The following is a 72,089-nucleotide window of genomic DNA, read 5'->3' as shown; positions in this document are numbered from 1 at the left end:
GAGTTTGGGTTATGAAGGATCAGGTTGTTGGGTATTGGTAGAGATGGTCATGCAAGACGAAGAGAGAAGAAGAAGATGAACAGTAGCTCGGGTTGACTCCTTATCCTAGTTTGGTTTGGCTTGGGCTGGATCGTCTTTCTTGAAAGAAGGCTGAAGTTCGTATGCTCGGTTAACCCAGGCCGAGCGTGTTGCTGCTCGGTGGGATTCACCTGCTGCATTTCTTGTTTCGTTCTGGGTTGAATGTCCCAGCACGCAGACCCTATAGCCTTGGTGGGCACTTGTTCGACTTTGCGATTTTAATCTGAGCTTGAGATTAAGCTATGGCCCTTGGGTTGCTTTTAATCTTAATAGTATAACTACCATGTTGTCTAATTGTAGAAGGTGTGAACACATTCTCATTTGCTAAAACTTGGTATCTCATCTTTTCAAGGGTTTTAAGATAGTGAGATTCCAAGCGTGTATGAGAGAATAGTATGTTCATCATTGTTCTCCATTGGATCCATAGTGCATGTTAGTGGTTTTTTTCTCTACAAAGCTTGGTTTTCTTGCGTTAATAGTGCCATAGTGGTGTGTTCTTTCCTTACTTTTCGTCTTTTCGAATTGCTTGTTTGTTGGTTCAATTTCTTTCTTCTTCTTGATTGATGTTAATTGCTGTAATTAATTAATACTTGTTTTAAATCACAACACGTGTAGTTTTGAGTTGAAAGTGGTTTACCGTGATTGCTCTCGAGTTTAGGTTGACATGAAGGGTCAAAAAAGAGTTTAGTTTTTATTTAGAAACAGTATTGGATAGTTAATTAGTTATATTAACTTATGCTACTTTAATTATAATAGATAAAACATTATTACTCATTTATTCCGTGTTTCCCATCATAGGGCTTATACTTTCCCTTTTCATCCATTCCAGATTAGTATTTATACTTTTGCTTTGGAAAAGGCCCCGCTAATATTCTAACACCTTTTTAGTTTTTCTTATCTACTTTGGACGGACATTAAAATATTATAATACCTCTCTTTCTCTTTTTGTCTCTAAATAATAGGAATATGAAAGATTTTATTAACTATAACAAATTTACAATTTGTTATTATTATACTATCATAATACTGGGGTATACTCGAAAAACTAAGAAACTGTCTAATAACAAATTTGTAGGCGAAACCATGACTTGATCCGCATCGAATGTATCCGTTCTGTTCCTAAGAAACTACAATCGTTTCCGCGACCATGAGTCTGTGACCGTTTTTTTAAACCATGTTGAAGATGGATTAAGACTCATGAAAGAGATAATCAAACTACAAATTATAACTATATAATCATAATGTAATAATGATTAGTTAAAATTATATTTTTGGGTGTAATTCTAGTTAAAAGTATTTACTTCCTCATGCATATATGTTTATTTGGGACATTAATTGACTACTTAAAAACTGCATGGTTGCTGTATTATTTGATAGCAGCCGTGTTCCAATAAAAATATCAGCTGGATGTTGTTGATGTCTAGTCAGTAGTCAGTAGTCAGTAGTCAGTAATCAGTTTCTGGGTACTGGTCCATCTCTTTATGGTCTTTGGCTTGCCCATCATTTGGATACCATGTAGATATTATATCGTACCCTCTCTTTGCCCATTCTTATCTCTAAGATTGACCTCTAAGGAATTGAATGTAGCTCTCTCTAAGATAAATGTAAGTTTAGGTTATATTCCTACGTAGATACTTCTGATTTTCTATTTTTCAAATCCTTTTGAAGTGTTATGCTGATGAGAACGAGGTTAATCACTTTTTTGTACTTAGATGCTACATTAGTTAGGTAAATCCTCAGATCAAGAAGCGCATGGGTTGGTGTTCTAGTGTAAAAACGCTTCAATTATTGCTACCTCTGAAAGCTTAATTAAAATAAAGCAACAATGATTCCTGCTTTGGTTGCTGAAACATTTTAAGCAATTCTGATTTGTTAATACATGAAGATAGAAGATAGCATTAGCCATTAGGTGATTAGAATTGGAACTTTTAGTGAGTGTGTTAGGGATAAGATGCTGAATGTTTGGTGTAGCTGACTGGCTGCTGTCCTGCTGTCCTGCTGTTGCTTATTATAAATAAAACATTTGAGTGTGATGGGACGAGTAGAGGGTACCTCGCGATATTACTAATTATAGTCATGGCAAAGTTAAATGAGTGTCAAGTTTTGTATGGTTAATTAATTTTTGGCAGCTTAGGAGTATTCCCTACCGTACTATCCACGCCCGTCAAAAGTTTTGGAAGCTGTCTCTTTCCATTGAATTATTGGAACTGGCCAAGCAATGCTTCATCATTGACAAACCTTTGAGTACAGCTGGGTTTTCCTTTTATTGTAATCTTGATTTTTGATATATAGCAGGAAAACAGGGTCTGCCGTCTGAGTTGGTGAGCCTTATTTTCTAATTGTTAGGTGTCTAATCGAACACTCATGCTAATGCATATAAATAAATACTAGGTAGAATTTATGCTTACTTTACTTTTTTCAACTTATCCATTGGACGGCGCTTTAAGCCATTTTGAATTCTAGATATTTCAATTGCAATCAGTAGGAAAAGCTCTTTTCTCTTTAGGTGTGTATTCACCTGCCGTAGCTTTCCAACAACCAAACTCTAAATACGCTAACCTTGCCTACTGAGTATGTAGTGCCTACTGCGGGTAGTGGTACTGCCTAACGCCGAGCAAGTAAAGTGCATGGCCTGATAGATGATATCCTGCCATGTCCATGTCCATGTCCGTGTCCATGACTATTGCTTTATGACTTACTACTATTTTTTCCCATTTACAAATGGGATCATCTGTGAACATTAGAAATGGGACTATGGGAATAGGAGGCTAGAGCCGAATACTAAGTGTTTTGTGGAGTGGAGTGGAGTTTCGTTATCATTATTCATTCATTTGTATTTTGTAGGGCCTCTTAGTTTAGGAACTCTCAATTTGGACGGCCTTAACCTTTTCTACTCCTAATCAAATTTTGTTGGTCGTCCTCCCACATCCACGTGTTAACCTAACCTCATCATTTTCATGCTGTCTATTTTTGCTAGCTTCATCTCACCTTCCTATTTCGTGTTCATACATAATTTTCATGAGAATATGGTACTATTCAAATATTCAATCAATCATCAAACTCGTGTGCTCTTGAAAAAACTGCTTTTAATTTTAGTAATTGATATCGTTGGACTTTTAAAAAGGTTTTTGCGTATGACATTCAAAGGTTTCAACTTTATCTAATCCCTATTCCCTGCTCTCTTTACTTTATCCTCATCTGTTTCCAAAAAAAAAAAAAAAGATTCTAATAAGAATTGATAAAGATCAACTCATGCAAGAGTAGTTAAGAGCTAAGAAGTTTAGATAAGTTTGAATAAGATATGAAATAAGTTAATACGAGTTTAAATAAGGTTAGATAAGTTGAAGATAAATTTAGATGAATCATATTGTGGTAGTGATGATGATCGAGATGTGGGCTAGTGCTCCTTTTACGTCTGCTACTGGAGGTTTGCAACATTTTCTTGCAATAATTAAGTGAAATATTTGGTATAGTGTTTGCCACCAACCATATACAAGCAAAAGCAATGAATAAATTTGTAACATTTTCTGAATTTGAATTCTATAATTTGGGGAATCCAGAATCTTTGTTGGGTTGCTTTTGGTTAGGTGGTCGTAGAAATGCCAACAGTGAAAGGAGAGAATAAAGGCAGGTGAATTCAAAAATATTGGAGTAGCAATAGCTGGATAATTAGATTTTAGTGAGAACATATAAAGATTTTATATGGCCCAATTAAATGAGTGGACCTGGTCCATTTTGGTAGGCACTATGGGCTCAATGTAATCTGTCTTTACTCTACTTTTAATAATATTTTATTACCAATTGAAAAATGCATGCCAAATGTGAAGCCAAACAAAATAGATTTAAGTGGGGGGAAGAGTTGGGGCCCACTTCTAGTCCTATGTGTAATTTGTAGATTTTGGACGTAGTGTTACGTGTCAAACCTTGACATGCTCGTGCGCCAATTCTCCGTATGCCTTAACTATTTGCTTTCAGCCATGCAAATTTGAAATTTGCAAGCTGTCTTTTGTTTTTTCTTTCATCCCTTCAATTTTTCAATTTAACATACTATTTCTTGAAACTTTATAATATTACAGAGTATTATGGATAGGTACATATATTTCTTGAAACTTTATCATACTTCTGTTTTTTTTATTCGTAACACTTTTTTTTCATTAACTCCAATGTAATTTTTAGATATGAGAGAGATAGAGGAAAAAAAAAAGGACACATGTGATTAGAGAGAGATAGAGAGAAAGGAAAAGTAAAAATGTGTTGCAATTAATTAATAATTTTCTTTTTAGAAAGTGTTGTGGGTAAAAAGACAAAGGAAGTATTACAAAATATTATTGATATGTACCTGAAGTATATCTAACTTAATTGTGGTTGCCAATTGTCTTACCAATTGTTATTATTTTAATAGAATAGTATATAGTATGAGATAGTAATATATATTGGTTTTCTCTATAATAGAAAAGTGAAAGAGGTAATATATCTATAAGGAAAGCTAGTAAAAAAATGATTGGACTATGTCAATAAGGAAAGTCAATTTTGGAATGGAAAAAAAAGAGTTGAAACTAAATTTGGTTTGAGTACATTTTCCTAATTTTGGGATGGAGAGAGCATACTTCTCCCAATGTATTTCTGATGGAAACTATTGAGGCCAATGACATTGAACCAAAACTTGTATCATGACTTCATGAGTCAATGATGGAGACAAAGGAAAGGGCTAATACTTATGTAGAGAAGAACGTACGCACCAATAATCATATATATTGACCCAAAAAAAAGGACCCTATCTAGTCCCCATCTCCGACGTGATATGAATAATTGTCGTGTTAGAATCTAGATAGACATTACTACACCTACTCAACGGACAGACAACCCATTACTAATAGAACATTAACAGAAAAAAATATGTTGAGTTGGATTCCATTACAACAGTCCTCAACAAGTCTTTATTAATAGGGTGTAGTTTACTCGGTGGGTAGACAAGATTTTTTCTCAATATAGACTTAACATTAATTGTCAAATTAGTTTTTTTTAAAAGGACAAATTAGTTATATTTATTGGATGTGAATTGTGATTTAGCAATACTGTGTATTGTGTAGCTAGGTAGCGGTCTTTCTATGAAGATAACGTCAACTCTGATGAAATTTCAAAATGTCGACTACCTATGAATTATTGGTCGGAGACTGGAGATTGGGTCCGCAACTTGTTTTAGAAATCCGGTACGGATAGTCACTCCTAACCACTACTGCTTTTGACTTGATATTGATGACTCCTCTAATTTGATGCGTCTATCTTAATTCTTATGCTTGGGGTGTCAAACACGGCGACACACTGCACTCAACCAGATGGGTCACAAATTCGCACCTTTTGGCTTACCCTAGGATTTTTGTGCTCAATGTCTTTGGCTCTTAGCACTCTATTATTTGCACACAAATAATTCTATTTTCAAGATTCTTATATGTCGACAATAGATGTATAGAGAATGCATTCAAAAGGAGAAGAGGGGTACCAATTACCAAATAAATATATTTTCAAGATTCTTATATGTCGACAATACATGTATAGTACCCAAAATTTACCACTATACAATGAAATTCTCCTTGATTATTCAAAATATCTTTAAATATACTTTTTTATTTTTGAGGAATATCCAAAATCCTTCATTTTTTTTTTGGAATTTTGAGATGATTGAATTAGCACGTAGTGAGACAATTGTTGTTTGAGAATTTTCAGGGGGGAAGGCGTAAGTGGGTGAAGTGTTATTCATGGGTGAGATTTCTATTTTATGGATGGTGGCAAAGCTAACAAGTAACAACAATGAAGTTGGATGATGGTGGTGTTGTGGTGAGGCTAAGACGCTAATTGGTGGACTTGGGCAAAGGTGGTGTGGTGGCATTTGTAGGTATGGTTTTACTATTCGTGGTTAATAGCGGTGGTAGTGTCGGGCGGTGGTTTGATGATAGTGGTGTCTTGTTAATGATTATAGTAGTATTCAGTTGAGGAGGGTTGTGGAGGATTATCAGGGAAACAACTCGATAAGGGTACTCATTCTCTTTGTATTTAGTGTAGCTTGTTAATCAAACAAAGCTTAACTTATCCGGCTTGAATATTTTTTCATTTTCTAATTTGAATCTTTCATATTTGATTTTTGGTGCGATTTGATAGAAATGATGGGTAATTAAATAGGAGGAAAGGAAGTAAATAGTACGAGTGTAAGACTAAGTCATGAGATAAGAATAAGATAGAGACGACCTACTAAAACAATATGGAAATTGGAGGACTAAGATTACCACAAATCTTAAAAATAGATCATCAACCTAATACTAAAAGTAAAAAAAAAAATTATATAAGTATGTGGAAAGAAAACCATCCTTATCCCGAACACAATTTAGCAGATACTAGCAGTTTGAGTTTACCACCTCCTGCAAAACCAACCACATTGCAAGTTTTTGCAATTAACAACAGCACACACTAGTCACTAGTCAGTACACTTATACAGTATGCCCCACTCGGCACTCCCTCTGCACGAAATATCGACGCATCTTTACGGAATGTCTTGTTTCTTCCATTTTAGTATTTAGATTTTGCATGGCCCTCTCTCTCAAATTTTACTCCCTACAACCACTGTTAAAATATAGTAATAGTAATAGTAATAGTAATATCTGCTGCTATGCTAATTGCTAAGAGTATAATTCTCTAAGAAAAGTAAAGTTATCGTTGTGTGTAGCTGTATCCCCCTTCATTTTACCAGAAACTTCCTTCTTATCTCATCCTCTGCTTTCTTCCTCTCTTTATATCCCACTTCCACAACTCCAAACTCAATATCATTTACAAACTACCAAGTATTTAAAACACCAGCTAACAGCTTTAGAGAGAGAAGATTAAGAAGAGAACAGTTTTATTTTCCATGGCTTCCTGTATTTTATTCTTGTCCCTCTTCTTCTGTCTTTCATTGTTTTCCCTAACATCCCAACAATTACTTCTTCCTCTTACTCACTCTCTCTCTAAAACCCATACCCAATTCACTTCTTCCCACCACCTCTTAAAATCCACCACCGCAATCTCCGCCGCGCGCCACCGTCGCCACTCCAACAAACAAGTCTCTCTCCCACTCTCACCTGGCAGTGACTACACCCTCACCTTCACCCTCAACTCTCAAACTCTCTCTGTTTACATGGACACTGGAAGCGACGTCGTTTGGTTCCCCTGTTCTCCCTTTGAATGCATCCTCTGTGATGGTAAATACCCTCCTGGTACTCTCTCCTCTCTCAACGTCTCCAAATCTTCTCTCCTCTCGTGCAAGTCACGTGCTTGCTCTGCCGCCCACTCCTCTGTATCCTCCTCCGACCTCTGCGCTATTGCCAAGTGTCCACTTGATGAGATTGAAATTTCGGATTGCTCTAATTATGCTTGCCCTTCTTTTTACTACGCTTATGGTGATGGAAGCTTGATTGCGCAACTTCACAAAGAGAATCTTCTGATGCCTTCATCATCAAATGATAAGCCTTTAATTCTTAAGAATTTTACTTTTGGATGTGCTCACTCTACTTTAGGGGAACCTATTGGAGTTGCTGGGTTTGGAAGAGGCTCTCTCTCTCTTCCAGCTCAGCTAGCTAACTTCTCCCCTGAATTGGGTAACCAATTCTCTTATTGTCTAGTTTCTCACTCCTTTGACTCTACGAAACTCCGACACCCAAGTCCACTCATCCTAGGAAAAAACAAGGAGAGGGAATTTGATAAAGTTTCCTTATTTGCCTACACTCCTATGTTGGATAATCCTAAACATCCCTATTTTTACTCCGTTGGGTTGGAGGGCATTTCCGTCGGAAGTCGCTGGATTCCGGCACCGGAGAATTTAAGGAGAGTTGACTCTGAGGGAAACGGCGGGCTTGTTGTAGATAGTGGGACAACATACACCATGTTGCCAAGCGGGTTTTACGAGTCGGTTGCGGGTGAGTTAGAAAGGCAGATAGGGAAGGTGTTTAAGCGGGCGAAAGAGACGGAGTTGAATACCGGGTTGAGACCGTGCTTTTATTTGCATGGTGGGAAGGGTAGTGTTGGTAAGGTGGTGCCAAGTTTGGCGTTACATTTAGGAATGAATTCGAGTGTGGTACTTCCTAAGAGGAATTATTTTTACAAGTTTATGGACGGTGGTATTGGTAATGGTGATGAGGTGAAGAAAGGGAGGAGAGTAGGGTGTTTTATGATGATGGATAGTGGTGATGAGGGGGAGAGTGGGCCAGGGGCTACACTTGGGAATTACCAGCAACAAGGTTTTGAGGTTGTTTATGACTTGGCTCAACGACGCGTGGGGTTTGCTCCAAGGAAGTGCGCAACTTTGTGGAATAATCTTAACCAGCATTAACTGGTAAGTATTTTTTGGGGGTTGACTTTTTTCATCTAAGTCAACAGGGAGAGAGCACGCCCGCACGTGGGGGAGGGGACTCGTTAAGGTTAATTTTGATGCAGCAATCAGCATGCAGGGTGGGTGGATTAATGACGTTGCATTCATTGCCCCTTTGGTTGGGTTTTACTGTCACTCTTGGCCTTGGGCTATAGCCTATAGCCTATAGCCTATAGGAGGGTTAGTATACTTTTCATTTGTGCAGATAGGACTTGAGATGAAAAGTTAAAGAATGGTTCAATAAGAGGAAAGACGTGTAAAAAACTAAACTAAAAATTACTGTATCTCTCATCTTCATTGTAAATACAGTATTTTCCGTCAAAAAAAATAAAAAATAGAGTATTGTTGTAATTGTAAGTAAACTTTTTACTTTTTAGTGATGTTTATTCAGAGTTGTTATTGAAATAGAGTGCCATCTGAATTTAATTAGTTTCTGTATTGCCAAAAAGGAAACTAAATTAAGTATGTTGTAGTTGTAGTCTTGTAGAGTCACATAATTTTTGTAAAGCAACATACAGTATATTCTCTTTTCAACTCATTAAACTCTGTGGGAATTTGTTAGTAAATTTCTCGAATATGCCTTTTAGCTAGGCTCCAAAACTTTAGTAATCCTACTATGTATAACTTACAAGTAACTTTTTTCCAAAGTGGTAAATACTAAATACTAGTAATTAGATTCAGCAACCTCAAATGCAATTAGGCAAATGAATCATCCAAACCCCCGAATGGTAGTCCATTTCTAGCTATGTGGCTCAAGTAACCTACTCCCTCCGTCTTTTTTTATTTGCTACAAGCACTTTTTCACAAAGACCAAGGAGGGAGTGGGGACCATTGACATAAATGGAATTAACAAAAAGCAAATAGGTAAATTGTGGGACCTATGTATTATATATGGAAACATTTACAAAATCAAGAAGGGAGTGATGACAAATTTGTAAATAAAGTGTGGGACCTATGTACTATATATGAAAATATTTGCAAATGTAGCAAATAAATTGAAACACCCCTAAATGGCAAAATGTAGCAAATAAAAAAAGACGGAGGGAGTATATAAAAATTTCAAATAACCCCCTTTTGCCATTTTTTTTTTTAATGCCTCCCTTTTTTCAAGGGGGACATCGTACTTTGGCTTCAGCCTTCAAGTTGCAGGGCAATGGACATGGACCCCAAGAGTTGGTACTACTTGTAACTTGTTCCTTAAAGCCAACTAGCAAAGTGTTGGGGGCGGAGTATTAAGGAAATGTCCTTCCTTACCTATGCTCTGTAGATATTTACCTCAACTTACACCATCAGACATGAAACAAACATTAAAGAAAATAATAACGTCTTTCTATATAAATCTCAAATTTGATCTATTTATGAATAACTTCAAGCTTAAGAATACTCTTCTAATATTAGTCCTAATTAATAGTTAATCATTTCAATAAATAGTTAAAAGAAACCTCATAGCATTCTAATTGGTCATGATACAAAATCAATGGAAAGAAAATATCTTCTTGTCACCTTACTTTTGGTAACTTATTTATTACTTTTTTGTATCATACTTTCTACACACTCATCTATATTTATTCCTCTCAAAATATTATTTTTCTAAACTTATATGCTCGTCTTAACATTCACCAACGACCACCATTCACCAACAACTACTAACGACCATGTCAATGGGAAAACTATTCACCTACATGTCGACAACTTGTCATATTTATCAAGGCCGAGCTCCAAAAGTCACTTAAAAACAAATAGATATTCATATTCATACTACCAAATTTCTCACGAATATATACCAACAATTTCTCGTACTTGATTGATGTACAATTTGAGTTAAAATTCAATAATTTGAAAGGAAAAAAAACTTTGTATACCCAATGGATGATCCACCCAATATAGTAGATATTAATAATTAGTTAAGTACAACTCAATAAAATTAATTATTTTTTAATTATCTATTTTTAACGGTTAATTATACAATGGTAAATGTATTATTCTCCTCTGCAAAGCTAGGTTTATTAGCACCAAATGATTATTCCTAGTCTTTTGTCTTACTTTGACGTGTCCAAAAGTTCCAAATCCCAAAGAGGTCAGAGGTGGTACCATTGTAGTGGATTTTGACGAGGCAAATCTTTTGGGCCTCCCCTCCATTAATTCATTGCAATTTGCAATAATGAAAAGTCCAGAAACTCTAGCTGTATATGTTGGCATGCCCGCAACATTTAGTCACATAATCACAAGCCCACGACCACGAGAAATGCCATCCACTTTCATTATTTCAATTGGAAACTTGAAACTTGGAGGGAGTTCTGTAGAAGATTATACACCACCTAAAAAATTAATACCTAGTTACCTATAATAGTATTTCAAATCGGCTCACTAGTAGAATAAATGCTTAATGTTGCAATCATTAAGTGCCCTATTGTGGCGGTTTTTGCCGCGCAACAATTAAGGGGGCAGCAATATATAATTAATATATTGCTGCGGTTAAAACCGCAGCAATGTGCCGTATTTAATAATAAAAAATAGGAATATTGCTGCGGTTTCTTGAGAAACCACAACAATATGTCTTTTTTTAATATTAAAAATACAGGTATATTATTGCGGTTTCTTCCCAAAACCGCAGCAATATATGCAGGGCAGGTAAAAAAAATATTTTTTTTTCCATTACTCAAGGCGTAAATTTGTGACAGTTATAATACACTTATAAGATAAACATTTTTAAATTCAAGGAGACTGTTGCAATACAATAACAACACAAAAGTAATTAACCCAAACTGCTATATATTCAACAAAAAATAATATTTTACAAACCCTAATTACAAAATAAAAAAAAATGAAAAAAGACTAACAAGAATTTTTCTTTTTAAAAACGAAAAAGAAAAAATAGACTCACATGACTCGCATTAACAAAAAAAAAAATGACTCGCATTACAGAGAATTAACAAAAAATTAAAAATTAAAGAAAAAAGGGAAAATATCTAGATCTTGAAACTCGAACGACGAATGTCGATGGTGGAGACGAACGGAATCGAACCACCACCGGTACACGGAATGTGAACGATCTGTTGACGACGAAGTAGAGGAGCGACTTGTGGTCAAGGCCGGTGGGCTTGGCGGCTTCGTCGGCATCGCTTCGTTCACTTTGAAGATTGACGGGAGGCGATCGAGGTCGGTGGGCCGACGAAGAAGAACGCACAACGGTTGAGATCAGGGGAAGCGCTTGGCTTTGCTCGTTCGCTTCGAAGATTGACGGGAGGCGGTGGGCGGACGAAGAAGAACGGCGTCTAAGAGAGAGAAAGTGAGGAACGACGGTGGGTCGAGGCCGGTTGAGAGGAACGTGAGGAACGCTCGACGCCCGACGGTTAATTGAGAGGAAGAGATGAAGAGAGGTTGAGAGAGACGAGAGGTTGAGAGGAAAAGAGGCGGGTGAGATAGGGAAAGTAAGCGAGGAAAAAAAAACCTAACTCATGTCTTTTATACTTTTTTTTAATGATATTGTTGCGGTTCCTTCAAATAACCGCAACAATATATTAAAATATTATTTTTTAATATTATTTTAATATATTGCTGCGGTTTATGTCAAAAATCGCATCAATATGTCTGGTCAAATAGTCAATTTTTTTTCAATATTTTTTTTGATACCATATTGCTGCGGTTTTAGGCCGAAACCGCATCAATATCTTTATTTTATATTTTTTTTACGTGATATAGTGCTGCATATGGGTAAAACCGCAGCAATACCACCGCAGCAATAAGCAATTATTCTACTAGTGGCTACTTCAAATTATGGAGGAGAGTTTATAAGAAATTATTGTGATTATTGTTGTAGTCATTGTTATTTTTACATGGGAAATTCCATTTGATATCAGCGTATCTTTAGCTTTTCCGTTTGGTATTCAAATTTTTTATATCCTATATAGGATCATTGTAGTTTAGACTTATTCGTTACTATAATATTATATGGTACCACTGTAATTTGTACTTATTCTCTCTTACTTTTATTCTCTATCATTCTAACTTTTTTCAGTTTTTACCTTTTACCCTTGTAGTGGTACATTTGACCCTTTTTCCATATATGTAGGTTGGTGTACCATCTTTCTTCCTTTTACTCTATTTCTTTCCAGCCTTTTCACGTTCCACTAGTTTTACTCTCCTACTTTCTACCTTTTGCACTTTTTCTTTAGTTCATACAAAAGCATATGTCGCAAATTTTTATACAAAAAAAACAAAGGGAGTATTATATTTGTAAGGAAAACTGAACAGGGTGAGAAACAAAGCCTTCTAAGAGTTGTGTAAGGAAGCCATAACCTAATAGTGTTGACATCACATTCGATCTCAAAATTCCTGAAATCGAGTTTTATTCATGTAAGAGGATAGAGATTCCCAAATCCCCCCCCCCCCCTCTACTTGTAAGAGATTTCAAAGTACCTTCAAAAGAAAGGTGATAGTAAAGCTTTTCAAAGGCTTGTTTAGTATGAACCAATTTTCAACTTTTTGATTGTACAAGCCATATTATATATTATCTTTGTTTAAATTAATATAACAGTTTGACTTTTACACTCATTTACATATTTTACATTAATCATCATTTCTAACTAATGTAACATTCATGCATTATACGAATTTTGCCTATATGATCAACATATTTTTGTTACAAAAATAGAATACATATAAAGGTCAGAGAATTAAAAGAGAGAGTGAGTAAGAGGCGAAGAGGAGAGAGAGAGAGAGAGAGCGAAAGGAAGAAATGTCTTGCACGTTGCACATTTCGTGAAATTAAAAACCAGAAAGTAAAGTCACTTCCAAGTTCCAACCCAACAACCAAACCCTCATCAAAAATCAAAAATCAAAAATCAAATTTGTATTCCCACCTAAAAAAGCCTCTAACACTCTCTTCCCCTCTTTCGATTCTCGAATCCTCCGTCCTCTGTGACCAATTTTTGTGTTTGCAGATTGCGATTTGCGTATTTCGATTGAATTCTAAATTCGTCGGATCTTGTTCACAAATCTGCTTTTTGTTCGAAGAAATTACAGTTTCGAGATGAGCACGGGCGAACTTCTCAACATCGAACCTCTAGAGCTCAAATTTCCCTGTAAATTCTGCTATTCTTTATCTAAGATCTGTTCCTTTCTTTTCTTTTCTTGTTTTCTGATCTCATTTTTGTTTCGATTTATTATTAGTTGAGCTTAAGAAGCAGATCTCGTGTTCACTTCAATTGTCCAACAAAACCGATCACCATGTCGCCTTCAAGGTAACTCATTTCCGAATTTCTTGCAAGATTGCTTTAGTATTTCCCAATTTTAAACTTAGGTATTCATTTTTATGTAATTAGGTCAAAACCACGAATCCGAAGAAGTACTGCGTTCGCCCAAATACCGGCATGGTTTCGCCTCGATCCACATGCGACATTATAGGTGTTTTGATACATCATGATTACTTTTCTTTTTTATTGTTTCGGGGGATGTTTTATTCATTGATTTCTTCCAATGCACATTCAGTTACAATGCAAGCACAAAAGGAGTTCCCTCCTGATATGCAATGCAAGGACAAATTTCTTCTTCAGAGCGTTATTGCTACCCATGGGGCATCTGTAAAAGATATCACTCCAGAAATGGTAATGTCATCCGAATCTTATGCTAGCGTTGCACCACTATGGTTATTGCTGTGTTGTAAACTGACTTTACTTGTGTGCTTTGCTTCATTCAGTTTAGCAAGGAGGCAGGACATGTAGTTGAGGAGTGCAAATTGAGAGTGGTCTATGTTTCCCCTCCTCAGCCACCTTCACCAGTTCCTGAAGGCTCTGAAGAGGGCGGTTCCCCTAGGGGATCTGTTTCGGACAATGGTCATTTTAGCGGTTCCGAGTCTGCTACTGTAAGCGTAATAGTATTTTTTCTTCAATTCATTTTTTTTTTTTGACTTATTGGTTCCAATAATGGGGATATTACTTGAAATTGCAGGCATCAAGAGCATTTGGTGAATCACAAGAGAAACCTACAGAGGTGATATATTTTGGTCATTTTGCCATTGTTGCTTGATTCAGTGACATTTTGCATCAACAAGTCATTGGTTTGCAATGCGAATTACTGTCCCCTAGTTGTGGATCATAGTTATGTTACTGTAAATAGATAGAGTCTTCCAAAAGTTCAGTGAGGTGAACTGAGAATACGCACTAAATCAATAGATAGAGTCTCCCAAAAAGAATGCTGATGTTGCATGACTGGGGAACCTTATTGACTATGGTCTGTCTTGTTTGTCTGTGTCAATGGTCAAGAATAAAGCATATAATCTATTACTGTAGCTTCCTTGAGTATGAAGATTTTAGTTTGGTAACCAACTCTAGGCAGTTTGTGGCTTTTAGTAGCTATGAAGCAGGACGTGTTGCAGTACTATCGTTATTATACTTTATACAGGAGGGTATTTATATTATGTTTATTGGCTTTCTAAGTCTGAAGTCTAAATTAAAAAGAATACGATCAACTTGATAGTTTCGTTATGCAATTGGTTTAGTATAGAAACTAAGGTTCTGTTCTTTTGGATTTAAGTGATGGAAGTTCAATTCAGTTCAAGAAAATTCACTTCAGTTAATTAGTTTCCTTTTACAGTTTTAATTAAGTTCAGACAAATTAAGTTTAGTTTGGACAATTAAGTTCAGTTGAGTCCAAAAGAACAAAGCCTAAATTATGCTTTCTCATGGCACCATTGCAGTTACCAATTTCAATTTTTCTTGGTTGGGTGGTTTCTTAAGGTCTAAAGCTCAGCATGAAATAAGTTTGAAAGCATCTGGAGCATTTGTTTTTTGTTTTTGTCTTGAGAAGCCTAAGTATGGAAATAATTCTATGAATCGATTTAGCTCCATAACTTGATTCTCGCTTCTCCCATAATTATCTCCGCTTTCCAAATCAATTTCCAATGCAATATTGATCTGACTATATCTACCAAGGAGCAACTCCTCCTCAAAGTGGCCGGTCAACAGCATCACTCTTCAGTTTTGATTCTTCATATCTTTCATAAGATTTGGGGTTTTCCATTTTCTTAAAAAATTAAAAAATATAACAATTTGAGGCCTTAATTTCATACATTGAGGCATCCTCTTATTTTCTTTTCCTGTTTTTCTTCCACCAAAACTCAAAACGTTTCACATTTGGGGTTTCCTTAATTTAGAATATAAATCCGACTTAGTTTAAGTTGAGGCCATGTTTTCTTAAATGTTTATATGTTGGAGTAAATCTCAATACTGTAGGAGTAAACTGACTTGCTGTAAATTGAGGATTCTGGATTTGTGTATGCATGGGTCAGTGGACTCGGCTGCTATATTTCGTAGTAATCTCAGTATTGTGCATTTTATTTATATTCTTACAGTGTTTTTTTCTTTTTCTTTATGCATTATGGTTTTAGGATGTTTGATGAAAGGAGTTCTTAGATGAGTTTCTTATATCCTCATGCATAATATTTATGATATTAGGATGGCGTCAAATATCAAAGTTATATTAGTAGGTTAGGGGAATTGTCTGTGCTTCATATTGTTATATAAATAAGCGTAAAATAATATAATGTGATTAATTTTTCTAGTTCAGAATTGCATATTTTAAACTAGAACAAGGTTTCTCAAATGTTTGAGACAGCCTTGGCCTTGCCTGAATGAAGATTTGTCTTTGGCTCCATTGGGGCCTAGGCCCTGCTTGACTAGTTTGAGTATTTAATTCACTTTCTGTAATAGCGACATCTGCACTCTTAATTAAAGATCTTTGGGCACTCTGCTCTGTGTTGGATATAAGGTGTGAACATCTCTTTCCTAGAGGTCTGGTTTAAAGTCATCTCATTTGCAGTGTTCCCCCCCTTGATAGAAATCTTTATGATATCCATGTGAAGCTGTGGGTATACAAAATTACAAACACATGTATCACTTTTAAATTGCTTGTTTCTTTACTTTGTGTTAGTCTATGTAAATGTTGTGCACATTTTCATTCAGGCAAAAGCTCTCATTGCAAAGCTGACTGAGGAGAAAAATGCTGCAATCCATCAAAACAACAAACTCAGACAAGAACTGGTGAGTGCTTTACTATTATTGTCCTTGTTTGTTTACTGTTTCTTTTTTTTTTTTTTAATTGCAGGCAGCTGTTGAAATTGGATACATCAAGACATGTCAATTAACCCATAAGAGTTGTATACTTTGAGATTTTGCTGAAAAATGGACAATCACTTTACACTTAATCTGGTTCTTCCTATGAATACTTTTGCTGTCAACTTCAAAGACGATAGCTAAAATTGTCTACCTTAGCTTGTTTTTTTGCTGGATCAATTATATTCAAGTTGTAACCAGATAGGCAGATAGGCTTTTGTTGGTTCTGAATTTATATTTTGCATGTTTCTATTATGTAGTATATACTGTTAAATTTCAGTCATATATCTTCTTCAAGTTATTTCCATAAAGGTTCCAGGGAACTCTATAAGGAGTGTGGACAAGGTGCACCTCAAAAAAAAAAGTGTAGAATAGTGAGGTTATTTCTGTGTACTTCTGCAGTTTCTGCTAATCTTGCCTGCAGTAACTGGTTAAGTTGGTCTGTCTTTGAATTTTTATATTCAAGGAGGGGTAGCCCACTACCACACAACTGAGGTAAGGATGGTGGTGAGTAGACTAGTTAGTGAACATGGTCTCTCAATGAGCGTAACAGTTAGGTCAAGTAGCACTGTCCTTGGGTAGAGGAACTTGGATAGAAAGGGAGAGAAGGGAAAGGGAAGGATCCATATTCCATTGTTTTGCTATAACATGGAATAAGGGAAGGACAGGGAATTCGAATGATCCATAATCCTTCAAATGTTGGATAGATCTGGAAGAAAAATACAAGCTCACCCTTCTGTTCCCTTCGTCTCCTTCCATATCCTTCCTTCCTTGGACCCTTTATTGACATGGCGGTCAGGGCAATACAAGTCCAAAATTGTAGTCCAATAATTTGAATTAGAGAACAAAGATGGTAAAATCAAATTTTAGTATATGGTTAAGTTCTACCTGTGCTCATATCTGTCTCTCCTATCCCCTATGGCCCTATGTCACTACTACCCTTTTGGCCCCCTGTTATCAACCCCAGCCAACCCACCAATAACTAGGTCTAGCGGTGAGTGGATAATACATATGAAGAAATCAGATTGTCCGCTCATTGCAATTGATAACTACTGACATGGTTAAATGACTTTATGGTTCTGTGCTAGGTTGAAGTGTGTATATTATTCTTGGGACTCTGTGTGTCCTGAGACTTGAGAGTTTTCTTACACTTGATAGCTAGCTAAAGTTCGACTAAAATTTCTTTTGATGGGTGTAGATGTAGGTTAAGGAAATCCTGTCTTCCTGTTTAGTTTGTTGGTATATACTTAGTATTTTAAACTTGTGTGCTACTTATGGAAATTATATTGCCATCACATGAATATGCAGGACCTTTTGAGGCGAGAAGCTAGTAAAAGCCAAGGTGGTGTTTCGTTCATGCTTGTGATATTAATTGGTTTGGTTGGAATAATTTTGGGCTATATCATGAAGAAGGCCTGAGGAAGCTGGACGGGCCAGTTAATCTTTTGTCCTGTTACTGTTACTGTTACTGTATTATTTACAACGGTAATTAGAGAAGAAACGGATAAGCGTGATGGTGTTGGCTATTGGCTATGCAAAAAGGGGGAGAAAAAAAAGTTTGTTTAGGCAATGTCCATGTGTTTGTAGTTAACTGATTCACTAGTATTGATGGACTTGTTGAGATTCTTTTTTTTTTTTTTGGGTTGAGACAATGTTTTTGCTTCATCATCATTCTTTGCTAATTTAACAACTTTGTATTTCTTTTTAGCCTTTTGATGGACAGTAACAGCTTAGTCATATCCTCTGTAACTAGAGAAAAGAGTACGCGTTGTATCTAGGTCTTGTTCCTCATTATTCTCTGTCTAGTTTGATGTCTGATGAATCTGTTTTCTGTGTGGGATGCAAGATTCAATGGATTATGGGGGGTACTTGTCTTTCAGTCTGTTATGTGACACAAATTCAATACATGAAGTTTTCCTTCGTTGTCTTTGTAAATATGAGCACTTACCCCATCGAGTAAGTTGTCTCACAATCAATTTTGTCTATATTTATCTGAACTCTCAAGTAATAGTTGTCTGCCTAGTTCTTCTACAACTTGGTTCCTGTGGTTTTCGCTTGTTGTAATGTTTGTTCTCACGAATCTTTAACGTGTAACTTTTAACAACTAAAAATTTATGAAGTACTCGAGTAGCAAATATTACCATAATACATATCTTCTCATATATTGTTAAAAAATAGACATGGTCAAAATTTTAGAGTTGAATCCTTAAATCAAATGCTGCAACTAGTTAAATGTTGGAAGAACTGTTGTCTACCATAACGGCTCATTTGGTAATTAGTGTAAGTTTGTAATGAGATTTTTACGTCAAAAACATGGTAATGCTAGTTTTCCAAAAACATCTACCTTTCTCGTAAAATTACTCCTTTTATTTTATATATAAATGCAATAGATTGATTTTTGCACTATATATATGTATATATATATATCCACCTTAATCATAATTTTTTAATTCGTATGAAAACAGAATTGTTAGTCTGTTTTCAACACATCAATGTTTATTGATGACAAATTTCCAGCGACAAGTTTATCAACATTCTTTACAAACCCCAATTTATGGGTAAGAAGTTTATCAGCATTCTTTGCCTACTCACATGATTAATAATATTTTAATGCTTCTATTAGTAATGGGTAAATTACCTACTGGATAGATGTAGCAATAGAGACCATAAATATCATACCTAATAAAAGAATAGATTAGATAGTGACAAGAGTTTTATACTATCTTATATACTTATAGTATAAGCTTGGGGAAAAAGAAAGGTTTATGTCTGAACCCAGTCCCACATATCTAGAAGTTTCTGCGACATTTTTAATTGTTTGTTTGACGAGAAGCTTCTTGTGGTTCTGGCGTCAGATCTTTATTCTTCAACTATGTATAAGACTATCCAGAACCTTCGCAAACGTTCCATACGCTTCTCCTCAACACCGCCTTCTCTTAAATCTCTTGCAACTATATATACTTGTAGTCGTTAATCACCCATCATCCCTAATTTAGCTGTTGCAAAATCAATCAAACAATTTTCTGCACAATATTCCCTCAGAAAAAAAGCAATTATGGCATATTCTACTTCTATGGCTCTCCGACGTCTCGCCGGCAAAAACCTTATTTCGGGCAGCATTTTCCGGCCATTTCGATCTCTTTCCGGCACTCGTAACTTTAACACTAATGCTCAGATGACCAGAGTTGACGACTCTGATGAACACGACGATCGCTCTGACCGTGGTGTCATTTCTCGCCGCCGTGACTTCCCCGCTGGCTTCTTCTCAGGTAGTTCGTTCTTCGCTCCTTCTAAAATCTGTACTGAAACGTGTCACTGTTGATCTGTTATTGATTTGATGTTGTATTGTTGTGGTTAGATGTGTTTGATCCATTTACTCCAACAAGGAGTGTAGGCCAGCTGATGAACCTGATGGACCAATTGATGGAGAATCCATTCGTGTCGGCGTCGCGAGGTATGGGAGGTGGAGGAGCAATGAGGAGAGGATGGGATGTTCGAGAGGATGAAGATGCCTTGCAATTGAAGGTGGACATGCCAGGTTTGGCAAAAGAAGATGTGAAGGTGTCAGTGGAAGAGAACACTCTGATCATAAAAGGTGAAGCAGAGAAAGAAACAGAGGAAGAAGAGCAGAGGCGCAGGTACTCAAGCAGGATTGATTTGACTCCAAAAATGTATAAGATTGATGGAATTAAAGCTGAGATGAAGAATGGTGTACTTAAAGTTACTGTTCCTAAACTTAAAGATGAAGAGAAGAAAGATGTGTTCCAAGTTATGGTTGATTAGAACACTAGATTATTAGTATTAGTACTAGACTAGTAGTATTACTTTGTTAAGTGAGGTTAGAGCTTTCCGGTTTTCAAATAAATTGGATGTGTTCTATGTAAATTGCGGCGGACTGTTTTCATGGTTCGTTTAATGTTATTTGGTCTTATCTTGAGTAATGTGGTTAATTCTTTCTTTCTCCCTGTCTTCTTTTTGTACTGGTTCAATTCTGTATGAGTCTACTAATAGGAAGTAGGACTTTGGACCTACTTTGGAGTATGTTTCAAATGACATTTACACTTACTCCTAATTATTTTGGATGGAGTTTCTTAGGAAGATATGTTTTATATATCATTTATTTGGAAACGAACAACATCAGAAAAGAATTTGTGCTACAGCGAAATGAGTTATATTTGTTACCCTTTTGGACATCACAAGGGTCACCGAATATGAGAGGATATTTTGAATGGGTATAGGACAATCTCTACAACCATTTTTGGGTTTCTATGGGTGCATATGGGTGTATCACAAAACGAAAATTTGATCGTTTGGTGGCAATCTAAAACTATGCAGATGATATAAAACACTAGGGTGCATTAAAGCGTGTCGCAGTAGGATGCCTAGAGGGAACATGGGATGGTATATTATGGACTTCTACGACTTTGAATTGAAAAAGAACGATTTTTACGGTCGTTTCGGGGCCATTCCGTCATTACACGTTAAAATAATAAATTGGTTGTTTGGTAGCATTATGGGGTAATTCAGATGGTGCGAAGCACCCAGAATGCATTATAAGTCTTGCCGCACCCATAAGAAGGTTTTCAGCAAAAATATGACCAGACTCAGAGGAGCCTTAAAGCAGTTAAAATTGAAGGGTATAAGTCACGGTTTTAGACGTTCCGGGGACACGTGCACTGAATGTCGTGGGATACATAGAGGGGACATGAGATGGTATATTAAGGACTTCCACGACTTTGAACGGAAATAAGAACAACTTTTACGTCCGTTTTGGGGCCATTCCATGGCTGCACGACAAAATAATAAATTGGTCGTTTGGTGGCATTCTGGGCATTTCAGATGGTGTGAAGCACCTGGGATGCATTATAAGTCGTACCGCACCCTATAGGAAGGTTTTCGACGAAAAATATGATTGGGCCTGGAGAAGCTCTAAAACGATTAAAATTGAAGTCTATAAGCCACAGTTGTAGACGTCTGCGGGATCCGTGCACCGAATGTCGTGTGATGCCTAGAGGGGACATGAGATGGTATATTAAGGACTTCCACGACTTTGAACGGGTTTAAGAACACCTTTTATGACCGTTTCGGGTCATTCTGTTGCTGCGCGATAAAATAATAAACTGGTCGTTTGGTGGCATTATGGAGAAATTCAGATGGTGCGAAAAATTCACAATGCATTATAAGTCGTGCCGCACCCTATCAGATGTTTTTTGGCGAAAAATATGATCGTGCCCGTAGGAGCCCTGAAACAGTAAAAATTGAAGGATATAAGCCACGGTTTTAGACGTCCCCGGGACCCGTTCACTGAATGTCGTGGTATGCGGGACATGAGATGGTATATTAAGAACTTCAACGACTTCGAACGGGTATAATACTTTTACGACCGTTTCGGAGCCATTTTGTGGCTGCACGACAAAATAAATAAATTGGTCGTTTTGTGGCATTATGGGGCAATTCAGATGGTGCGAAACACCCATGATGCATTATAAGTCGTGTTGCACCCCATAGGAAGGTTTTCAGCGAAAAAAATGTTCGGGCTCGGAGGAGCCTTAAAGTGGTCAAAATTATAAGTCACGCTTTTAGACGTCCCCGGGACCTGTGCACCGAATGTTGTGGGATGCTTAGAAGGGACATGGGATGGTATATTAAGGACTTCCACGACTTTGAACGAGAATAAGAATAACGTTTACGACCGTTTCGGGGCCATTCTGTGGCTGCACGACATAATAATAAATTGGTCGTTTGGTTTCATTCTCGCATTTTTAGGTGGTGCGAAGCACCCACGATGCATTATAAGTCGTATCACATCCACAGGAAGGTTTTCGGCAAAAGATATGACCGGGTCTGGGGAAGTGCTAAAAGGATTAGAATTAAAGCCTATAAACCACGGTTATAGACGTCCGCGGGACCCGTGCACGGAATGTCGTGTGATGCCTAGAGGGGACATGAGATGGTATATTAAGGACTTCCATGACTTTGAACGGGCTTAAGAACAACTTTTACGACCGTTTCGGAGTCATTCCGTGGCTTCACGACAAAATAATAAATTGGTCGTTCGGTGGCATTATGGAGAAATTCAGATGGTGCGAAGAATTCAGAATGCATTATAAGTCGTGTCGCACCCCATCGGATGTTTTTTAGCGAAAGATATGACCGTGCTCGTAGGAGCCCTAAAACGGTAAAAATTGAAGGCTATAAGTCATGGCTTTAGACGTCCCCGGGACCCGTGCACTGAACGTCGTGGTATGCCTAGAGGGGACACGAGATGGTATATTAAGGACTTCAACGACTTTGAACGGGCATAAGACTTTTACGACCATTTTGGAGCCATCACCCGTGGTTGCATGAGAAGATAACAAATTGGTCGTTTGGGGCATTCGGGGGTGATTCAAATGGTGATAATCACCCGGGATGCATCATAAGTCGTGCCGCACCCCATAGGAAGGTTTTTAGTGAAAAATAGGACCAGGCTCGGAGCAGCCTTAAAGCGATCAAAATTGAAGGCTATAAGTCACGCTTTTAGATGTCGTCGGCACCCGTGCACCAAATATCGTGGGATGCTTAGAGGGGACATGGGATGGTATATTAAGGACTTTCACGACTTTGAACGGGCATAAGAACAACTTTTACGAACGTTTCTGGCCATTTTGTGGCTGCACGACAAAATAATAAATTAGTAGTTAGGTGGCATTCTGAGGCATTTCAGATGGTGCGAAGCATTCGGGACGCATTATAAGTTTTGCCGCTGCCCATAGGAAGGTTTTTGTCGAAAAATATGTACGGACCCGAGGAAGCTCTAAAGGGTTAAAATTGAAGTCTAAATCGCAGATTTAGATGACCCGAGACCCGTGCACCGAATGTCGTGTGATATCTGGAGGGGACATGGGATGATATATTAAGGATTTTTAATAACTTTGAACAGGCATAAGAACACCTTTTACGATTGTTTCGGGGCCATTCTTTGAGTGAGCAACGAATAATAAATAGGTCGTGTGGTAGCATTCTAGGGCAATTCAGATGGTGCGAAGCACCCGGGATGCATTATAAGTCGTACCGCACCCCATAGGAAGGTTTTCGGCGAAAATTTGACCGGGCCTGGAGAACCTCTTAAACGGTTTAAAATTGAATTATATATAAGTAACAGTTTTAGACGTTTACAAGACCCGTGCACCGAATTTTGTGCGATGCCTATGCGGAACATGGGATGGTATATTAAGGACTTCAACGAATTTGAACGGGTATAAGAACAACTTTTACGACCATTTCGGGCCATTCCGTAAGTGCATGACAAAATAATAAATTGGTTGTTAGGTGGCATTCAGAGGCATTTCAGATGGTGCGAAGCACCCGGGATGCATTATATGCCGTGCCGCACCACATAGGAAGGTTTTTGTCGAAAGCGCGGCGGATGCGACGTGAGTGCCGCCTTGAAGTACAATTCCTACCGAGCGGCGGGTTGAATCCTTTGCAGACGACTTAAATACGCGAAGGGGTATTGTAAGTGGCAAAGTGGCCTTGCTGCCACGATCCACTGAGATTCAGCCCTATGTCGCTCCGATTCGTCGCTCCAATTCGTCCCTCTACCCCTCCAACAACCCCTAAAAATCCTAAGTAAACATGACGTGAGGTTCGACTCTAACACTTTGTGGCATCAAACTTGACTTTTTGTTATATGGCGACAATATCTTTTGTACAACCATATATTTAGAACTTACCCCTTGGAAATGATTGCAATATACACGCATATGACATGATTACAATATACGTATAAATAACCACACACCCGTGCCTTAGAAGGGGGGGCATGGGGAGCCATCCGGAAGCCCTCCTAGGGCCGAGCGTGGGACGAGCCATGGGAAAGCAAAAGTGGGAAGGAAATGAATGTCTGAGGCCGCATGGGGGATCCTCGGGCATCCAGAGGACCCTAGGGAGGTCCGGGACGAAAAAACTCGCCGGGCCCCGGGAAGACGGAAAATGGCCCGAAAACTGGAAAAAACGTGGATTATAGTACACGAATCCGGGAGCCCGCGGGGTCCAGGGACCGGTTCCCATGGGGTGCCTCCCAGGGCCGTGAGAGGCCCTTTGAAGACACACTCGTGCTGTGGAAGGGTCATGTGGTGCCGTTCGGAGGCCCTCCTAGGCCTAGCTAGGGTCGCGCAAAGCGAGCCATGGGAAAGCAAAAGTGGGAAGGAAATGAATGTCTGAGGCCGCATGGGGGATCCTCGGGCACCCCGGGGAACCTAGGGACGTCCGGGACGAAAAAACTCGTCGGGCCCCCGGAAGTCAGAAAATTTCCCGAAAACTGGAAAAAACGTGGATTATCGTACACGAATCCGGGAGCCCGCGTGGCCCGGGCACTGGTGCCCATGGCGTGTCTCCCAGGGCCGTGGGAGGCCCTTTGAAGGCACACTCGTGCTGTGGAAGGGTCATGTGGTGCCGTTCGGAGACCCTCCTAGGCCATAGGAAAGCAAAAGTGGGAAGGAAATGAATGTCTGAGGCCGCATGGAGGAGCCTCGGGCACCCTGGGGACCCTAGGGAGGTCCGGGACGAAAAAACTCGTTGGGCCCCGGGAAGTCGGAAAATGTCCCGAAAATTGGAAAAAAACATGGATTTTAGTACACGAATCCGGGAGCCCGCGGGGCCCGGGCACCAGTGCCCATGGGGTGCCTCCCAGGGCCGTGGGAGACCCTTTGAAGGCACACTCGTGCTGTGAAAGGGTCATGTGGTGCAGTTTGGAGGCCTTCCTAGGCCTAGCTAGGGTCGTGCCAAGCGAGCCACGGGAAGGCGAAAGTGGGAAGGAAATGAAGGTATGAGTCCCCATGGGGGATCCTCGGGTACCCCGGGGACCCTAGGGAGGTCCAGGACGAAAAAACTCGCCGGGCTTCGGGTTGTCGGAAAATGGCTCGAAAACTGGAAAAAACGTGGATTATAGTACACGACTCCGGGAGCCCGCGGGGCCCGGGCACCGGTCCCAATGGGGTGCCTCCCAGGGCCGTGGGAGGCCCTTTGAAGGCACACTCGTGCTGTGGAAGGGTCATGTGGTGCCGTTTGGAGGCCCTCCTAGGCCTAGCTAAGGGTTGTGCCGAGCGAGCTAAGGGAAGGCAAAAGTGGGAAGAGAATGAAAGTCCGAGGAATACGGGGGATGATTCGGCACCGGGGGGGTTGATTCGCACAATTGGTAATCGCGCTTAGTTGAAAAGCCAGTGGCTCGAAGCTACCGTGCGCTGGATTAGGACTGAACGCCTCTAAGTCAGAATCCGGGCCAGAAAAAAAAATACCTATATTTCACCATTTTTTGGCCTATTTTTGCCCATTACCCGTCAAAATGTGTTATTTTTTGAAAAAAAATACGTAAATTAAGTACACGTCGAGACATATTTTTCAAGATTTTTCCCAAATCACCCTCTATCTTTCCCTATTTTTCTCCTTATTTTGCCCATTTTCCGCATAAAATTTTGTTCTTTCCAGAAAAAAAATAATATTTAAATTATATATACCTCCCAAAGTATTTTTGCATAATTTTCCAGATTTTTCCCTATTTTCCCTCTATTTTTCGTTATTTTCTCCAATTTTCGCAACATTTAGCCCATTTTCCACAAAAAAAATGATTTTTTTCCAAAAAAAAAAAACCTAAAAAAACTTCATCTCATATACAGTGGATTCATGAAGAAAAAACTGGGCACTATTATATAATTTTCGTGAGTAAAAGGTCGTGTGATTCTACCGTCAAAAGTGTGTTCATTGGGGAAATAACCATATTCCCCACTAAATCTCTTTAGGGCGTAGTGATTGATGATGCTCTAGGCCTGCCCATGGGCCATGGCTGCTTGGTGCTTGCACCTTGCACGGTGCCCTTGTGGTGCATGAAACGGTTGGGCCCCATTTGGTTCTTGGTGGCGCATGTTAGCTTGTTTCTTCGAATTCCGTGGTGCTTGATGGTGCGCCGCGCCCGCGAGGTGCATGGGGGTGGTTGGGCCCCACTTAGTGCTTAGTGCTTGGTGGTGTGCGTGATGCTTTACGATGCACCACACCCTTGTGGTGCATGAAACGTGGCGCATGGTAGCTTGATTCTTCGTATTGCATTGTGCTCGGTGGTGCATGGGTTGTTGGGCCTCTTATAGTGCTTGGTGGTGTGCTTGAAGGTGCACACACACACGCGCACGCTATGGATGGCAATGGGGCGGGTCTGGGTCGGGTCCACCTAGACCCAGACCCAGACCCGTTTATTTTTCATAGACCCAGACCCGTTGGGTCTAGATTTTTCAGACCCATACCCAGACCCGCTGGGTCTAGCGGGTCCATGGGTCCTTACTGGGTCCTAAATGGGTCCTTCTTAGTTTTAAGTTTTCATCACATTTTTAAATATATGTAATTAAAAATTTTCCTCCTAATATATATAGGTTCTTGTATCCATGGGAGCTTTGGCGCAAGTGAAATACCACTACTTTTTAGACCTAAGGTCCGCTTTGCGAGCCGATCCGGGCGGAGGACATTGTCAGGGGGGTGTTTGGCTGGGGAGGCACATCTGTTAAAATATAACGCAGGTGTCCTAAGATGAGCTCAACGAGAACAGGAAATCTCGTGTGGAACAGGATGGTAAAAGCTCGTTTGATTCTGATTTTCAGTACGAATACGAACCGTGAAAGCGTGGCCTAACGATCCTTTAGACTTCGGAATTTGAAGCTAGAGGTGTCAGAAAAGTTACCACAGGGATAACTGGCTTGTGGCAGCCAAGCGTTCATAGCGACGTTGCTTTTTATCCTTCGATGTCGGCTCTTCCTATCATTGTGAAGCAGAATTCACCAAGTGTTGGATTGTTCACCCACCAATAGGGAACGTGAGCTGGGTTTAGACTCGTGAGACAGGTTAGTTTTACCCTACTGATGACAGTTCGCGATGGTAATTCAACCTAGTACGAGAGGAACCGTTGATTCGCACAATTGGTAATCGCGCTTGGTTGAAAAGCCAGTGGCGCGAAGCTACCGTGCGCTGGATTATGACTGAACGCCTCTAAGTCAGAATCCGGGCAGAAGCGATGCATCGCCCGCTTGATTGCCGTCCTACAGTAGGGGCTTCGGCCCCCAAGGGCACGTGTCGTAGGCTAAGCCAGCGCGGCGGATGCGCCGTGAGGGCCGCCTTGAAGTACAATTCCTACCGAGCGGCGGTTAATCCTTTGCAGACGACTTAAATACGCGACGGGGTATTGTAAGTGGCAGAGTGGCCTTGCTGCCACGATCCACTGAGATTCAGCCTTATGTCGCTCCGATTCGTCCCTCCCCCCCTCCAACAACCCCCAAAAATCCTAAGTAAAGATGACGTGAGGTTCGACTCTAACACTTTGTGGCATCAAACTTAACTTTTTGTTATATGGCGACAATATATTTTGTCCAACCATGTATTTAGAACTTACCCCTTGGAAATGATTGCAATATACACGCATATGACATGATTACAATATACGTATAAATAACCACACACCCATGCCTCAGAAGGGGGGCATGGGGAGCCATCCGAAAGCCCTCCTAGGGCCGAGCGTGGGTCGAGCCATGGGAAAGGAAAAGTGGGAAGGAAATGAATGTCTGAGGCCGCATGGGGGATCCTAGGGCACCCCGGGGACCCTAGGGAGGTCTGGGACGAAAAAACTCGCCGGGCCCTGGGAAGTCGGAAAATGGCCCGAAAACTCGAAAAACGTGGATTATAGTACACAAATCCGGGAGACCGCGGGGCCCGGGCACCGGTGCCCATGGGGTGCCTCCCAGGGCCGTGGGAGGCCCTTTAAAGGCACAGTCGTGCTGTGGAAGGGTCATGTGGTGCCGTTCGGAGGCCCTCCTAGGCCTAGCTAGGGTCGTGCAAAGCGAGCCATGGGAAAGCAAAAGTGGGAAGGAAATGAATGTCTGAGGCCGCATGGGGAATCCTCGGGCACCCCGAAGACCCTAAAGAGGTCCGGGACGAAAAAACTCGACGGGCCCCGGGAAGTCGGAAAATGGCCCGAAAATTAGAAAAAATGTGGATTATAATACACGAATCCGAGAGCCCGCGGGGCCCGGGCACCGGTGCCCATGGGGTGCCTCCCAGGGCCAAGGGAGGCCCTTTGAAGGCACACTCGTGCTGTGGAAGGGTCATGTGGTGCCGTTCGGAGGCCCTTTTAGGCCTAGCAAGGGTCGTGCCAAGCGAGCCAAGGGAAGGCAAAAAATGGGAAGGAAATGAAGGTATGAGGCCCCATGGGGGATCCTCGGGCACCCCGGGGACCCTAGGGAGGTCCGGGACAAAAAAACCAGCCGGGCCCCGGGATGTCGGAAAATGGCCCGACAATTGGAAAAAACGTGGATTATAGTACACGAATCCGGGAGCCCGCGGGGCCGGGGTACCGGTCCCCATGGGGTGCCTCCCAGGACCGTGGGAGGCCCTTTGAAGGCACACTCGTGCTGTGGAAGGGTCATGTGGTGCCGTTTGGAGGCCCTCCTAGGCCTAGCTAAGGGTCGTGCCGAGCGAGCTAAGGGAAGGCAAAAGTGGGAAGAGAATGAAAGTCCGAGGAATACGGGGGATGATCCGGCACCGGGGGGGTTGATTCGCACAATTGGTAATCGCACTTGGTTGAAAAGCCAGTGGTGCGAAGGTGTTGTGCGCTGGATTAGTACTGAACGCCTCTAAGTCAGAATCCTGGCCAGAAAAAAATACCTATATTTCACCATTTTTTGGCCTATTTTTGCCCATTACCTGTCAAAATGTATTATTTTTTGAAAAAAAACGTAAATTAAGTACACGTCGAGACATATTTTTCCAGATTTTTCCAGATTTTTCCCAAATTACCCTTTATTTTTCCCTATTTTTCTCCTTATTTAGCCCATTTTCCGCATAAAATATGGTTCTTTCCAGGAAAAAAAAAAGTAAATTAAGTATACCACCCAAAGTATTTTTGCAGAATTTTCCAGATTTTTCCGTTTCCCTCTATTTTTCGTTATTTTCTCCAATTTTCGCAACATTTAGCCCATTTTCCACAAAAAAATGATTTTTTCCAGAAAAAAAAAATACCTAAAAAAACTTCATGTCATATACAGTGGATTCATGAAAAAAAACTGGGCACTATTATATAATTTTCGTTAGTAAAAGGGTGTGTGATTCTACTGTCAAAAGTGTGTTCATTGGGGAAATAGCCCTAATCCCTACTAAATCTCTTTAGGGGGTAGTGATTGATGATGATCTAGGCCTGCCAATGGGCCATGGCTGCTTGGTGCTTGCACCTTGCACGGTGCCCTTGTGGTGCATGAAACGGTTGGGCCCCATTTGGTTCTTGGTGGCGCATGGTAGCTTGATTCTTCGAATTTCGTGGTGCTCGATGGTGCGCCGCTCCCGCGAGGTGCATGGGGTGGTTGGGCCCCACTTAGTGCTTAGTGCTTGGTGGTGTGCGTGATGCTTTACGATGCACCACACCCTTGTGGTGCATGAAACGTGGCGCAGGGTAGCTTGATTCTTCGTATTGCATTGTGCTCGGTGGTGCTTGGGTTGTTGGGCCTCATATAGTGTTTGGTGGTGTGCTTGATGGTGCACACACGCGCGCGCGCGCACGCACTAAGCACTAAAGCACAATGCACTTAAGCACTTGGGCACGAGGGTAAGAGGCTACATATAGTGCTTGGTGGTGTGCTTGATGGTGCACACACACACACACACACACACACACACACACACACACACGCACGCACGCACTAAGCACTAAAGCACAGTGCACTATGCACTTAAGCACTTGGGCACTAGGCAAGAGGGAAAGAGGCTACATATAGTGCTTGGATGCATAGTTGTACATGGGAATTCTTATCGCTTGGTTCAATATAGGTAGGATCTCAACCACATCAAAGATGAGAAAGAAAGAGCAGGCAATTTCTCAAAGTATGACATTCGAAATGGACCCAAAACGCCTCATATAGTGGATTATAGTACACGAATCCGGGAGCCCGCGGGGCCCGGGCACCGGTGCCCATGGGGTGCCTCCCAGGGCCGTGGGAGGCCCTTTGAAGGCACACTCATGCTGTGGAAGGGTCATGTGGTGCCGTTCGGAGGCCCTTCTAGGCCTAGCTAGGGTCGTGCAAAGCGAGCCATGTGAAAGCAAAAGTGGGAAGGAAATGAATGTCTGAGGCCGCATGTGGGATCATCGGGGACCCCGGGGAACCTAGGGAGGTCCGGGACGAAAAAACTCGCCGGCTCCGGGAAGTCGGAAAATGGCTCGAACACTGAAAAAGACGTGGATTATAGTACACGAATCCGGGAGCCCGTGTGGCCCGGGCACCGGTGCCCATGGGGTGCCTCCCAAGGCCGTGGGAGGCCTTTTTAAAGCACACTCGTGCTGTGGAAGGGTCATGTGGTGCCGTTTGGAGGCCCTCCTAGGCCTAGCTAAGGTCGTGCCGAGCGAGCTAAGGGAAGGCAAAAGTGGGAAGAGAATGAAAGTCCGAGGAATGCGGGGGATGATCCGGCACCGGGGGGGCTTTGAAGTTTTTCCGAGGCGTGAAATGTTTTCCAAGTATTCCCCCCCTATATTTCACCATTTTTGGCCTCTTTTTACCCATTACCCGTCAAAATGTATTATTTTTTGAAAAAAAAATGCGTAAATGTATTATTCGAGACATATTTTTCAAGATTTTTCCCAAATTACCCTCTATTTTTCTCCTTATTATGTTAAAATTGAAGTCTATAAGTCACAGTTTTAGACGTATCAGAGACCGGTGCGCCGAATATCGTGTGATACCTAGAGGGGACATGAGATGGTATATTAAGGACTTCCACAACTTTGAACAGGCATAAGAACAACTTTCACGACTGTTTCGGGGCTATTCCGTGGCTGCGCGAGAAAATAATAAATTGGTCGTGTGGTTGTATTCTAGGGCAATTCAGATGGTGCGAAGCACTCGGGATGCATTATAAATCGTGCCGCACCCCATAGGAAGGTTTTCAACGAAAAATATGACCGGGCCCAGTGGAGCCGCTAAACGGTCAAAATTGAAGGCTATAAGTCACTGGTTTAGACGTCCTTGGAACCCGTGCACCGAATGATTTGGGATGTCTTGAGGGGATATGAGATGGTATATTAAGGACTTTCGCGAATTTGAACGGGCATAAGAATAACTTTTACGACCGTTTCAGGCCATTCTGCGGCTGCTTTACAAGATCATAAATGGGTGGTTTGATTGCAATCTGGGGCGATTCCGATGATGCGAAGCATTCAAAATGCATTATAAGTCCTGTCGTACCCCATAGGAAGGTTTTCGGTGAAAAATATGACCGGGCCAAGAGGACCCTTAAAACGGTCAAAATTGGAGTGTATAAGTCACTCGTTTAGACGTTCTTGGGACCCGTGCACCGAATGCTTTGGGATGTCTCGAGGGGATATGGGACGGTATATTAAAGACTTTCACGAATTTGGGCATAAAAACAACTTTTACGATAGTTTCGGGGCCATTCCGCGGTTGTACCACAAAATCATAAATGGGTGGTTCGATTGCATTCTGGGGCAATTCAGATGGTGCGAAGCATCCAGAATGCATTATAAGTCATGTCGCACCCCGTAGGAAGGTTTTTGGCAATAATTATTATGACCGGTCCCAGGGGAGCCCTAAAACGGTCAAAATTGAAAGCGATAAGTCACGGTTTTAAACGTCCCCGAGACTTGTGCACCAAATACCGTGGGATGCGTATATGGGACATGGGATGGTGTATTAAGGACTTCCACGACTTTGAACGGGTATAAGAACAATTTCACGATCGTTTCGTGGCCATTCCGTGACTGCACGATAAAATAATAAATTGGTCTTTTGGTGGCATTCTGGGGCAATTCATATAGTGCGAATCACGCGGGATACATTATAAATCGTGCCACACCCCATACAAATGTATTTGGTGAAAAATATGACAGGGCTTGGAGGAGCCGCTAAACGGTCAAAATTGAAGGCTATAAGTCACTGGTTTAGACGTTCTTGGGACACGTGCACCGAATGCTTTGTGATGTCTCGAGGGGATATGGTATGGTATAATAAGGACTTCCACGACTTTGAACGGGTATAAGAACAATGTTTACGATCTTTTCGGGGACATTCCGTGGTTGCATGATAAAATAATAAATTGGTCGTTTAGTGGCATTCTGGGGCAATTTATATGGTGTGATGCACCCGGGATGCATTATAAGTCGTGTCGCACGCCACAGGAAGGTTTTCGGCGAAAATCATGAAAGGGCCCAGAGGAGCCTTAAAACGGTCAAAATTAAAGGCTATAAATCACAGTTTTAGATGTCCCCGAGACCCGTGCACCGAATGTCGTTGGATGCCTATAGGGGACATAGGATGGTATAATAAGCACTTCCAATACTTTGAACGGGCCTAAGAACATCTTTTACAACCGCTTCATGACCATTTTGTGGCCGCACGACAAAATTATAAATTGGTCGTTTAGTGGCACTATGGGGCAAGTCAGATGGTGCGAAGAATACGTGATGCATTATAAGTCGAGTCGTACCCCATAGGAAGGTTTTCGGCAAAAAATATGACCGGACCCATAGGAACCCTAAAATAGTCAAATTTAAAGGTGATAAGTCACTGTTTTAGACGTCCTCAAGACTCGTGCATCGAATGTCGTGGGATGCCTATAGGGGACATGAGATGGTATAATAAGGACTTCCACGGTTTTAAACAGGTATAAGTACAACTTTTACGACCGTTTCGGGGCCATTCCGTTGCTGCATGACAAAATAATAAATTGATTGTTTGGTGGTATTCTAGGGAAATTCAGATAGTGCGAAGCATCCGGGATGCATTATATGTCGTGCTGCAGCCCATAGGAAGGTTTTTGACGAAAAATATGACCGGGATAGGAGGAGCCTTAGAACGTTCAAAATTGAAGACTTTAAGTCACGGTTTTAGACGTTCAGGACCCATGCACCGAATGACATGGGATATCTCGAGGGGACATGGGATGGTATATTAAGGATTCCATGATTTTGAACGGGCATAACAGTAACTTTTACGGCCATTTCATTCCGTGGCTGCACCACAAAATCATAATAGGTGGTTTGATGGCATTCTCGGGAAATTTAGATGGTGTGAATCACCCGTGATGCATTATAAGTCGTGTCGAACTCCATAGGAAGGTTTTCGGCGAAAAATACGACATGGTCGGAGTAACACTAAACCGGTCAAAATTGAAGTCTATAAGTCACGGTTTTAGACGTCCCCGTGCACCGAATGTCGTGTGATACGGAGAGGGGATATGAGATGGTATATTACGGACTTCCACGACTTTGAACGGCCACCAGAACAACTTTTACGACCGTTTTGGGGCCATTCCGTGGCTCCACGACAAAATAATAAATTGGTCGTTTGGTGGCATTCTGGGGTAATTCAGTTGGTGTGAAGCAACCAGGATGTATTATAAGTCGTGTCATACCTCAAAGGAAGGTTTTCGGAAAAAAAAAATGACTGTGCCCGGAACAGCCTTTAAACGGACATAATTGAAGGGATATAATTCACGGTTTTAGACGTCCCTAGGACCTGTGCACCAAATGACATGGAATGTATCAAGGGGACATGGCATGGTGTATTACGAACTTCCACGACTTTGAACGGGTGTAAGAATAACTTTTATGACCGTTTCAGAGCCATTCCGTGGCTACACGACAAAATAATAAATTGGTCGTTTCGTGGCATTGTGAGGCAATTCAGATGGTGTGAAGCAACCGAGATGCATTATAAGTCGTGTCGCACCCCATCGGAAGATATTTGGCGAAAATTATGACCGGACCCTGATGAGCCCTAAAACGGTCAAAATTGAAGGCTATAAGTCACGGTTTTAGACGTCCCTGGATACCTTATAAATTGTGGTTGTGAAACACCCGAGATACCTTATAAATTGTGCCGCATCCCATAGGAAGGTTTTCTGCGTAAATTTGACCGTGCCCGGAGGATCTCTGAAACAGTCAAAATTGAAGGCTATAAGTAACAGTGTTAGACGTCCCCGGAACCTGTGTACTGTATACCGTGGGATGTCTCGAGGGGACATGGTATGGTATATTAAGGGATTTCACAAATTTGAATGGGCATAAGAACAACTTTTACGACCGTTACGGTGCCATTCCGTCGTTGCACGACAAAATAATAAATTGGTGGTTTTGTGGCATTCTGGGGAAACTCAGATGGTGCAAAACAGCCGAGACGCATTATAAGGAATGCTCCACCCCATATGAAGGGTTTCGGTGTAAAATATGACCAGGCTCGGAGGAGCTCTGAAACGGTCAAAATTGAAGGCTATAAGTCACTGTTTTAAACGTCCTCGGGACCTGAGTACCGAATGTCGTAGGATGCCTAGAGAGGACATGAGATGGTATATTAAGGACTTCCACAACTTTGAAAGGGAATAAGAACAAGTTTTACGATAGTTTCGGGGGATTCCGTGGCTGCACGACAAAATAAAAAAATCGGTCGTTTGGTGGCATTCAAGGGAAATTAAGATACCGCAAAGCACCGAGAATGCATATCAGTCGTGTTGCACCCCATAGAAAGGTTTTCGGCGAAAAATATGATCGGTCCCGGAGGAGCCGTTAAACACTCAAATTGAATACCGTGGGATGTCTCGAGGGGACATGTTATAGTATACTAAGGACTTCCTCGACTTTGAACGGGAATAAGAACAACTTTTTATGACCGTTTTGGGGCCATTCCGTGGTTGCACGACAAAATAATAAATTGGTTGTTTGGTGCATTTTGGGGCAATTCAGATGGTGCGAAGCACACATAATGCATTTTAGGTCGTGTCGCACCCCATAGGACGGTTTTCGGCAAAAAGTATGACCGGGCCCGGAAGGGCCTTAAAACGGTCAAAATTGAAAGCAATAAGTCATGGTTTTAGACGTCCCCGAGACTCGTGCACCAAATGTCGAGGGATGCCTATAGGGGACATGGGATGGTATAATAAGGACTTCCACGATTTTAGCGGGTATAAGAACAACTTTTACGATCGTTTTGGGGACCTTCTGGGGCTGTACGACAAAATAATAAATTGGTCGTGTGGTGGAATTCTAGGGAAATTCATATTGTTCAAAACACCCATGATGCATTATAAGTCGTGTCGCACCCCATAGGAAAGGTTTCGGCGAAAAATATGACAAGACCCAAAGGAGCTCTAAAACGTTCAAAATTGAAAGCTATAAGTCACGGTTTTAAACGTCCCCAAGGCCTGTGCAACGAATGTCGTAGGATGCCTATAGGGTACATGGGATGGTATAATAAGCACTTCCACGACTTTGAACGGGTAGAAGAAAAAAATTTATGACCGTTTCGGTGACATTCCGTGGCTGCACGACAAAATAATAAATTGGTCGTTTGGTGGCATTCTGGGGTAATTGAGAAGGTGGGAAACACCCGGTATGCATTATAAGTCGTACCGTACCCCATAGGAAGGTTTTCGGCCAAAAATATTGCACCCCCAAAATCCATACACGTCTACGACTAAGTCGCATCAACTTTGGGAGTGTTACCGCGGCGATGAAACGCAAGGCTTATTAAAAAGGAATATTAACTCAAAACTTTGTCTCGTAAACTGTAATGCAGCGGAAATAAAAATGTAACTACAACACGGAAATCATCAACGACCCCTTTTATTTAAAACCCAACTAATTAAGTAAATCCTAATATTCTTGTAATACTTAATTCAAAAGCTATAAAGTCCAAGACTAAGGACTACCCCCAAATGCTCAGTATCATGCAGCACCACCAGTTCACCTAGTGTTCTCCCCATTGTAGCATCAATGGTTCATCACAGGTTAACAAACACATAATAACACACAATCAACTATGCTGAGTACATAATAAACCATTGCATGCATATACACATAAACAAAGCAATAATGAACAATCCTAAACATGATACTGCAATAACGTTACATCCTTCACTCTTTATTTAGTTGGCAGCGAACAGGAACCGTCATCTTACTATAATAATACGGGCTACTTAATCCTTAATAGACAACTTGGTCTCTTAGATGAAATGCAAATACGGTTTCGTTCCGTCTCACACTTATCACCTTAGTATGCATACCCCCAAGATCGTACAGAACCTTCTGCCTGCTTGTGTTATCAAAATTTATAAGGACACTACTGTCGTCACAGTAGGCCTGCGTAGGAGTGTAGAACAAGTCCCACACTCCCCCCCATTGTTCATCACTTGTAGGGAGTCCAACTACAAGTTTATTTCCATAGTTCATTCTTAATACTATCCATTCATATCACAATAACATAGAATCATTTAACATGTTCTCTTAGTTACAATACTCAAATCTTTTCTCTTGTAACACTCTTGTTACACCATGGATCAAATATTACGAACACAATGCTCATGTTCATAATACGATAGAATTACGCATTTCAATGCCACATATCGATTTCCAATCATAAACATGTTACCAAACAATCTCAATAATCAAAACGTTCCCTATCATGATTCTAGGTTCCGATGGAATAAATCACAACCTAATCATGATACTAGTACTTGCAACCAAACTGGTACATGTACATACCTTGTAACGGAGAATTTTCGCTGTCTTAACCAAACGTTCCGCTTATGAAATTGAACCTAGACGATTAAGTAAGTACTTCAGTGCTACGTCCTTGATAATATTATCAACTAAAACGTAACTAACTATAACGACTTAGTAATTCGAAGTATAAACGATAGCTAATCTCATTGTTTATTAACTTCCTTTTTCTTTTCTATTTTATTGAGAATAGCATCTTTTAAAAGTCAATGTTAGTGAGCCAAACTGATTTTAGTTAGATTTAATCACCTAATACCTTTACCAAGTGTGCAAGTCCAATCAAGTCTTATGTCCAATACTCCAAAATCAGGTTCGAATAGCAAGGTTATACTTCCAACTAATGAACAATAATATACTTTCTTTACTTCCCACCTTACTTAATTACAACACCTTAAATAAGATTTACATCTTAAATCAGATTAATAACTTAAACTAATTATACAACTTAATTAATTACTAATTTACTCAAATTACAAATTAATTACTTACAACTTAAATTAATTATAAAAACAGAATAATACATATTAAAACTAATATAATATATACTACACATATTAGGTTTTTATACCACCGAATCTCGCCGGCAACCGACTCCGGCGACCGACGCACATCCTCGAGTATCGAACCACAGACCGCGCACAGCCCTCTCGCACAGCTCGCAACCCCGCACCACACTTGGTGCTCGCGCTCGCACCACGCACGAACCCTTGCACAACCTCGTCACGCAAACCTTCGCACCACACTTCGCAGAACCAGCCTCGCACAAGCCCAAATTCGTCGCATAAACCCCCGTGACTTCGCACAACCACCTTCGCACAAGCCCAGATTCGTCGCACAACACTGACTCCCTCACCCGAACCCTCGAACTCCTCGCACACACCCTCACAACTGCTCATCACAAAATCGCCTCGCTCGCTCCCTCGCTCGCACCAACTTCGACTACTCGACACTCGCACCACTAAGTTTGCTCGCACAACACTCGAACTCCGCACGCACAGCACTCAAACTCCGCACGCACACACCCTTCTCACCACTTCGCTCGCACGCCATACTCGTCGAAGGTTCAGAGGAGGCGACAAGAGAGAAGAAGACAGAGAGACAGGAGAGAGAAACTGAGAGAGAGAGAGTTTGAGAGTGGAGAGAGGAGAGAGAGAGTTAGGGTTTATGAATTTTTCTGATTTTTTTATTCTTGTTCTCTCTATTTATAGTATGGCATATCTAGGTCTAGTAGGACTGGGTTTAATCTTTTAAATTCCGAAATTAAACTAAACCGAATTATAATGGAATTACGTTAAAGTTGTAAACATACTCAATTGTATTATTATTATTCTATTTTTTTTGTAAATAATGCTAAAATACCTTTAAATTATATTCTTTATATTTTCTTAATTATAAAGAATTAACTCCACAAAAATACGGAGTATTACAAATATAACCGGGCCTGGAGGGGCCTTAAAACGGTTAAAATTGAAGGCTATAAGTCATGGTTTTAGACGTCCCCGTGACCCGTGCACCGAATGTGGTGGGCTGCCTAGACGGAACATGGGATGGTATATTAAGGACTTCCACGACTTTGAACGGGGATAAGAACAACTTTTACGACCGTTTCGGAGCTATTCCGTGGCGGCATTACAAAATCACAACTTGATTGTTTGGTGGCATTCTGGGGCAATCCAGATGGTGTGAAGTGATGCATTGTAAGTCGTGCCGCATCCCTTAGGAAGGTTTTTGTCAAAATATGATTGAGCCCGGAGGAGCGATAAAACGGTCAAAATTGAAGGCTATAATTCACGGTTTTAGACGTCCTCGGAACCCGTGCACCGAATGCCGTTGAATGTCTAGAGGGGACATAGGATAGTATATTAAGGAATTCCACATTTTTGAACGGGCATAAAATTAACTTTGACGACCGTTTCGGGGTCATTCTGTGGGTACACCACAAAATCATAAATGGGTGATTTGATGGCATTCTGGGGAAATTCACAGGGTGCGAAACACCGAGAAGCATTATGAGTTGTGTCGTACCCCATAGGAAGGTTTTCAACGAGAAATATGACCAGTCCTGGAGGAGCAATTAAACGGTCAAAATTGAAGGCTATAAGTCACGATTTTAGACGTCTCTGTGACCCTTGCACAGACATGGGATGGTATATTAAGGACTTCAATGACTTTGAACGGGTATAACAACAACTTTTCCGACAGTTTCGGGGCCATTCCATTGCTGCATGAAAAAAATAATAAATTGGTCGTTTGGTGGGATGCAGGGGCAATTCATATGGTGCGAGGCACCCGGGATGCATTATTACTCGTGTCGCACCCCATAGGAAGGTTTTAGGCGAAAAATATGACAGAAACCAAAGGAGCCTTTAAACAGTCAAAATTGAAGGTTATAATTCACGGTTTTAAACGTTCCCGAGACCTGTGCACCGAATGTCGGGGATGCCTATAGGGGACATGGGATGGTATAATTAACACTTCCACGACTTTGAACGGGTATAAGCACAACTTTTAAGACCGTTTCGGTGTCATTCCGTGGCTGCACGGAAAAATAATAAATTGGTCGTTTGGTGGCATTCTGGGGCAATTTAGATGGTGCGAAGCACCTGGGATGAATTATAAGTCGTCCCACACCCAATAGTAAGGTTTTCGGCGAAAAATATGACTGGGCCTAAAATAGCACTAAAACGGTCAAAATTGAAGGCTATAAGTCACGGTTTTAGACGTCCCTAGGACCCATGGACCGAACGTCGTGGGTTGCCTAGAGGGGACATGGGATGGTATATTAAGGACATCCACGACTTTGAACGGGCATGATTACAAAATTTATGACCGTTTCAGGGACATTCTGTTGCTGCCTCGCAAAAACATAAATGGGTGGTTTGATGGCATTCTGGGGAAATTCAGATGGTGCGAAACACTCGAGATGCATTATAAGTCGTGCGTCACCCCATAGGAAGGTTTTCGGTGAAAAATATGTCAAGGCCCGGAGGAGCCCTAAAACGGTCAAAATTGAAGGATATAAGTCACGGTTTTAGACGTCCACGAGATTCGTGCACCTAATGACGTGGGATACCTAGAGGCAACATGGGATGGTATATGTTAAGGACTTTCACGACTGTAAAAGGGCATAAGAACAACTTTTACGACCGTTTCGGGGCCATTCCGTGGGTTCACGAAATAATAAATGGGCCATTCCGTGACTGTAAATGGTATATTAAGGACTCCCACAACTTTGAATAGACATAAGAACAACTTTTACAACCGTTTCGGGGCTTTTTCGTGGCCGCACCACACAATAATAAATGGGTCGTGTAGCACTCTAAAAATCCAATCTTAACATAGTAAATAAATCTAAAATTTTATTTATTCAATACATAAATTATATAATCTTATATTCATATAAAATCATCAAACTAAAGCTTTTAAACATAATCAAACTAAAAACAAATCTTAAAAACACAATCTTTAAATAAAAACTTGACGAGGAAGAAAGGTAATCAAATCAAAACAAGGAAGAAAGAACAAGGGGGTGCCCGTCAGAGGTGGCGTGGCAACAGGCTGGCGGTAGCACGGTGGGTGGCGCAATGGTTTGTTAGGAGGGGAGGTTACTTGTTTAAGAAGAAATTGTTGCTTGGGGAAGAAGAAAGGAAAACCGAGAGAGAGAGAGAGAGAGAGAGCGGCACCGAATTTCTTTGAGTGAGGAGAGAAAAATATTGTGTGGGAAAAAAATATGGGTTTAATGAATTTGTATATGTATTTTCCTTGTGGGCTGAGTTTAATGATGAGTTAAATTGATGTTTGGATCTCCCTACACTTCTAGAAGTCCTTTTAGTAATCTAAATAGTGCGTGGGTTCCTCAAGCCCATTTAGACTTCTTTTTCAAATTCAAAAAGTATTTCAAATGTGTTTCAAAACCTGCCTAAACAAAATATTTTAACTTTTGTAAATCCTCAAAATAATTTATTTGACTTTCAAATAGTCAACCTTTTAAAGAAATAAATTATTTTAATACTACATTATATTTAAATATAAATATATATACACTAAAATATATTTATAAAATTCATAAATTTACAGGGGATTACATGGATCAAGTTCATTATTAATAGCCTATTTCCAAAATACTACATCAATGGACCTCATTGTCTCATCATAAGTTTTAGGATCATCTTCTAAAATGAAAACAGAGACAAAGTCACGGTCAATTAAATGAGGTTATGTCAAGAAAGCACTAATAAATCAAATCAAAGCTATTTTCTTTTCGAGACCTTTGCTTCTCCTTGGCTCCGAACCGGGAACATGATTATCTAAGGAGTAATACATAAGTTAGGTGCAGAACTAGAAGATGGTAAATCATTACTAATGCAAGAGGATTTCATAAAAAAGATATGTTCAAAGAACTCTACATCTCTTGATTCAATAATATTACCACCTGCATAAGAATTGTTAACACCTTTAACAAGAAAACGAAAAGCAACACTTTGATAAGCATATTCAATAAAAATTGAATCAACTATTTTTGGACCTATTTTATCTCTCTTGGAGCGAGGAACCCCAAAACACCCACACACTAGTATTTCAGGTTGGGAACTCTACCCTTCCACATTACATTCTTAGCGTCTGATGACTTGTTTCGCGTGCGTTGTGGCGGTTGTTGGGAAGGAATGTGCGGCGGCCGACGGCGAGGGTGAAGGTTAGGGTGAGCGAATGAGCAAAGGAGTTGAAGCAAGGGGAGAAGGAATGAGGGGTTTAGAAATTAGACGAGAGAAAAAATGTTTGAAAATTTTACAATTAATGTCATGTCATACCTTTTCTTTTGTTTTAGGGTTGATAACAGTAAGTTATCAAAGTTCAGTAAGTAATTAACTAACGTCTGTCAATTTTGAATACTCAAACTATAACTTTTTAAAATTGAATATCCTAACTGGAAAAAAAGTTAAAATTTAGAACCCAATTATATACTTAACTCGTTAGCAATCCTGTTAAACAAGTGGAAGAGCAAAAGGGAACATTAATAGGAAAAGTAAATTCTTTTCCCCCATTTTATTACCTACTTGACCAGCATGAATTACTGCACTGGCGAAGAAAAAAAATGAACGAATTGAACACATTTGATAATTTGAAACTACTCTATTGATGTAAAAGAAAGAATGGAGAGAGGCTTCCTAACTCGGTCCTTTTCTTGACCGTTCTTCTAGATGGTTTCCTATTTCTCCACAATAACCTATCAAATCCACTAGAACACAATAGACTCCTACTACTATCGGCAGCTATGATCCGCTTAGTCGAAGGTTTCCGCTTCTTTGGCCTCCATCTTGACTCTACATGTCGCGGAGAAGGCGTTTGTGGCTCACTGTCTTTGGCACTCTGAGATCTGTTAAGATAAGAGGAAAAAACGACAACAAAATGACTCATAATTATTAACAATTTAAAATCTGAAGATAAATCAAAAGCTAGAATCACAAGAAAACTTCATAGGCATTTATAAGCAAACAGTAATATGCACTCTAAGTGTAGATAGAAGATGGTGCAACCCCCTACTAGAAGACGTAGTTTCTTTTTTTTAGGGACACGTAGTTTTAATATTTCAAGAATCCATATGAAAAATGTTATTTATTTCCTTAAATCTTGCAACTTGTTTTACCTTTTCATAAAAAATGGTGGTTGGCGAGATTTCTTTTTCAAATTTGAATTTAAAAGCTACTCTTTTAGTTTAAACTAGATGTTCATTTACAATATGTTCTTATTACGACCTATGTTCTTTTATAATTGGAGATTTACATGCTCTTAAATTTTAAATTGTGTGTTTTTTTTATCTTGAAAAGTTGTTGAAAAAAGTTCATGTTATATTATATGAATGATATATTATTTTGGGTGCACAATGAGCACAAGTGCATAATCCATGCTCTGGCATTTATAGAATAGGTGGAGACAGTTTTCCTGTGTCTATATAAAATTGAAACTGCTAGAGGTTATTAACATGAGTTACCCACCATGGAGGCACAAAACTACTTATTATGGGAATTGGGGGGAGAGGGGGAGGGGGGGGGGGTAAGACTACCTTTACAAAATCACATATATATACTTATTATGGGGGTGCTTGGTTCAAATAATTGATAACGGGAATAGAATGGTATCAGAAAGAAACCCATGAGTTTGGATTATATCATTTAATTTTTTAAGTTGTTTGGTTTGCTCAAAGTATAATTTTATAACCCGTTACTGAAGGGAGGTGTGGGAATCTCAAACTCAAGAGATTCTGGGGGATGAGAAACTTGTGGGCATGACGTTTCATACCCAAGTCACCTCAACCACACAAGTTCTTCATCATTAATACCATAACATCCATCTCATTCCAAAACATTCAACCAAACACCCCTTAATTGCTAGCTACCAAGCGGGCAGTTAGGTCAATTGATGAGAAAAGTTTACCTCTCTCGTTTAATAGACGGGGACTCAGGCACCTTCCCTTCCATCTGAGGTTTACAGGCTGGACATATGTAGACATCTGGTGGGGACACTAAATTGACACAATCGAAATGATACCACTCATCACATTCATCACACGCGATCATTGGCCTCTGATCATAAGGTCTTCGACAGATGCAGTAAAGCACACTTCTAGCTTGCAATAGCTGGAAAAAAAATCATCAGAATCTGGAGCATCAAACAGAATAAGAAGAATTTTATTAACCTAGAAAGTACCTTAAGCTCCTTCTCAAAGTGGATGCGCAAATTCTTGCCTTCAGCAATGAGCTCAAATACTTTTACCAGCTCTAAATCCCCATTATCGCTACCAGCCTACACAATATTGAAGTGTCAACCAATAAGCTGCAGTTTAAGTAAAAAACAATACATACCAAAATTTCTGTAAGTGGACCTTCTTGGCCCTTTCTGCCCACTGGATTCCAGCTTGCTTTGCCTCTACAAGCTTCTGTCTGAAGTAATCTTCTGGAGGTACATTAATAGCTGAGCCCTGAGATAATTAATGAAGAAACTTAGAGCTTATACAGAAACTAAAATTTGGAAATTCAGCAGAGCACAATAGTTTCCACTCTTTTTATCCGTGAAAATGGAGATATGAAAGCGATTCATTTGTACCACTAGGACAGCAAATAATGCCCATCTATGCTCGATGTAATGAAGGTAGTAACCAATACTCCCACCCCCCAAATCAATAAAGGAAAACAAGCAATGGACAGCTGTTACTTGCACTAATTTCGCACCTCTTTTAAATGGCGCTGGACTTGTTGCATTCCAGGTTTCTGTGAGTTCTCAACCAATTTAAAAGCTCTAATTCTCCAAGAATTTCGGGCAAGTGCCTGATCAAACTTGTGGACAGCAAGCGAATCGCAAACCCCAGCAACATCTAGGGCCTGCATACAGCAGATGAAAAGTGTGAACCAACAGAAACAAGATGACGTAAATTCACTTACAGGAAGCTGGGTGAAATACCTTCAAAGCAATAGTCAATTTCCCAGAGATGGATGAGACATCTTTCTCAAAGAAAGCTAATGAAGAATCGACTATCTCGGACAAGCAGCCTCTGCATGCAAGAGCTTGATCAAGAATCTCTTGCAAGACATCATTTTCTTCAAGCCTGCGGAAAGGCAGCCACAACGGTCCAATTAGCCATTTAACCAAGCAGCCAAATCACAAATGCAATGGAGCAAATACTTGGTTGCAATTAATCACTTAAGCATTCATAAGTGTACAAATTATGTTTGTATTTGATCAAGAGACAAAGAACAGGATATGAAAAAAGGTGAGAGAGCAGGGAAGGCTCAACTCTCAACCACCAATGAATATTTCCATTTCAGACTAAATTTGAAAACATTTCTCGTGACTTGAGTGCTTTCATTACCCTCACCCACTATCCACATCATCAATCATGTTCTGAAGTTCAATTTCTTTTCACTAGCCTTACTTTCCTCCAGCTTTAGGGAAGTAAACAAAAAACCATCGTGAAGCATCGATTTAGAAAACATACTAACATTCTCCACAGACCATGAGATTCATCCTCAACCAAGTAGCACCTGCGATTCCCACTACTCTAGAAAGCCACCATGCGGAACCATTCCCTTGTCACTTAACATCAGATATTCCCTCTGTCCCAACTCGAGCTGGGACATCCTAATCTTGGTAAATGTCACCAATGAGTTGCAATGGAAGGAGTACATATCTATCTCCCTCCCTCCTTAGAAATGAAAGGCTTGCACTAAGAGAGCAACAACAACCCCTTGGCCTGCCTATAGCCTATAGGCTATGCTAAGGCAAGTTAAGAGACTCCTTAAATGCACATCTCTGGAAACATTATGAGAACCTAGCTTGATTGTGCAAAAACGATGCTGCAGACTCACTACCTCGTAGTAAATTTCTTAGCATCAGAAGACAGTTCAACAAGCCTCTCCAGTTGTGGCTGCTTTCCTTTATATCTCTGCATTAGTATCAAATTAGAAGTGTATCAAAACTCAAAACTAACTACTATCATGAAAATTTTAAAGCAAGTGCTTACCAGAGGGCTGTCTCTACTCCGACATATTGAACCACTGTCCACTAATACACAATACGGGCAGGTATATTCTTCAACGTTGTTACTTATAACTGACTTTGGTATCAAGCATCTAAGATGGTAGCTGCTCATCAAAGAAACAATTCTTACTTAGTTACACAGACATATACATAAGCGAAGACACATATGATTCACATTTCACTCATATGACTGGTGACACACTGACCTTTCAGGTTCAACACAAGCAAACGCTAGATGGCAATCAAGTGTATTTTAAGCACTTAAAGTCTCCTACGGCCTAGGCAAGCTGGAATGACATTGTCAAAAGGGATCTAGACACCGAACACCATCATTCTCAAGAGAATGATTACTTTATCAACAAGATAACAAGAACGTATCCCGGCCAAAATTCCCAAATTTTCAGAAGTACCCCGTAAAATTCAAGGAAAAACTACAAAACACAACCAAGATATGCAAATTTAACAAGAATAATTCTAGTACACCCTCTTCCACAATCCCTGGAAAGATAGTTCAGTGATAGATCGAGGGATAAGTAATTCGACTCATTCACCAGATCATGAATGTTTGGAATCCATATTATGCAAGGAGACGTTGCTTTGCCTGATTCAAATTGAAGGGTGATAGAAAATTGGTCTAATTTTGCGATCTCAGCAAAACATTGTCGAAATCTCTCCTTAGCAAACTTGAAACTTCAATTAGCTTTCATCCCATACATACACTAGAAGTAGTATCTTACCAATCCTTACATGTTGAACAAGTAATGAACTCTTGATCATCACAGTTACTAGCGCATCCAATGCAAAAATATCTCACTTTCCAGCCTCTTGACTTCTCATAGATATATAAAGATCTATGTAACGACTGCTTGATCTGAATATTAAAAGAAAAGGCAATTAGTTTTAAACAATAGTAGTCCCCAAGACCAATGTTCTATCAAAGTGGGAAAGGCATGGGTAAATTTTTGAAATGCTGTTACAACCTTCAAAAGAGAACTTAACAATGTCATCACATCCCCAACTGAATACCCAACCACCTCCTCTCCTCGTTGCTTCCATTTTTGTACAGTTTCAAACTCGGAGAGGATCATGTCTAGCTCTGCACAGTTAAAAGCATCCTTTCCAAGCTCCTGACACAAGTATTGAGATAGTAGATTATCTTATAAAGAACGCCAGCATATAGTACAATAGCCAAAAAGCCAGCAAGCAATGTAATAAATTAGAAACAGGTTTCAAATACCACTTAAAGTAAGCACGATTGTACAAGTAAAATGAAAGCTGTACCATACAGTGAAAAAAATTGTCTTTTTCCTTCTCTTTCTCGTACTAATAAAATACTACTTGGGTTGAAGATATAAGGCAAGGAGCTATATCTACCTAGCTAAGGCCCATAAAAAAGAGCAGGTTATATCATTTTTTTGATGGTTGTATATATTTGGTATAATTTTCCTTTCAGAAGAGGAAAATTATGTGTGAGATGACACTAAGAGAAATTATCAGTCTTCAACCTCAACAAAGCAGAAGTGACAATTATTTAGAAGAAGGGAGGAGGGTTCGTTGAATAAATACGAGATAATATAAGCTCATAAAATGATGACCAGGACTCGATGGAGATTGAAGATGTATGCACGTGTACACTATATTCACCTTAAGTTGTAATAACGATGACCAGGACCGCTCACTAGTATCATCACTGAAGAACGCCCACACTTTTTCTTGCCAGAACCTACAGTCAGAAAGTGGCGTCATCGTCTATTTCAAGAAACAGAAAAGTGGAAAGCAAGAATATCACGTAAATAAAGGGGGGGAAATCTCAAATGGATGAAATAATAAAAATTCAGTTCAATTCAGTTCATTTCAGTTCAATTAATTCCTCTCGCAGTTTTCATTTATTTTCAGCTCAGACAAATTCAGTTCAGTCCAAAAGAACAGAGCCTAAAAATCAAAAGCACATCAGTGATAAAATACAGAATATATGGAGAAAAGAAGGCAGAAAGGGCACATAAACAAAAAAAAATAGAGGAAGTATGGGTCTTACAAAAATCATAATACCAATTGTTATGTAGGACGAGGGGTAAAGCTGGGGGGAATGAGCTAGCAAGCTTAACATAATTGTACAATTTATATTTCCATATTTTTGATGAAATACGCAAAAGAGCATACACATTTCACAAAAGAGCAGGGGAATTCGGTAAACCCATCGAAAAGGTAAACTGATCATTCTCTTCCCAGGAGACAACAAACAGGAATAGCTATTTACCACATGTTCATCCAATCACAAGGGGATAGTGGAGATAAGACCTCTTGGTTACTCCATGTATCCCACAAAAAAAAACAGAAGACAAAGTTAGCAGGTGACTCCAAGGCTACAACTACAACCAACATGCCAAAGCCATTGGATTCATTACATGAGTCCAAATTTCATTTCAGGTCCGGGGTACTCTGCCTCCTTTCCTCCTGTCAAATGTTTAACCTCTTGGAAACCAAATTTCTTCACATCATTCATTAATCTTAAAGCCTTCAATCCAAGTCAACTTTGGCCTCCCCCTGACAAGGTCTTGATAATTCGAACCCTCCACTACCCTTACCGGTGCATCGAATTGATATCTTACATGCCCTATTCCTCATTTTCACCAGCTCCAACCTTCTTCCTTTGATCTCCCTTTTGAATAATAACTTTTACTGTTTTACAGTGTTCCCACATATCCATTTCTAACAACCGCATCTTTGCTACCTCTTTCTCCAAACATGAACCATCCTAAATCACCATTACTTTGGTCTAACAGTCATCCTTAGGGAAAGTCCCTTTAAACCTTAGAGGTATTTTATGGTCATGCAATATCTCAATTTCTCTTTAATATTGACCTAAGTTACTTCAACCATTCGCTTTTCAAAAACTTGGTACCATCAAATGTTATTAAATCTTCATTTGACTCCCTCTCATTATTAAAATTGCAGTTAAGTACACAGTTTTTCTCTGACAAAGGCTAAACCTTCAAGTACACAGTTTTTCTCTGACAAAGGCTAAACCTTTAAGATTCTAGTGTGGGCCTCCATCACTCTAATTTAGCATCAACCAAATTTTAAATCTCGTCCACACAATACAAGATCATCCACAAATATTATACACCACGACATCCCATCCTCGTTATGTCAGTTCAACTATTCCTACTGCAAAGAGGAAAGGACTTCACACAGAAGTGCTTATTTTTTATGTAATCCTATCATGATAGAAAAGCGAACAATTCTTCATCCACACCATATCCCAGTTAATCAATTATATACCTGGAATACCCTATATTATCACTAAAGCACATCTCTGCGTATTTTTTCATAAATTTCTCTGTCAACGAAACTAATATGCAAATCCTTGTTCCTTGCCCTATGATATGACATCATATGTCTCCTAAACACAAATAACCCCGGAATAATGTAAGCGATCATGGACATCTCCTTCGTTCTTAAAAAAATTAGTACCAGATAGCTATTTCTTCAATCTTGTGTTATTCTATTTGTCCTCCATAATTTGTTCTGCAAGATTGTTAGCCAACCAGTACTAACGCTCCCTAGCATCTCCAATTCTCAATAGAATTAACATCATTGCTTTACTCAATTTCAATCTCTTCAAAGCTTTCTCTACCTCTATCTTCCAACTTCCCACTCCTCAATTAAGATACCTCCTCTAACACCCACTTGACTTCCATTAAACAACTCATCGAAGTACTTCATCAATCCTTGCAATCTATATCCTAGACCAAAATCCTTTTTAATCTTTCACATACAATGTTACCAGGATAGTGATTCTACTCTGACTCCATGGATTCGTTGATCAGATTGAAAAAATAAAATTGAAGATTATGATGATATTAGAAGTTAACTTGTAATGAGGGTTCAACACAACAACAAGAAAAAGGAGTGTCTAGCTAGTAAATAGTCATATAAGTCAATGACTTACAACTACCTTGTTGAAAAATGCAACTTGTGTATCATAAACACCATATTGATAATTAAAATACCAAATGAAGTACATAACAGATTGGATAGGAGAAATCAAATTTTCGTACAATTGAAATTTGAGATAAATAAAGAAACTTCTACAGAAGGATGCAGATTTTAGGACAGAGAAGAATGGGAAGCTTAGTTTTAAAAGGCGCGAGGCGCACAGAGGCACAAGGCGAAGGTGAAGGCGCATGCGTCTCATAGGCGAGGCACACTTTTGGTGCCAAAAACCTTTGAAATCAATCATAAACCATATAATTTGGCTCAAAAAAGAACAAGCTGCTGTAATTAAAATAATAGCTATATAATTTTTGTAAATCCGACTATTGGTAAATTTATGGTGCCATATTTATGTCTATCCATGATATTAGAACATAATGTATATTTTTATTTAAAAATAAACAATCTGATGAGAGGTACTTCTGCAAGGAACCTGGGAGAGGGGCCTTATCACGAAGAATAGAAGCAGAACATAAGACAAAAAGGAGAAGGAAAAATAAAAAATAAAAAATAAAAAGAGAAAAGGAAAAAACACACAGAGAAGAGAAAAGCAAAAAACAGAGAAGAAAAAAGGAAAAAGAGACAGAGAAAGGTAAAAAGAGAAAAGAGCACGTGACTACTAAAATATAAGGCATGAAGCAGTTATTATTTGAAAAGAGAAAGGGGAGTGGCCGAGTAGGTTCAGAGCCCACAATAAAGTTAAAACGCATGAAGCAGTCAATGACCAAAATCAAAAGAGAGAGAAAAAAACAAATAAGGGAGAGAAAAGAACACCGGAGACAACTTTCTTGTCGTTGCCGGAAAACCAGGGATATGGTGCTGGATTTAATGGTAGATGGCCCGCCGGCTTCCTCTGTCACCTTCAAGGAGTTGGTGGCCATCAGTTGTCACCCAATCATGAATTACGGTTTTCTCCCAAATTAAGGTTTTTTTTAATTAGGTTTCTGTTTTGATGAAATTTAATGCAATTAACAAAGGGCTTTTTCTCGAAATTGATGAATTAAAGCCAAGATCGTTACATTTTTGAAGGAATTTGTTTCTTTTTTGCAAATTCTAACTCAAATCTACTTATTCTACTCACATGCACCTCTCTACTAAAAGCGGCCAAGCGGTGCGCCTTGCGCCTCTCCTCACCGGACGTAATTCGCCTCGCCTGAGTTTGAGAAAGTGAATTTCTCAGCGCCTCTACTTGCCTAGCACCTGGGAGAACCTTGTAATAAAAAATTCGATGTATTTTCAAAAAAGATTTCCAGTTTTTCAATATTTTGAATTAGTCTTAATCAATTTCGTGGCGTGCTTTTTAGAACTAAAATGGGAGGAGAGAGAATCAGGAGAAGACAGAAGTAGAGCGTCACGAGTTCATGAATGAGAAGGTGGCATATCTACTTTTTTTATTTAAGTTCTAGAGGCATTTTCATTTTCTTATTATAAAAATATGGGTAGCAACCTAACAGATTAGTACTTGAAGTGGGACCAAGCCATAAGGGTTTAACACGCTGAATTAGGTTCATTTCTCCTTTATAAGGAGTATAGTTAAAATCGTTTCGAGATTGCGACCCTAACAATCCTATGACCAATCCTAAACGATCCTAAGGCCGATTCTAGTACTACAATACTTGCACCAACTAAAGTCATTTGCTCATAACTGGATCATAGGATTATTCAACACTTGCAATCTGGTAAATATTCAACGTGGAAGAATAAACAGCAGAGAGAAATTTTCGCTTTCAGACTGGAAATCAATGTGAAGCAAAAAAAAAATAAAACAGGAGGCAATAGTATGCAGCTAACGGAAGTAGATAAGCACGCAAGCATATGGCAAATGACAAATACCTGGTAATACTTATGCAAGGAAGCAAAGAGTAAATTGGTTTCAACATGAATCAAAGTATCAAAATAAAGAAGTAAAAGTGTAGCCAAGAAAAGAAGTTACAACGAGAAAGGGAAAAACAAAGACGAGCAAACAGAATCAGCGGAGAAATAATTTTCAGACTCACTTGTGTCTACTTATAGCATGCTCAAGTTGGACAGTTACTGCTGCAAAGTTGACCAGCATATCCTGTTCAATTGAAACTATATTCAGCTCACTTCATGGAAATCCACATACAAACCAACATCCAACTTAAAGTCATTCAAACTTATACGTAAATGAGGGTAAGATAATCCATCAGAGTAGCAATAATAAACCACCTGAGATTTCGTGAGGATATCTTCAGCATCAGTCACATGGAATCTTCTTATTCCTCCAGTGCTTGATGCTGTTAGTATTTCAGAGGCCCTCTTGAGCCAAGAAACTGCATCAATCAAAGAGGTATAAACAAAAGCACCAGCATATCCAGTTGGAAGGTCTTTCATCTCTCTAATCAAGTTGTTAACATCCTGCATAATATGTTGATGGGTCACATGTCAATGAATTAAAGAAAAACACTATGCAAACAAGAATGAAAAGTCCAAGCCAAACTGAGCACATTTCACTCCTTAACCAAACAAAAGCAAGTTTCTGCATGGTTACCTCACGGGAAGGAGATTTAAAGCAGTATGAGACGACCTTAGAGCACCATTTCAAAGTTGAAGCAGCATTGTGGAGTTCAGAAATTTCAGGGAAGTCAAACCCCAGAAAATGACCAGCATTGGCAACACTTTCAACCTTGGTTTTCAGTTGCTCGATGTCCAAAATAACATCGCTATGGAGTCTGTCGAAAAAACCCATCCTATTGAGTAATTCTTCAACATCCTTTATAGATGAGCAGGCACAGCATCTCCATTCCTCACACTTCCTCAGAACAGTCTCAATTAACGATTTTTCTGCTAAATTCACTTTCAGAAACTTCAAGCAAGAAGCTTGCTCCTGACAGGATGGCCAAGTGTTAACTTATGCTACATATACATCTCTGAATGCACTTTTAGATAAATAATATTACTAACCTTCAGATCCTCAAACGATAGTACAGCATTTGAAGGAGATGTAGATAGAAGAGATGACTGTAAAAATGGCTTCGAACTCTCTAACCAGGAATTAGCTGCAGATACAGCGTTTTTGACAGTTGGAAGTGAAGGTAGGATCACAGATATATCCTTAGAGGTCCTAAAATGTCAGGAAATTACATTATTCAATGCATGCTACTACCTCAGAAATGAACATGAAAAGGGATTAGAACTGATAAGAACCTTATAGCATCCTCAAAGTCCTCTAGCTTTGACTCAACTGCCAGAATCTCTCTTGTTCTTTCTTCCCAAGACATGGCAGCAGCAAGCATTTCGGAAAGGCAAACAAACAGTTCTTCCTTTTCAATCTGTAATCTGACAAAAGCAAAAGAGAGAAAATACAACTCATGAGTTTGTGCAAAGGGAAAAACTTCAGACAAATGCCAGAAGAACTGAAAGCAACCGTATATAAAGGAGCATAAGGGTCAAAACAATACACTGCAGCCTCAGACAGCACTTGCTTGACAAAATCTATCTCAACTTCAGTTCTTCGGACCTGTTACAATATTATTCCATAATTTTCAATCCCATGATTAGCAACAACATATACCCAAAATTCAACAACTCGAAGAGAAGGAACCAGGTCACAGTTTAGTTAAGATCTAAAGCTCGTAAAAACGGGTTCAGTTTATTCAAGCGACATTTGATAACAGCAAACGCATAAAACAGCGAGCTTGAGATTAGGACATCTCCATCTCATTTACCTTCAGCGCGTTTTCTCTGCAACATGCCTTGCTCAGTTCATCATCAACAAGAGCCAACTCATCAACTTCATGAAAAACAACAACCAAAGGTCAGGGACATGCCCCATATTAATTTACCATACTGCAAACCGAAATCCCATAGATAAGAAAACACATTTTTAGGTAAACCAGGCCAATATTGTGCATCCAAAATGCTAACCTTGAACTCTCAATCCAGATCCATCTTTTTGAATGCGTCTTAATTCTTCTACTACATTTTCTTCATGTTCTTGTTCATTAGTCTTTAGTAATACATTATTAAAACGAGAAATCCATGAAACAGTATCAACATGATATTGCTGTAGCAGTTTAAACTCTGGAATGCTGACTACAAGTTCCCCAAACTCTTTAATAAGCAACTCAAGTTTCTGCAAAGTGAACAAAGATACCATTTCAGGCGAAGTAATTACATCAAATAAAGTCTAGACACATCCATTTCTGTGCAAAGCCTCCATAGTCTCCTCACTTTTTTGCACATTTTACATTTCTCTCATTTGAACAAAGTATGTGATAAATGTGCAAAAAAAATGTGTTTGGGAGCATATAGATCTACATGCTCCCGGGAGCAGCTAAGAATTTGCGATTCCAGAGTTGTGCATGTCTAGGCAGCAGGCAGAATGATCTTGCAAAAACATAAGATTTAAGTTTTTTATTCCAAATGTTGCTCTCTACAAAAAATGGTTTCTAAACAGACCTCTAGAGTTATGGAACCTTTCAGCAATTCGTTGCACTGAGCCTGACACTGTTCAGCTTTCCCACTTAACTCCAAAAGTTTCTCATTTTCCGGTACATGCAATTGAAGCTCTGACATCTATTCAACAGAAAAGCTATTAAAATTCAGAAACTATATGCAAAATTGCCCTAGTAAATAAACACCATGGAGAAGTAGAAGTGCTACAATACCTCGGCTTTCAGCTGTCGGAGGAAATCAATATCAATCGCAGCAGGACATGTCTCTTGAACACACTTTTTAACATTATGTAGCCACACCTAGAATTTTTATACAGAAAAATAATTTAAAAAGCCTGAAGAATAACAGATAGAAGACCATTGAATCAGTTTTGAAAAGGTTCAGACTCCGAATACAAGCTAAACCAGGTAACTTGCATATACCATGTCTTCCAAAACATAAGCTCCCCAAAAAACCAACACATGAAAAATGGGAGAAGTGCCTTTCCTCTATCGGCACTTCACTGGATCAGCCAAATGATCAAGCAACAAAAGTTTGGTAGCAATTTCAGATGAAACAACAGAGAAAACTATTAATTCCAGGGGGGGGTCTAAGTTTACTGTGAAAAACAATGCATCCAGGATCACATGCTTCATAATCTCTGATTCATCTTATTGTCAATGTCAACTGAAACTCACAGTACTCAAATTGAACATAAGGCCAATAAAAAAAGACTCAAAGTGACAGGTGCGCTATTTGTTCATGTCCTAAGAAGGTTAAGGCCTACAGGATTAAGGGCAACGAGAACAACCTTTTCCCTACAAAGGTGAATAGAAAGAATTGCCAAAACTGTTAGTGCCATGAAAAACAAAATGATCCAGAACTCAACTATCAGGCCATACTAAGAAAATATGAGTGAAGTCATTGAACAATTCTCATACTACAAAGCTATAGTTTTTAAGTTACAACAATAGGCAAAACAATACCCATCGCCAAGGATAAGACGGCATGAAAAGGCACATACCTTAAGAGACGAAACCTTTTCTGCCAACCTTTCACTTTCCTTAACGTAGATAGGGAAGCTGGAAGTTCGTTTGTGTAAATTTTCCAGCTCGGCCATCTAGATGACATCACAGTGAGCAAGATGAGAGAGAAGATCAATCCTTACAAAAGGAGGAAGGAGGGAGGAAAACAGAGTTCTTTTTTTTTGCACATAATAATTCAGACAGTAGATGCAATTTACAGAGTCAACGTACAGAAAGTGTATGCTTTGAAAGAACATCGTTAATGTCCTGAACCAACATCCTAGCTGCTTCAGCATAATCCTAAAAAAAGAGCTTAAAAGTTAATAAAGACGAATAAGGACCATAAGAGCTAGCATTAGGAAAAAAATATTTAAAAGGGAGCACCAGTAAATCAACCTTCAGTTTGCAACTTCCAGGCTCATTACAAGGCACAGGATCATGTTTCAATAATTTGTTAATATGTTCAAAATGCACTTTATCCATATCACTTTCTCCATTCTTAGACCAGCTCTCGACAGCTGAGAGAGACATTCTTATGTCCTCTGCCCAGTCCTTCGCTTGAACCAATTTCTTCACCACATCCCGCACCTAACAAATATGAGTTCACATCATGTGTCAAACACTAACATGTCCTGAAGTTAACAGCAGCCAGGGAAAGCATCAATATTTTGTGAAGAAGGAATAAGAGTTACAATCTAGATTTCTTCCTTTTGATTGATTCAAGACAGAGTCATACCATTTGAAGTAAACATGTAGATTAGGAGATCCAATCAAAATAGAAACGCAATGATTATAAAACCTTTGACACTTGTTCAACTAAGTACATCATCCTCATATTGTCAGATACTTAGGCTCTATTCTTTTGGACTGAATTAATGAAAATTCAGTTCCAGTTCAGACAAATTCGGTTCAGTTAGTTTTCTCTCAAGGTTTTCATTTACTTCAGTTGAGTTTAGTTCAGACAAATTCAGCTCAATTCAGTAGAGTCCAAAAGAACACAGCCTTATATACCTCTTATAGAAAAGTTACATCCATCTGGTAACAGGCTGACAGCAGAAAAACTTACTTGTAACTAGTGAACACCTAATTTGTTGGCATGACTGTTCATATGCAAATATTCACATCTATGGTGTGTGTCTCTAAGTAATACTACATAACAGAAGATAAACCTTACCGGATCCATTTCGGGACCAGCCCAAAGAAACTGCTGCGCTTCCTTAAGTGAACTGGCATAAGCACTGGAGGAAAATGGAAGATGAAATATCTTACACGAGTTCAACAGCCACTCTTCAGCAAGTTGAGCAAGAGAAAATTGTTTACCCTTCACCTATATGAGCAGAAAAAAATCAGAAACGGAAACTGACTCCCTTTTGATAGACACTTGAAGATTGATTGTACTCCATGCTAAAGATGTACAATGGTATAGAAATAGAAAGTTCAAAGCATTCTTAATCTCGCAGATAACCAGAAAAAGAAATTTTTTAAAAAGAAGTACAGGTTGCTAGGAAAAAAATTTAGCAGCAATCTCACACTAGTTGAAATTTGAATGTATCAATGGGAAGTGGAATAACAGCTCCTGACTTTAATCTTTTTCACAAGTAATTTTGTAAAATGACTTTTAAGACAGTAAACCTAATATTTCATTAAAAAGAATTAGAAAAAAAAAACGAAAAAAAAAGAGAAACAATCTTACACATAATTTTGGGACCAATAGTTGACACAGGAGATAAGTAAGCAGAAAATGGAAGTGGAAACATGTTGGCCAACTGTTCACACAACTAGAACAAACACTCAACTCTATAAAGCAAATATCCCAAAAGCCTCCAGCAAATGAACCTAAAAAGCAGCTGGTGCTTCAAACTTCTGAGGTCGGTCTGCATAAGAAGCACTGATGCCTATGCTATCAACAAGACACCAAAACTCTAGAATAGTATTACAAACAGCTCCCCATCCTAGAAAATCAAAAATAATAGAGCCTCCTCATGGGACAGACTAACTGGCACCATAATGACTTATAAGCACGCACCTATAGGTGGAACTAAGAGGACAGGCACGAGCAGGCCCCCATAAACTTAAAATCTTGGTCAACAAAAGAATTAGTCATTATTTACACTAAGAAAACCCGTATCATTGAGCTCACCAAGAACAAACATCTATTTCTCAACATTTGTAGCCCAAAGCCCATATGAAGGAGACATAGTCTCTAAGTAATGAGGAACCTATTATCTTAACTTTCCTGCCTTTTCCGAGCATGTCTGAGGAAAAATCTAAGTCAGAAGAGGCTTACCCTTCCTGAATTCTAAGGCTCAACCTCCTTCCTGGTTCCCGTCAATCACCCCTGCCTCGCCATTTCCGTTACCAAAATAGATACAAAAAAAACTGGAATTCACACCCATCACGTTGCAGCCACATCAAAATGGGAAAAACCAGAACCCCATTATCCAGCCCCCTAACAGCAACCAAATTATAAAACCCGGCCTTCAGCCTTGTAGCAATCAAAAAAAATAAAGGGCTTGTCCAGTTACAGCACCAAAAAATTAAGAACCACACCAGTAAAGCAGTGAGCAATTAAGCCATCTTCAGAACAGAGATCAACACTATTAGTTGCGCCACAGAAACAGGGAGCATACACAGACACAACCTATTCAGGGCGGACTACTTCTGAGCAATGTGCGCAGTTACCACACTTCACAAACAATTGAAATGTTTTTTATATATAATAAAAGGTATTGTATCATAATATATATTCACCATTTTGGTGATGCCATTTAACCAATGATATCGAAGTACTACCATAATTTTCCAACTAATACATAATCAGGACGCCCACGTGTTTTTGATGCCACACGAGTCTCACAAAAATTCACAAGGTTCCCAACAAAACCTTGCTGTCAGCCTGTCAAGCTCGAATCCTCAACAAAACTTATATCGCCACCACACGCCATGCATGCTATACCTATTAACCACCACCTTATTATAGTCGCTAACCATTTTCCCTTGTCCAATAATCTGACATATAGCCCAACTGACAATAGCGAACAGTATTAAAAATCGCATGCCACAAGCTCTACTTCAGTCGTTTTAAAAAAAAATGCCCTAATCCTACCATTCATCTCTACGCATTCTTCCTAAAAGATAAATCACTATGCTTGACTCCTTCTGCATATCCTAGTTTGAGGAGCAGACCTTTGTTATTTGACCTAACCTGAACCTAATTACCTAACTAAGGGTCCTCTCAAACCTCTTTTTCTGCTTTTGCAACTCAGGACTGGCCAAACAAGTGAAGGCTGTTAACAATACCTAAAACATCAACCTAGCCAAGGTTGCCGACACTAGCATTACCTATACATCCTCTTCCCAGATTGAAGTGAGAAACAAGATAGTAGAATATATTACTCTGAATGAAAATATTATACGTGTTAAGTGTCAAATATGGCATAGTTCCTAGTACTTTTACTATGTTTTTTGATAGTTCCTCTAGTGATTTTAGGGATTTTCCCATATTTTTGGTACTTTATGTTTATATCCCTTTGTGTATATTTCTAGGTAGTTGAGTCATTTTGAGTGAAGAAGGAATGATCTTAAAAGAAAGTACATGTGTTCCTGAGGAGAAGTTCCCAAACTTCACAGATCTGAATGTTCCTTAAATGGAACACAGTTCTGTTCCTTGGAAAGGAACTGCAACCTGAAAGAAGTAAAGAACAAAGCAAGATCACTTGAAGAAGCATAGCCCTGTTTCTTGCACAGGAACTGGATTGCTGCGTAAAGGAATAATTGATGGAATTTCTGTCAGATTGTTTCCTAATTGCCTATATGGCAAACTGAAGTGATTTAGGGATTTCTTGGAGATCAATTAACATCAATCTACAACTGGTGATAATACCGTATTAATATTTTGGAAGATATTCGAGATAAGGAAAGTGATAGAATTTCCTAAGTCTGTCCATTACTTTCCTATTTGTGGTGGGACTCCAACTCATCTCTAAAATATATAGGCCACGAAATTATACTCATTATTGTCCTTTTTTCGTCCCTTCCAAACCCCCTCAAGGGTTGGGATTTGGGAACCGTTTTCAATAATCGACATACCAAACTGCAAAGAAACAAGAGTTGGAGCGCGAAACGAACAACATATCCGAATCTGTTGTTCCCATTGAGTTCTTCGTTTCTTCTTCTTTGTTTCACTTTGTATAATGATTCCTTAATTTGTTATGCTCAATGGCTATTAGATTGAAACCATGTAATAAGGTTTATGAGACATAGTTGTTCTTAATCGAATTGCAAGTATTTATATATTTTCTGTTTTATTTCATGAATGATGATTCCTTATGAGTAGGTCGCAAACGATCTATTTGGAGTCGGATACTCGGATTTCTAATGCTAGGATGCTAAGTCCAAAATTGCTTATACAGTTGACCAAGTAGCCACCAATTGTAAGGGGGCTCGTACCTTATAACTTTAAAATTGTAGGGGTTCATAATTTAGGGTGAATCATGTGCCATTGGTAGTGTCGGTAGTCTTGGGTTGGTGATGTCTCCTATTTCTTAATGTTGTCTTTGCGTTGAATTTCATGCTCGTAGTACCGGAATTTTGCAGTGATTAAGGTTTGTTTGCGATCGTACCCTAACTCGGTGAAAGGCAAGGAAAGATAAAGGGTTGAGTTCCTACTAGGGCACGTGCCATTGGTATTGTTGGCTGTCTTGGGTTAGTTGTGTCTTCCTACTTCTTAATGTTGTCTTTCCATTGAACTTCATGCTCGTAGTACTGGGGTTATGCACTGATTAAAGTCGTAACCAAACTAGCTGAAAGGCAAGGGCAGAGAGGGGGTTGAGTAACTAGGAGTGCTAATGAGCCATGGTGGCTCGCAAATTATTCGCATTCGGCTCGGTTAAAGCTTGGCTTGAGATGGCTCAATTCGAGTTTGGATTCGGCTCGAGACCTTAACGAACTGAGCCTGAGCCTTGTAAAGTTCGGCTCGAAAGCTCGCAAACATGTTCGATTAATTTCAAAGTATTATCTATCTTACGCATTAGTTTTTAATCTAACTTGGAACTTAAGTGTACTCCACTAAAGAAACATAAGGCCCACTTTCGAGCCCACTTAAAACATAAAAACCAAATAAAAATTTTCAGCACACTTGATAGAATACAAACCAATTAAAAAACAACAACAGAAAAGAATGACAGCTTCCCAGCAGTCAGCTTCAAACCTAAATCTCTAACCTACAGTTCGCACTGCATCACACTTAAGGGTTGCGTCATACTGCCGGCAAGCAACGTGGTCCTTGGCGGCGAGTAGGATAACTCATCAGTAACTTTGATCTCCTGCCTTCCTTATTTTATTTTTCTTCTTCGGTTTTTCGTCCTTTGATGTCTGACTTCCTCCTCCCTTTTTATTTTATTTTTTCCTCCTTTGATGTCTGATGTGGGTGAATTATCAGACTTTTCATATCCATATTCATCTTTTTTCTTAGTATACAGTAGGTGCATGAATATATAAAGGGCAGACTAAGTAAGCAATTTTTTTTCCTATTAGCAAACTATTTGTATTCATCTTTGCTTTGTATAGTTAGTAATTTGTGTGCAGTTGACAATGCGCCATAAATACTGCAGGAAACTTCTCTAACAAGATATATAGCAAATCATTTTCAGCACATAAACCCGATCCTATAACTATCAGAATTATGGCCCGAAGTGTTGGAGAAACATGGATGTTTGATGCCGAAGGTGGAGAGATTGTAACAGAATACTTTAAAAAAGGGGAGAATTATTCTAAAGAAAGCAATGGCCTCAATAGGCAAGGGAAATGTATAGCTAGTAGGCAAGCTGAAACAGTAAAAGAACCTTTTTAGTCAAAGAGCCTGAGTCAGTATAGCATGTGTTCCGCCCTGGCAGATCCTTCCGTTGTGGATTGTAAGTAGAACCAGAAATAACATTTTCTGTCATACCTAACAACTCGTCCAATTCTGCAATAGAGTGGCGATATAAGAGGCGTCGTTTCTTAGGATTACATTCACAAAGGCGTTCCCAGTGCTGCAGGACAAACAAACGATCCAATCTGATGAAATCTTCCATCCAAGATAACTTTGCACCAAATCTCAAAAAACTCCTACCACATCATTAATACAGGAAAGAAAACTACAGCATCTTTATTAATGTACTTCCACGGCTCCATGCAACCCAAATTTGGCCAACACCAGACAAAAAAAAATAGATTGCATAATTAAATGAATGCAGACATCAAAAAGTACAAGATGCAAGTCTAGAAAACAATGTTATTCCAGAACAACAAATCACATGCAAGAGAAGGTTAGTATTAGTCTTCCATGCTGATTAGTGATGCAAGCGTAATCAGAATTTACCACAAGTATGTTCACCAAAATAACCAATATAAGGTACTCCACCAGTATCAAGATTCATGTACCTCCAAGCACACAAAAGTAGATGGTCTGCAATGACAAACAACAGCTGAAAGATACAAATACTGCTGGCAGATTATACAAGTGGGATCCTGCAACAAGATAGATCAAGTTATCCAGCACCAAATTATATAACATACATGAAAAGAAATTGAGGAAATAAGTAACAGTTTCCTGTGAAGGACTAACCTCCTCACTGCCTACATTATCAGGATGCTTCTTGGGTGACATAACAGATGTTTTGATAAGGCCCTTTTTCCAAAGCTGCTCCCTCCAGATCTTCTCATTAGAAAATACCCTGAGCAACTCTTTATTCATGTAAGGTGCTACCTTGGCATCACAGCCTATCTGCTCACATCACCGGAGATAGTTATTTAATACAAAGTACAAAAAAGTTCTTCATTTTGCCTCAAGAAAATCCAGATTACTAAATACCAACAAGAAACCGTCTAGCAAGTCACAAAATAACTAGAAAGGATTCCCCTATATTCATCCTCGTACCAACAAAGAAAAACAAATGACACATAAAAAAAACTCAAAAACCATATCATAGATCATAAACCGAAAACTAAATCCTGCATCAATTGACTGCCAACTAAATTTTCAATTTCATAAATCCAGAAGGCAGTTATTACTTTGTCCTTTTTGTGACTAAAAATAACGAAGAGGGAATTAGACATGAAACAACATCAAGCAAAAGGGTGAGTCGTTGTCCACAACATGCTATGATCTAAGTCTCGTCATATATCAGAATACAACTGACGCACTATACTTGGGCAAAAGAAATTAAAAATACATTTTCAAGTCACCAAACAACTCGACCTTAACAGCCACACACAGAAGCTCCTCGTGAGAAAGTACAGCAGGCTTATGATACAGCTTATAGAGCTCTGATCCAAATCCTCCATGAGGCAGCCAATCAGCAGGAGCAAAATTAACAGCCTCAGCACAGTTCAACCCTGTCAAAGAACAAAAATTTTGAAGCTTACATCAACAAAATATAAAGATAAAGGTCTCCAACTTCGGGTCTGTTAAGTTAAACTTACTTTTATTAGTACTTATTTTCAGAAGAAATAAGAAAATTACAGAAAAATTATGAAAAGTTCAGCAAAATAAGAAAGATCACAATAGTTAAGAAGTTCATAAGAGTTCAAAAAATTAAGTAAAATTCATAAAGGTCAAGCAAGTTCAAGAAAGATCATTTCAGGAAAGTTCATAAAAGATAAGATAAGTTCTGAAAATCCAAATTGGACAGACCCTTAATCTTGCAAAATCTATAGTAATTTCTTACCAAGATTAAAACCTCCATGATACGATCTAGGAAAGGTGATCACAAAGTTTCCTGGCTCCTTGCGAAGATGAAGCACCCAAAAAAACAGAAAAGGCAAATTACAACATAAGCAAATCAAAAAGGAAAGATATGACAAAATAATCAAAGTGATACAAGTAATGGTGATAATTCAGGCTTCAAAAAAGTAATACGAAGAACAGAATAGTATGATACCATAAAAGGCTTAAAATTATCATCAAATTCTAGAAAGGATGGGTCAGTGATAGCTCAGCATATGGGTATTAACTGAAATATCTACATATTCATTGTTTGCAAGTCCACAAATATGCAAGCTAAAGAGCTACTTCCTCCAAAAAGAAAAAGTTGCACTACATGTCACTTTCACGCCTGCAAATGCACAACTTTGACCATAGTATGTTTAGTATATACTTCCTCTCTTTTATAATACTTGCAATGCCTATCTTAGGAAGTTCCCTATTACTTAACATTGACATTTTTGGCAACATATTTTCTGTTTTCTCTCCTAGCACATGGGGATTGTATTATCTCTCTCCTCTCATTGGTCGTTATGCACATTCCAGCATTGCGAGTATTATAAAAAGGAGGAAGTATGAGGTGAAATTCCAAAAAATGATATTATGAAGATATGCACTAATATAAATCCAACAATATTTCACATGCTAACATTTGTTTTTATATATTAATCAATATTTTGTGGTCAAGGTTAGTATAATATTAGTCCAAAGTCAAAGTGTCGGACTAAAAACACACTAAATATATCAAAGGCTGTATAATTCATATAAGGAATTTTTACTGACCCCACGACTAGGGCCTTGAATCTGATGAGTCGGTGACTATGAGAAACTGAAGGTCTATCAACCCACCTGTAAATCACCTCCCATGCACCCAGCGCCATCAGTCAACAGATTTTATCCGTAATTTACTTTCTTAGTTAAATTATACTAATCTAATATTGTATAATCTTAATTAACTTTCAGCTTCACTTAATAATAATTAAAACTTCTAAAGAACCCGCCCATCTATATATGACACTCTTCCTTCCTGAGATCCACCCCCACACCCGCCCCCTCCCTTTTCTCCCTTCCCCATTTACCAGCCTACCGCAACAAAAGCCATCAGTCACATCTGACAATACCCCAACCACAACCACAAACACCATCACCACCTCTCTCCTCTCTCACTTCTCTCTTCTCTAATACGATAATATCCCTCACCCATCACCATCAATAGTCAGTGCTCAAAGGGCCTCCATCACCACCGCCTCTCCTCCCTCTTCCTCCCATGTGCAACGACCTCATGGTCAGCCTCCCCTTCCCTTTTCCAATCAAATGGTAAAAAGGAACCATGTCTTCCATTTATTTGATGAAATTGGGACCAGACTTGAGGATTTTATTATATAGTTATGTTGTCCTCAGTCATGTACAAAGTTGGTACAGGTTGCAATGGGAAAAGAATACTACTTACAAGTACTCTTTCAAAATGGGAAAGGGATCTTATAAGGTTTAAAATCTTTTGGAACTTGTGATTACAAATGTTTTTGTGAGGGGATGGTAGTAAGTAAAGGCCAGGAACTTCAGAGAAGGGAGAGATATGAGAAAGTGGTTGTCTTGGGAATGGAAGCGGAGGTATATGAAGGTGGTTGTATTAAAAAAAGGAATGGAGGTAATGATTTTGTTGACGGCTGAATTGGGTGGCAGCATAGTTATGTGGGATATATCATAGTTAGATTTATCTCAATGCAAAGATTCCAAATATCAAATTTTTATAATTTTTACTTATACGCTATTAGAGATATTGACGTTCAAAGAAGTGTCTCGATAAACGTGAAAAAAGAAATGCTGCAATTGAAAAAACACGGAAAAAACTTTGTCTACCCAATGGGTAATCCACCCACTAGAAATAGACATAAATAATTAGTGGATTACAGCTCACCAAATTTAATTATTTTCAATTGTCTAATTCTAATGGGTAGTCCAGCCACCGGCTAGTCTTATTAATCTCCAAATAAAAGAGGAAGTATAACACAATTGATACAACATTCAAGAACAAAGACATCACCTCCAACTGAATAGAAAGCATCTTTAATTGCAAAAGCATGATTTATTTCGGAGTTCTAAGTAGGCACAGAAAAGTATTTCCAAAATGCGCAGCTGCAACCCCAAATTGGGCCGACTCTTACAAATAGCAGGTACATAACTCACCAAGTGACTTGAACTGTTAAAAAATCTCCATGCTCCCTCCTAAAATAATTCCAAATTGACAAATTCATTACCTCTTTGCCACTCAACACCTCCAGGCTCCAGCAATCTAGCTAAACCCTCTATCCAATTACAACTTAACGACAAAATTCTATTAGGTCAGGTAAACTCGATCCATCTTTCCGGCTCAGCAGAACTTATCACCTTGAAACAACCCTCCCATTGATTTAAAGGCACATTATCGAAAAAGACAATGATTTGAAGGCCCATGACAAACTCCCATAGCATAAGCAGAAATAATGCACATACTAATACATCAGAACACGTTCCAGATATATTCCCCTATTTGGAAAATACACAATGGTTGCTTATCCCATCTACACATAGCAAGCAGTATATATAAGAAGAGCAGATAACTGAAACAACAGCTCATCTCTCATAATGTTGTACCTGCAGAACACTATAGACAGGAACGCCATTTTCTTGTAAAACAGAGGGGTTCAACATTGTGACAAGCTGGAAGAGCAAATCTGGTTGAGCATCAAACAGATCAGGCAAGCAGCTACGCATGACCTGCAGGCAGTAGATATAGCTTGTTATAACTTGTTTATACATGATGTACATATGCTTTACTAGGAAATAGAAGGAAATCTTCAAAAGGTCAAAGGTGTCAACATATAAAACTCAAGCAAACAGTCAATAGGATTGAAAAAGAAACATAATGATTGTGACTTAGTTTTGGGTCTTTGCACAGTCATGATAATCAACACAAGCTCAACAACTATTAACACCATGAAGTAAACAATTAAAAACTGATAGTTTGCTGAGCCCTTTACTACATACTAGCATACATCAATCTGTAATATCTGATAATCGACGACACAAAAATTTGTATCAAGAAAATCATACCCATACCCAATTTGTCCTTTAGGGAAGGGAACGAAACAAGATAAACAGTGGTGAAAATGAGAAGTATTAAACAATATGGCTTGGCAAATTCTGGTACTTATAGGCCTTACAAGTATTAACCACTACTCCACTTCCTTACCACACGGTTATTATGCCTTAAAAAAGTATAATTATTGGAGTCTTCCATCAAAAAGCACTAATTAACTCATAGATGGCCAAGATAGGCATCAAAATATAGAGCTCACAAAGGCTTTGTTTGGCATTACTAGTTGAAAATAAACTGAAATTGATAAGTTAACTGAAACTGATAAGATAATGCTGAAACTGATAAGGTGCTGAAACTGATAAGGTAACTGATTAGTTTAATTGTTTGGCAAAATTAGTTGATTGAGTTGATAAATTATTTTAGCAAAATTAGTTGTTGTCAAAATTTTGGAAAGATTTTCCAAAATTTCAGTCACCTGATTGTGAAAAGCTAAATTTTTTAACTTATCATTTAAGTCATTTTAGCCACCTGAAATTTTATTTTAGGTGCTCCCCAAACACTGCTAATCATTTTAGCACCTAAAATATGTTAGCACCTTATCATTTAAGGTAGCTAAAATGCTTCCCCAAACAGAGCCAAACTAACCTTCTCAAATGCAGAGGCTTCACTACCAGGAACACTATACCAGCATTTAGGCTCTCCCCTGAAAGTAGATCAATATAAGATGACATACTACAAAATCAGCACAGTCAAACTTTATGAACAAAGGAGAATGAATTACTCAGCACATATAGGATCCATAATCTTAGTCATACAGCACAGGAGGTATGCAGGGTTCAAACAGAGGGACGTAGAGACACTGAAGTCGTAAGAAATTGTGACATAGGAATGTTACCAGATCCTTATGGTATTAATTCTTCACACAGATCATCTACCTCATGAGAATATGAGATTCCTAAAACATAGTAGTAGAGTAGACAGACTAAAGAACCAAAATCCTCGTCATGAAAACAAGAGATCATAAACATATACTTTTTGCTTCTAGATTAGCATAACAAATTTGACCACCTCCCCCAAAAGCTAGGATGCCCAACTCATACATGAGTGTGGAACTTGACTTGGACTCCTGCAAGGACACAAGAGTGTCCAACATGGATTCCGAACTCCACGTACAAGGACCCCTCTAATAACTGTCCAAATGTACATATGGACACAAGGAAATAAATTGTTTATGGGATCTATGATATTTAAAAACCATTCTGTTACAGAAATCTCACTTTTACTCTATTCTTTTTCAGTGTATATTCCAATTTTTTCGAATTCCTCATTTTATAAAAACCTGTTTGAAGTTTTACCTGGAGAAACTACTGAGGAACAAACTAAAGGAAAAGAAAGAAGATCAAATCGAAAAGTATCTTTGGCTAGTCTTTTCGCTCCAATATTCGTAATAGATCTCCCCTATCCCTATAAATGTACCAAAAATAGATAAGAATGCATTCTACTAATAATGACCAATTTATCTTTACAAGTAGATGACCAACCTCCACAGCGGGTCAGTGACAGCATAAACACAGCAAGAATCGCCTTCCTCTTGGGGCCAAAAGCCCATATTTTCTATTCCTAATACTTGTGACTTGATGCATATTCAGTTCAAAGGTTCAAAACGTATATGCTGTGGACAGAAAGGATAAATTTTATTCCCATTTTATTTCTCGTTTCGTGGGAAAAACTGTATCTGCTTTACAATGTTGGTTTGAACCCATACCCAAGTATTGTCATGTCTATGCATGTATGTGAAGGGAAAAGGACAAGTCCAAGCATCATAAGAAGAAAACAATCAACGAGTTCAAGCATCAATATAAGATGTGCAAGTCCATATTTTTTTCTTTTGGTTTCATTGGCAGTATCTTAGGCTTCGTTTGTTTTAAAAAAACTATTCTCCCCATTTTCAGGTGTTTGGTTGGACAATGGATTTAAAAAGGAAAACTAAGGTGGAAAAGAGTTCCCCATCCCTTTGTAAACGTTTTCCTCCAAAATTTAAAGGAATACCTTTTTCCTCGACTCTATCATTCCAAAAATATCCATTTTTCCCTTCTTAGCTTAATATTTTCCATCAAACCAAACAAAGAAAAACTAATATCCATTTGCCTTTTCCAACAGAAAAAAATTTCATGGAAAATATTTTCCATCAAATAAAACGGACCCTTAACTACTTATTCAAATCTATTAAGAATTTCAAATTAGAACAGAAGGCCCAAATAATATGCATTGCTCAAAAAAAACTCTGAAGTTACATGGCCTGGTATCAACATGCAAGATAGAGCACGGCTAGTACAATACAATCCATTAATACCGAACCTTGATGCAGATCTTTCCAATTCTTGACATTCAGGGATGGGATGCGATAGTATCAATGGTTGAAGGTTGAAATTCTCATCTCTCACAATAAAGGTACGCTACTCACTTTCCTCGCACATAGAGTTAAGCCAGCTAGTCTGGCATTCCTAGCTCTCACAAATTATACAGTAACCACTTGTTATCATTATCAAGATATCAAACAATATAGCAGACAATTACATAATATCACATACCAGTGATGATAATTCATTGAGTAGAAGCAGTGGTCTTCAAAATGCCAGCAGAATGCAGAGAAAAGCATGCCAATATAAAGCCAGGGCACCATAACACCAGCAATACTGTGATGAACTGCCCGAAGCATCGAGCCCCTCCACTTTGGCAAGTTATTAAGATTCCAAGGACTATTACAGAATTCATTCCACACTTCCGCATCAACTGATTCGGGTTTTTTGTCATTTAAACGAGGAAATCCACTTCCGTAAATAGATGTATCCAGATCGCTACCATACATGACTTCAACCTCACCTAATGATCCCTGTACAATATCCCAAAACTTTTTCTCTAGTTGCATGCGTGAGCATGATGCAGATCCAAACCATTTTTTTCTGGTCCGATCAGCTACCTTTCTAAAAGCTTCCAACGATAAGCATTTTCCAGGGACAAAACCAAAACTATCTTTATCAGAATTCAGGCATTCAAGACAATACCAATTGCCAGGAGGTATTGTCTCCAAAGGAGGTGATAGACAATAAATGTGCCACCCTTTATTACATCTATCACATAGTAGCATGACCTCCCCATGCAAACCACTTTTACATTGTTCGCATATTTGATCATGCTCCTCTTGCTTCTGTGGTTTGGCGACTTTGACAGCATCCCCACTATCATTCTTCTGTCTCTTCTTTTGATCCCTTCTATTATCATCGTTATGCATCCCTCGCTTACAACCTTTAGATTTGCCATTATTCAACTCATTGTAATACTCCTCATAATCATATAAATTTTCCAGGTACAATTGACCCAGAACATGCTTGGCACACTCAGAGATCTTGCTTCTAGGCCGCACAAACCTAAAAACATCTCCCCATTTCTTCTCCTTAGCAACCTTATCATACCCACCAAACCGCTTGGCAGCATTAAACAACTTACACAAATCTAACTCCTCCCCTTCAAAAACAACCTTTCTCCTAGACTTGCGGCCACCACAATGCGCCTCAAGGAATCTATTGTATTCCAACTCAAACGTCTTGGAATCACACGACGCAGGCCTCGCCTGCAACTGATGAATGGCCTGGGTCTTTGTAGGGAAAGAAAAAGAATTCAAATCCAAAGCAAAAGGGGGTTTCCAATTCTTGGGTGGAACAATCTTACAAATCCCAAAAGGTTCAGCATCAGGCCTAATTTTATATATAAATTCCAAAGGGTCCTTGAACTCCTCCTCAGTTGGGTAATAAACAGGTGCAGGGGTTATATTCATTACCCCATCCGTCGAACACGACGCCGATACTTGCCCTAATCCCCCTCCTCTTTCAACTGCCCTAGGTCTACCTTTTCCCATTTCTTCATGCAATGCATCAATAAATCACATAATCTATAATTTCCAGATTAATTCAAACCAAACACTTACTCACATTCCATAATCAAACAATAATTCTGCCAACAGCACAACGACTACAATTATAATCAATTTAAATTTCTAGGGTTTGAACCGTACCTTTATCTTGCAGATAACTACGAATATTATATATACATATATATTTCCTTAAAACAAATATATATATATATATAATAAAAAAAACACAAAAACAAGTGAATGATCCGAAGCTTTTGAGATATTGAAAGTGAGGAGTGTTTTTCGTGGGAGATTTGGTTAAGTTGGTTAGAAAGGAGAGAGAAAACAGAAAAGAGTTGAATGAAGGAGGGTTTGTTTTTTGAGTATATCTTAGGGTCTTGAAATCCGAAAATATTACGAAAAATTGACACTAGGGTTTTTATTTTCTTTTCTCCAATTTGACTTCTTCGTTTCTCGTTCTTTCGTTTCCTTTACATCATGGAGGTACGAAAATCATAGAACAGATTCGCAATTTTGAAGACTATAAATCTATGGACTAGTTGATTGACGATTTAAAGGAGAAGATTACTGTGTGGATTTCAAACATAAATCTAAAAGGGAGTTTAGAGCTATCGTAGCTCGAGTATCGAAGGTAATTAATTGAGTCTGCTAATTAATTTGAGTGTTTAAATAACAAATGAACTGCTATTTATTAGGGCTCGTGGGTTTGTTTGCTGGATTACATGTATTGGGATGTCTTCATAAATCATGTGGATTTAAGCTTGTTTTTATCAACTTAGGGCGTGTTCGGCAACAGTTTTTGTGGTTGTAGCTTTTAGTTTTGAGGATAGTTGTTAGTTGTGTTGGTTGTTGGTAGTTGTCAAAGACGCGGTATTAAATATTAATGTTTGGAAAAATAAGTTGTTAAAGTAGTTGTTTACAAATAACTAGTCAATAGTTTAAACAAAACTTTAATGAAAAATGTACACTACTTCATAAACTACAAATTGTAGCTCTTGACAACAATTTTTGAAACACTACTCTTACCGCTAAACTAGTTATTAATATTATTCTTTGAAATGATAACAATTAACACTAAACATCACTTGATCTAGCGATTAAGACTTTAATATATAATTATGAAGTTATAGGATCAAACTCTATACTTGTGTGTGGATTGCATGAATATTGTAATACTACTCACATCTAGATATGCACAACGGGTCGGGTCAAGGCCGGGCTGGGCCACATGTAGAAGTTAAACGGGTGGGGCTGGAACAGGGTCCTGCAAGCTCGCCCCAGCCCTGCCTGTTAAGCAGCTTATAAACTTTTTTTGTTTGCAGTTTTTTAAAAGGGTGATACAATGTTAAAATTGAACTGTCAATAATTAGTACAATTTTCCACAAACTCTTTTTGACTTTTTTTCCTTTTCAGAGCTTTCTCTTTCACACAACATGGGTCTCACCATGATTATTTTGGATTTGAAGATCACTCCATGATTTCCCAAGTTGTGTTTAGTAATTATATTAATCAAATCTCCTTCACATTTTCTATAAAAAAAAACCCATTTTCTCTCTCGTCAACTTCTCTTTTATGGAGCTTCAATTTTTCTCTGTCATTGTTGATACTTTCATGATCTTCGTCTTTAAACACAGCAATGAGGTGTAGGAAGGAGGGGAGTGGTCGGTAGAAAGTGAGGGTGGAAGTTTTGTCCATGGATTTATAGGTATAACCGTATAAGAACCGTATGAGATTAAAAGAAACCACACATTTTCAGCCCTATTTAACCCCATTTTCAGCCCTCTTCAAGCCCATTTTCAGCCCGTCCCACTTGTTTCCTACACAATCCATCTTCAGTCGGGCCCTCTTTGAGTCCGACCCTCCAAAGCCCTCTTACAAACGGGTCGGGTGAAGGCTAAAAATGGGCCCGTTGAACACCTCTACTCACATCACTTTTTTTTTTTTTAATGAAATCGCTTTTTTAAAACCAACTATTATTGGATGTAGCTCATTTTGACTTAACTTGACTTTTTTGTTTGCTTAACTTCAACTTATATTAGCGGAACTACACTTATTTCGTTAATCTTATCTCACCAAACTCCTGCGTGAATGTATGTTTTAAAAACATGCAAGGATTCCGGCTATGAAGTTGCTCGTTTGGACAAGCTCCTCCTTGCAAACCCACAATTTTGACTACTATCATGCCTACCACCATGCACATTGGGTCTAACTAAGAAGAGCCAAGTGAAAAT

General features: G+C 39.1%; 4 protein-coding genes across 6 annotated transcripts in view; 3 read left to right on the top strand and 1 right to left on the bottom strand.

The window, feature by feature from the left end:
- The window catches only part of LOC104907848 (probable aspartyl protease At4g16563), a 9,374-nt gene extending 423 nt beyond the window's left edge, over positions 1–8,951 (top strand). The window contains exons 2-3 of the mRNA XM_057394844.1: positions 5,169–5,288; positions 5,803–8,951. Coding sequence (XP_057250827.1) covers positions 6,977–8,434 — 1,458 coding nt within the window. The 5' untranslated portion in view covers positions 5,169–5,288; positions 5,803–6,976 and the 3' untranslated portion in view covers positions 8,435–8,951. The remainder of the gene's footprint in view (positions 1–5,168; positions 5,289–5,802) is intronic.
- A 4,192-nt stretch (positions 8,952–13,143) lies between these two features.
- LOC104907852 (vesicle-associated protein 1-1) lies at positions 13,144–18,504 on the top strand. Its single transcript, XM_010696860.4, has 8 exons — positions 13,144–13,557; positions 13,646–13,716; positions 13,798–13,879; positions 13,964–14,079; positions 14,172–14,336; positions 14,423–14,464; positions 16,435–16,512; positions 17,893–18,504. Exons 1-8 carry the CDS (start codon positions 13,506–13,508, stop codon positions 18,001–18,003), a joined length of 717 nt encoding a protein of 238 aa, XP_010695162.1. The 5' UTR covers positions 13,144–13,505; the 3' UTR covers positions 18,004–18,504.
- Positions 18,505–19,352: 848 nt separating this feature from the next.
- LOC104907853 (small heat shock protein, chloroplastic) lies at positions 19,353–20,525 on the top strand. Of its 2 annotated transcripts, none has more exons than XM_010696862.4 (2): positions 19,353–19,856; positions 19,943–20,525. In XM_010696862.4, the coding sequence occupies exons 1-2, from the start codon at positions 19,640–19,642 to the stop codon at positions 20,365–20,367; spliced, it is 642 nt and encodes a 213-aa protein (XP_010695164.1). In that variant the 5' UTR covers positions 19,353–19,639; the 3' UTR covers positions 20,368–20,525. The 2 variants fall into 2 exon arrangements, with proteins under 2 accessions (XP_010695164.1, XP_010695165.1); XM_010696863.3 differs by having other exon boundaries at positions 19,359–19,853.
- A 21,633-nt stretch (positions 20,526–42,158) lies between these two features.
- Positions 42,159–70,208, bottom strand: LOC104907854 (lysine-specific demethylase JMJ17). 2 transcript variants are annotated; one of them, XM_010696864.4, is made up of 33 exons: positions 68,519–70,208; positions 66,573–66,630; positions 65,483–65,605; positions 62,814–62,871; positions 62,345–62,481; positions 61,712–61,870; positions 61,528–61,614; positions 60,948–61,136; positions 56,279–56,431; positions 55,501–55,692; positions 55,336–55,404; positions 55,104–55,199; positions 54,313–54,399; positions 54,104–54,220; positions 53,570–53,777; positions 53,371–53,435; positions 53,104–53,162; positions 52,850–52,981; positions 52,607–52,766; positions 52,194–52,529; positions 51,872–52,060; positions 51,679–51,740; positions 47,330–47,408; positions 46,666–46,812; positions 46,423–46,556; positions 45,669–45,789; positions 45,517–45,590; positions 44,609–44,753; positions 44,380–44,529; positions 44,034–44,129; positions 43,859–43,954; positions 43,586–43,788; positions 42,159–42,527 (listed from the first exon to the last, which is right to left on the bottom strand). In XM_010696864.4, the coding sequence occupies exons 1-33, from the start codon at positions 69,841–69,843 to the stop codon at positions 42,284–42,286; spliced, it is 5,550 nt and encodes a 1,849-aa protein (XP_010695166.1). In that variant the 5' UTR covers positions 69,844–70,208; the 3' UTR covers positions 42,159–42,283. The 2 variants fall into 2 exon arrangements, with proteins under 2 accessions (XP_010695166.1, XP_010695167.1); XM_010696865.4 differs by lacking the exon at positions 60,948–61,136.
- Positions 70,209–72,089: the final 1,881 nt, after the last annotated feature.

The sequence above is a fragment of the Beta vulgaris genome, chromosome 5 (genome assembly GCF_026745355.1).
Source record: "Beta vulgaris subsp. vulgaris cultivar EL10 chromosome 5, EL10.2, whole genome shotgun sequence".
Taxonomy (NCBI): Eukaryota; Viridiplantae; Streptophyta; class Magnoliopsida; order Caryophyllales; family Amaranthaceae; genus Beta; species Beta vulgaris.
The sequence above is the reverse complement of the archived record's forward strand: the minus strand, read 5'-3'. Positions and strand labels throughout refer to the sequence as shown.

What these genes read in the sequence shown, in the direction of transcription:
- LOC104907852 (XM_010696860.4), top strand. Translation starts at nt 13,506, where the DNA reads ATGAGCACGGGCGAACTTCTCAACATCGAACCTCTAGAGCTCAAATTT. An exon ending in GCGGTTCCGAGTCTGCTACT is followed by an intron (nt 14,337 to 14,422) that starts GTAAGCGTAATA and finishes TTGAAATTGCAG; the next exon opens with GCATCAAGAGCATTTGGTGA. An exon ending in CACAAGAGAAACCTACAGAG is followed by an intron (nt 14,465 to 16,434) that starts GTGATATATTTT and finishes ATTTTCATTCAG; the next exon opens with GCAAAAGCTCTCATTGCAAA.
- LOC104907853 (XM_010696862.4), top strand. Translation starts at nt 19,640, where the DNA reads ATGGCATATTCTACTTCTATGGCTCTCCGACGTCTCGCCGGCAAAAAC. An exon ending in CGCTGGCTTCTTCTCAGGTA is followed by an intron (nt 19,857 to 19,942) that starts GTTCGTTCTTCG and finishes TGTTGTGGTTAG; the next exon opens with ATGTGTTTGATCCATTTACT.
- LOC104907854 (XM_010696864.4), bottom strand. Translation starts at nt 69,843, where the DNA reads ATGGGAAAAGGTAGACCTAGGGCAGTTGAAAGAGGAGGGGGATTAGGG. An exon ending in AAAAGGTTTCGTCTCTTAAG is followed by an intron (nt 54,400 to 55,103) that starts GTATGTGCCTTT and finishes TAAAAATTCTAG; the next exon opens with GTGTGGCTACATAATGTTAA. An exon ending in AATTGACTATTGCTTTGAAG is followed by an intron (nt 44,530 to 44,608) that starts GTATTTCACCCA and finishes TGCTGTATGCAG; the next exon opens with GCCCTAGATGTTGCTGGGGT.